This window comes from Lactuca virosa, chromosome 4 (assembly GCF_052849685.1).
Source record: "Lactuca virosa cultivar CGN04683 chromosome 4, Lactuca_virosa_CGN04683_v6, whole genome shotgun sequence".
Classification (NCBI taxonomy): Eukaryota; Viridiplantae; Streptophyta; class Magnoliopsida; order Asterales; family Asteraceae; genus Lactuca; species Lactuca virosa.
Window position 1 is genome coordinate 262,009,819 of NC_136429.1, and position 72,089 is coordinate 262,081,907.

A 72,089-nucleotide genomic window follows, 5' to 3' on the forward strand; every position below is an offset into this window, starting at 1 on the left:
TTAAGTCAAATCTAATTCAGGATATATTGAAAATAACTGACTCATTATCACACGACTCTCAATAATCAAAGACTTATTGTCTTCATTATTATCTCTTTGGCAGCTAAATGCCTCCTCGTAGGTTAGCTCGCCGAAATGCGACACCGATGCCACCTCCAACTTTCGATCCCGCTATGGTACAGGCTGCTATCGCCGCAGCAGTAGCAGCTGCACTATCCCAAATAAACTCTAACGGAGCTGGAGGGGCCGGAAGCAGTACAAATCATCATAACCATGACACTGGTCATGGTCATGTTAGGGAATGCACCTACAAAGAATTCTCGAACGCAAAGCCGAAAATGTTCAACGACACTAGAGGGGTCATTGCACTTATGCAATGGTTCGAAAAGACCGAAACGGTCTTTGAGATCTGTGCATGCCAAGAAACAAGCAAGGTCAAGTTTGCTGCTTGTACCTTCACGGACCGAGCCCTCACATGGTGGAAGGGTCATGTGAAATCCGTATCTCTTCCAGTTGCCAACGCCATGAGCTGGGAAGAATTGAAAGTCCTACTGTTAGAAGAATACTGTCCGAGGGGCGAAATTCAAAAACTAGAGCAGGAGTTATGGAACCTGAAAATGGTTGGTTCTGACCTAGCCGCCTACACTGCCATGTTTAGCGATTTGTCAGCCCTGTGCCCGGGCATGGTCAACCCAGAACCAAAGAAAGTGGAAAGATACATTTGGGGGATGTCGCCCAGATTCAAGGGCATGTTTTGGCTTCCAACCCAGTCACATTCAACATCACGAAGCGCCTGGCACAACGATTAATCGATCACGAGGTTAAACAGGGTACCATCACAATTGCTGTTGACCCACCGAATGAGGTAGAGGACCGAAGGAAACCCTGGAACAAGAGAAAGGGGCAAACCACGCAGGAAAACCCTAAGAAACAACAAATGGTGGTTGCTCACGCTGTTACTGTCCCGACCGCCCCAGCACCAACAAAGCCATACGTCGGCAACCTACCGAAGTGCAATAAATGCAACTTCCATCACCACAGACCCTGCCGTGAAATGCATTGCACTAGGTGCAACAGGAAGGGACACACCATCCGCTTCTGCAAAGAACGAGCCCAACCAGCCGCTCCAACTGCAAATGTCGGAGTAGGTCGTACCTGCTACGAGTGCGGAGCAACCGGGCACTTCCGAAGGGACTGCCCGAAGGCAAACAACAGGAATGCTGGGGGAAGTGGCTGAGTATTCGCAATGGGCCAGGAGGAAGCCGTTGCAGACACCATTGTTGTTACGGGTACGTTTCTCCTCGATAACTCATATGCATACATGTTATTTGATAGTGGAGCGGAGAGGAGTTTCGTGAGCCATAGTTTTAAAAATCTACTCAAACAAATCCCTCAATAATTAAGTGAAACTTTTATAGTAGAAATGGCTAACGGGAAAATAGAAGGTGCTAAGGAAATATACCTAAATTGTACCCTCTCACTAAACAATAAATCCTTTCCAATCGACCTCATGCCAATCTCGATAAAAAGTTTCGACGTTATCATAGGCATGGATTGGCTAAGTTCTCATCGTGCGGACATTTTATGTTACGATAAGGCCTTTCGCCTTAATTTGCCAAATGGCGAAGCCCTTGTTATTTATGGCGACAAACCTAGCACCCCTCTTCGTATCATCTCTTGCATCAAGGCTCAAAAATATCTACGCAAGGAATGCCACGCGTTCTTGGCACATGTTGTGGATGTGAAACAAGGAGTAGAAGACATCAAGGGCGTTCCTGACGTCTGTGACTTTCCTGATGTCTTTCCTGAGGATCTTCCAGGAGTACCGCCTGCAAGACAAGTCGAATTCAGAATCGACTTAATTCCTGGAGCCACCCCTGTGGCCAAAGCGCCGTATCGCTTAGCCCCAGCAGAGATGTAAGAACTATCCAGTCAACTGAATGAACTACTCAGCAAAGGATTCATCCGACCAAGCTTCTCACCTTGGGGAGCACCAGTGCTTTTCGTTAAAAAGAAAGACGGATCGTTCAGAATGTGCATCGACTACCGAGAACTCAACAAACTTACCATTAAGAACCGGTACCCCCTACCATAAATAGACGATTTGTTCGATCAACTCCAAGGAGCAAACTACTTTTCCAAGATGGATCTGAGATCGGGATATCACCAGCTGAGAGTCCTAGAGAGCGATATTCCTAAGACGGCCTTCCGAATTAGATACGGTCACTACGAATTCGTAGTGATGCCGTTCGGACTAACCAATGCACCCGCCGTGTTCATGGACTTAATGAATCGGGTATGTCGTTCGTGTTGGATTAATGTCTAAGTCCATAACTATATTTGGTATGTACTTGACCCGACCCGGCATGGTCCATTTGGGTTGCACTTCACCGACACAATTTATATGGATAGTCTTTTGAGAATAATATATTTATGATTTATATTAATATATTATAAGTTCTAATATATTAATATGGAATCATATTATTTAATTAATATTGATCAAGAATTAATTTAGAATTAATTAAGTGATCAAAAAGAACTAATTAAATATGGACTCTTATATATATGGAATGGGCCAAGTTCATTTAGGTTGGGCTAAGCTTTCATGGATGGTCCATGGAGCTTTTAACCCATGGATCCTATGTAAATGAAAGGTCATGGGTATTAGGGTTTACATGGATGTAACCCTAATCCTCCATAATATATAAAGGGGTCCTTGGCTCACAAAATTGGTACAAGTGTGTGAAAATAAGAGTGGGCCGATTTTAGTGTGCATACATATTCTCTCAAGTTCTTCCAAGGTGTTTTGGTGATTTGTGATTCCATTTGAGGCTTCCACACTATTGGGGCTAAGCTCTTAAAGCTTGAAGACATCAAGCTACATCAAAAGGTATGTCATCTAACTAGAACTTTGTAGTATAGGTGCTTCATAATATGCTAGTTAGGATGAAACCTTGGAATATTTAATATTTGCATGTATAATAGAGAAAACATAGATCCAAGGTTTATAGGGTTGCATGTACACCATAGGAGTGTTAGAATGCTTAAAACCTAACAGTGGTATCAAAGCCAGGTTGTTTTCTGTTATATTGATGCAAATGTTTTATTTTCAAGTTGAAAAAAAAGGAAAAAAAAACATGACGTTTGTCAAATTTTAAGATAATTACTTGTGTGAAAAACTAATTATTTGTAAAATTTGAATCATTTGCTATATGAGTTGAATTAGGTCAAATTTAGTAAAAGATAAAATGATATGATTATTTTATTAGTTTTAAAAGTTTGATCTAAATGTTTTAAGGAGTTACAAATTTTGTCATAAAATTTTGGAGCTCTAAAGTTTTTTTTTAAAGTTGTGATCTTAAGTGTTTTGAAACCTCCATAAGTTATGGATATGAAAGGTTTTTTTTTACAAAAATTTATTTAAAGTTTTTATGGAGTTACAAAATTTGGAGTTAATGTTTTAAAGAATTCCATAACTTGTTCTTAAGTTATGGAACATGAAAAGTTTCATCATAAAACAAGTATTTGACTCCATAAGTTATGGAATCCAAAGGTTTTCAAGAGTTACAAAACTTGCCCTCGAGTTTTGGAATTTGGAAAAAGCTTTTTATGAAAACAAAGAATTGAATTCTAAAACTCTTGGGTTCATAACTTAAACCATTAATTAAATGGTTTTAATTTTGAATTTAATAATTGGAATTATGATGTTTTATTGAATAATTCAAATTAACTCTTATGGACTTTATTAATAGTTAATTAAAGCGTTTAATTAAAAGAGTATTATTAAATCCATAAATAAAGATATGATTTGAGTTTAATTAAATTAAAAGTTTAGTTTAACTAACAGATTAAACCACCAAGTATTTTAAATGTCTAAAATACACCCTTATACTATTATAATATTAAAAGTTTAATATATTATATGTATAAGAGCAAGTCGTCTTACCAATAGTAGGCCTCATTCACGAAGCCGGTCTATAAGGGGGTATAAGCTTACTGCCTACAAAATGACAGTTTAATGGGTGTCTACTCTTACCCATCGCTTCCTTGACCGATGGAGGGTCGTTAGCCGAACGGGTAGGACAAGGACTATAATTCTCTCTTCATTAAAAGTATTAATGATAAATACTAAGTAACTAAACTCTTAGTAATACCCAATCTTAGTTACTTAGGAAAATGTGAATTTGGTGCTAACCCATGAAATTACACTTTGCACTTTGCTTAAGTCAGTTAGTGGAGCGTGTGTGGTTAACCGGCACACTAGCTTGATTTAACAAGGTACGCAAAGGGTAACTTAATGTTTATCATAGTATTGGTGGAGCGTGTGTGGTTAACCGACACATCGATTGAGGGGTAAATATTAAGGGTACCAAGTATATTTGCATGGTTATTCACACCTTGTTTTGTGATCCTCGGCATCCCAGACATAAAACCTGAAGGGCACACTCGAGATTGAAACATGCCTTTGAAAAGTTCAATGAATCTCAAAAGAATCTAGGAGTTTCAAAACCAATTAAAACCTAATAATACATTTCGTTTATCTTGGTGGAAATTGGTGAATCGTCATTCACCTACCTTCAAATATTTTATAGCTTGGATTACGGCATCCCTCTTCCAAGTTATAAAATAGTTTGCTGGGTCCTAGCCTTAATATTTCATATTGGGTGTTATATTAAGGACTTTAGATCAACTATCTTGAATATCTCCCAAAAATATGTATGGTTCAGACATCTATGATCCTCCCAAATCTCTTGGAACTTCACTTCCTCCACCTCCTCCAATTATTATCCCTAACCCACAACTTCAAGGTCACTCAAGCCCTATTGGCAAGCAAGGTCTATGTGTGATCGCATCTTGGAGATGAAGTCACATATTGACAAGCCGGGAGAGTTGGGTGTCAAACTCTTGAGAAAGTTGGTGGTTCAATCACTTTCTAAGTCACATAGTGAATTCCTTTGGGACTACTATGAAACAGACTATGACATGACCCTTAATGATCTTATCTATTTGCTTGGTGCTGCTGAATCAGCAATAATTTGGAGCACTGGGAGAGCAAATTTGATTAGTAGATCAACTTCCCAAACTACCATGGACATTGACAATGGTAACATTAGATATCTAGAAAAGCCTTCTCTTCCCAAGGAAAGGGATTGACCATAGTCAACTAGGTTGACCAAATGGTAAAGAGAAAGGCTAAGTCTGCGATAGTCCCATGTACCATTCCCATAGAGTACCTATGTTTCTCTTGCCAAAGGAAGGGGCATTGATTGCGAAGCAGCCTATTTACTTGAAAGATCATAAGGTTGATCAAGTCAAGAAGATTGACTCTACTTCAGTTAAAGTCCACTATCTAACTCTGTTAAGTTTCTATTCTGAGATTCTTGTTACATGATGTGACTGGGTCACATGTTGATATTTTAAGAATCAAAGAAAAGTGAAGAAACTTAAAGGAAGTATATGCTGATTCTGATCGTGAAGATGGATCTCGATCGCATGGTTCTATGATCAGAATGTTGAGCTGTTGCTTAGGAGTTATGATATATTGCTTAGGAATAGATAACAACAAAGTTTTTCATGTGCTTTTGCACTGTAAGGATAGTTTTTTCGCAAACTTTTTAAAATAAAAGAAAAAATATTTTGATTTTATTTATTTTAAAATATCCTTACAATGGCATTTGTGAAAAGGAAAAAAATTGTTGCTTATATGATTCCATTAATAGCAAGAGTGGAAATATGAATTTGATTCTTTCATTTGTGGTAGTGTCTAATTTTTCCAAATAATGAAAGATTCTCATCACTCAAGTTTCAGTTGGATAGAAACTTGGAATCATGCAAGTCGAATAGTATGATGAATGAGAACTTTCAAGCATTGGAAAATTAAGACTAATTACTTGTTCACATGGATGTGTGAGTCAAGTAAAGGACTAAGGGATCGAGTACACATTCTTGTGCACTGATCAAGCCCACCACAAATGTAACTTGAGTGACACATCTTAAAGAAGGTTTATTAACACTAGTGAAATGTAAGAGTAAAAGGTTTTCTACTCTTGTACATTTGAATTTGGTAAGTTGTGATGTTTTGGATAAAACAGAGACCAACTTAGGCCAATTGTGTTAAGTGTTTGTCTTGATTAGAATCCACACTATCTCTTGAATATTTGGCAAGAAAGTCTTATAGCTCAAGGAGACAGTAGGAGTCTAAAAGATCCTGAAAGGGTTTCAAGAAGTAATCAAGAATAAAACATGTATTTCATCACTAGCAAACAACTAGAGGTTTATAACCTATCGTGTTGACATTTCTGTGCCCATTCCAGTTAAGTTGGCTATATATATTTGAGTTCTACATGTTCTCAATTGTTTGCATAACTACTTGGAAGCAATGGCGGGCCCTTGTGCTGCCAGGTGGCAAGAGGTTAAGATTGCACAAGTTCAATCCATATGAGTTAGGATTTGTCACTAACCTAGTCTTGTGATTATGGTTTGACAAATTCACATGGATAAGAACGCATACACCATAAAATCTAAGTGTCATAAGGTTTCTCTCCGATTCATGAAAATGATGGTGAGGAAATTCTTTCACTAAGTAGATTTTAAGTAGATAGCAATTGTGATATTTGCAGTTCTCAAAGTCGTTAGTGGAGCCTGCGTGGTTAACCGGCACACTAACATTGATTTATGAGAAATGGCAAAAGGTCTAACCAATTGAGACTATGATTATGACATCCCTTTTCATAGTTGTGAAATTGTTTAGACACACCTGTGATCTATCTAAGATAAGGTGTATGATTTTGATAAAGTCTTATCAAAGCAATCTAGTATCAGAAATCTGAACTTTGGTAAGAATGTCAATAAAGTATTGACTTCTAGAAGTCCAGCTGTTTTCTGGATACATGTCAAAGCTAGTGGGATCATGAGTGTTATGCTAATAATCATCATGTTAGTGGGAGCATGATAATTATGATAAGTATTGCAAGTTAGCAATGTTAATTATAGAAAACAAAAGTTTCAATTCGTGAGGTTGCAGGGGTTGAAAAAGTTGTTTTGCTATAATTAAGGGAGAGGATATTATACTTCATGTCAATTCTAAAAGGCTTAGAGTGAGATTTTAAGCTTAGATTGAGATTTTAATCATCTTTAGTCAAGAATATATATATATATATATATATATATATATATATATATATATATATATGAATTTCATGTTGGATTGGTTCAACTTAAGGAAATTCTATATATTGCGTTCTCAAAATTCGATTATGATTACGGCATCCCTGTTCATAGTCAAATTTTGAGAATATGGCAAACAAAAAATTATTATGGCAAAAGACTAGAATCATGTCTTTATGTGAAACATCATGAATCGTGTCCCATTTACTTTGGGTACAAGATCGATTACATGTGCTATTATATTTACCCTTTCTTAATTTTCCAAATGCCTTGGGGAATTAAGGGGAACAATGTCTAGAATTAGATATGACTAAAGTGATTAAGCAATTGTCGAGGACAATCTAAGGTTTACCAAAGATTGGTTGCTCAAGGACAGTTGGAAGTATATTGTTTAATATTGGAAGGACCATATTGACATAGTCTGAAAAGAGGCAACTCTTGTTCAGAAGCGGTAGTCAAAATGTGAATATTGAGTTGTCTTCATAGGTGGAAGCAATCCGTGTAAGGTTAAAGAAACTTAATGCAAGAAGCATGTTCAAATCAATGCGCATTGAGTTTGAGACATCGTTTCCATGGAATTGATCTCCATTGGGATACTCTGTAATGATTGTTGCCAAGCCTTTGTGGCTTTGTGCATAATCATTACAAGAGGAACATTGCATATAAGTTTAAAATCTAAACAGATTTCGATGAATGATAGGAATTTGGAATTCTTACATTTAAGACAAGGATTTGGGAGTGTGAAAAGAGAATCATTGAAATTATGTTCAATTGATCTAGTTCACAAAGAAAAGGATCATAGACAAACATAGCGTTCATACTTGGTGTATGGCAAAGCTATTGTTTAGGAAAAACATAGTATACATGCTTGGTGCATGGGACAACTAGTGTTTTTAATTCAAGTATAAAGTTGATAAAACCGAAACAATGAATAATGAGTAATCGGTATGGTGATAAATAAAAGTGTTTATTTATATTCATAGGGTTTGATACCATATTTGATTCATTTATTCTTGTGTTTCACTTTGCATGTTTTGACTTCCAGAATAACTAAGTCGCTCTTCCTGAATGATTAAGTTATTCAAACCATCCACAGTCGGTCATATGTTGGAGGTAGATATGAATCAAGACTGTCATGGGTTGGTTTGTAGAGGTCCAAGTTGGTGGACAAAGTGGTGCTACAACACTCATGAGTGCTCATAAGTTCTGAGTATTGGATTCAACCCACGCTCATTTGAATCACTTCATGGATTTTATCACGAGTGATCATGAGACGATAATATCTTATATTCTTCAAACCTAGAGATATGAGTTGTTACTATGAGTTGGTTATACATTGATTGCACGAAAACGCATTTGGTAACTCGATGTTATAAAACCTGCCTTTGTGTATGATTCAACAAGTAGTAGAACAAGCCATATGAGTCGAAGTTTATCCATTCCTTTTACCTTCGGGATAAAAGCGATATCTGTGGGCCCCTCGATGATTTAGCGATGACACATGTGAGTGCTTGGCCAAGCCAGGACTGATTTGATTTGTTCAATCAGTCAGTCATCATAAATCGAAAATCGGGAAACAACAAATGGACAGAGAGAATGATTATAATCCATGTCTCAGTCCATATGATATCTAGAATGGAGGAATATATGATCCCTTATCTAATGGACAAGTCATTGACAAGGTCAGAGTTCGACAGCGGCTTTAAGAGCTACGATTGCCAGTTAGGTTTTGAAGTCATACTCAATAATAGTTTTAGACTTATCCAAGTGGGAGACTGTTGGATTAATGTCTAAGTCCATAACTATATTTGGTATGTACTTGACCCGACCCGGCATGGTCCATTTGGGTTGCACTTCACCGCCACGATTTATATGGATAGTCTTTTGAGAATAGTATATTTATGATTTATATTAATATATTATAAGTTCTAATATATTAATATGGAATCATATTATTTAATTAGTATTGATCAAGAATTAATTTAGAATTAATTAAGTGATCAAAAAGAACTAATTAAATATGGACTCTTATATATATGGAATGGGCCAAGTTCATTTAGGTTGGGCTAAGCTTTCATGGATGGTCTATGTAGCTTTTAACCCATTGATCCTATGTAAATGAAAGGTCATGGGTATTAGGGTTTACATGGATGTAACCCTAATCCTCCATAATATATAAAGGGGTCATTGGCTCACAAAATTGGTACAAGTGTGTGAAAATAAGAGTGGGTCGAGTTTAGTGTGCATACATATTCTCTCAAGTTCTTCCAAGGTGTTTTGGTGATTTGTGATTCCATTTGAGGCTTCCATACTATTGGGGCTAAGCTCTTAAAGCTTGAAGACATCAAGCTACATCAAAAGGTATGTCATCTAACTAGAACTTTGTAGTATAGGTGCTTCATAATATGCTAGTTAGGATGAAACCTTGGAATATTTAATATTTGCATGTATAATAGAGAAAACATAGATCCAAGGTTTATAGGGTTGCATGTACACCATAGGAGTGTTAGAATGCTCAAAACCCAACAGTTCGTTCCTGGACAAATTTGTGATAGTATTCATAGATGACATACTCATCTATTCAAAAAGTGAAGAGGAACATGGTCAGCACCTGAGACAAGTCTTAGAGACGCTGAAAACTGAGAAGCTTTACGCGAAATTCTCAAAATGCGAGTTTTGGATTAGGAAGGTGGACTTCCTAGGTCACGTGGTCAGCGAAGAGGGAATCCGCGTGGGCCCTTCCAAGATCAAGGCTATCCAGAATTGGTCTGCGCCAACAACGCCAACCGAAATTCACCAATTTCTTGGCCTTGCTGGCTATTATCGCAAGTTCATAAAGAACTTCTCCAGCATTGCAAAACCTCTTACCTCCCTGATTCAGAAGGGTGTAACCTACAACTGGGGGGAAAAGCAAGATACTGCATTCCAAACCTTGAAGCAAGCCCTGTGCAGTGCACCCATTTTGTCTCTTCCAGAGGGGACATAAGACTTTGTAGTATACCCCGATGCATCCAATCAAGGGCTGGGTTGTGTACTAATGCAGCGAGGAAAGGTTATTGCGTACGCCTCACGACAACTAAAAACGCATGAAGTCAACTACAACACTCACGAATTAGAACTTGGAGAAGTGGTGTTCGCCCTAAAAATCTGGAGGCACTACCTATACGGTACAAAGTGCACCATCTTCACAGACCACAAGAGCCTTCAACATATATTCGATCAGAAAGAGCTCAATATGAAGCAAAGACGTTGGGTTGAGCTACTCAACGACTACGAATGTGAGATTCGTTATCATCCGGGAAAAGCCAATGTGGTGGCAGATGCCCTTAGTCGTAAGGAGTGCTCTGGTCGAAGAGTGAAGTCACTAACCATGACGATCCATTCACACCTGTCAACGCAAATCAAGGAAGCTCAGCTGGAAGCCTTGAAACCCGAAAACCTGACAGGTGAAGCACTTAGAGGGATGGACAAGAATTTTGAGATCAAGAGTGATGGAGTTCGTTACCTCATGAACCGAATCTGGACACCGAAGTTCGGTGGATTCAGAGAGATAGTTATGAACGAAGCACACAAGACCCGATACTCCGTGCACCCAGGTTCATATAAGATGTATCTGGATCTCAAACAACTCTACTGGTGGCCAAACATGAAAGCAGAAATTGCTACCTATGTGGGCAAGTGCTTGACTTGTGCCAAAGTCAAGGTAGAACATCAGAAGCCCTCAGGTCTACTCCATCAGCCCGGAATACCTGAGTAGAAGTGGGAGCAGATTTCCATGGATTTCATAACCAAACTACCCAAGACGCAGGGTGGTCACGATACCATTTGGGTGATCGTCGACAGGTTAACCAAATCTTCCCACTTCTTGCCAATCAAAGAGACCGATAAGATGGAGAGACTAACAAGAACCTACATCCGAGAGATCGTGCGACTTCATGGTGTACCGATATCTATCATCTCGGATAGATACAGTAGGTTCACTTCAAGGTTCTGCCAAACGCTACAGAAGGCCTTAGGTAATAAGCTAGATATGAGTACAGCCTATCACCCACAAACTGACGTGCAGAGTGAGAGAACGATCCAAACCCTAGAAGACATGTTGCGAGCCTGTGTAATCGACTTCGGTAAAGCATGGGACAGACACTTTCCATTGGTTGAGTTCTCTTATAACAACAGTTATCACACTAGCATCAAGACTGCTCCATTCGAAGCCCTTTATGGCCGCAAGTGCAGATCACCTCTATGCTGGGCGGAAGTGGGCGACACGCAGTTGGCAAAAGGTCTAGTCCCTGATAGCACTCTCACTGGTCCGGAAATCATAAGGGAAACGACTGAAAAGATCGTTCAAATTCGAGAGCGACTGAAAGCCTCAAGAGCTAGACAAAAGAGCTATGCCGACAAAAGACGAAAACCCTTGGAATTTTAGGTTGGTAACCGCGTTCTTCTAAAGGTCTCACCATGGAAGGGCATGATACGCTTCGGGAAGTGCGGAAAACTAAACCCAAGGTACATTGGACCCTTCGAAATTACTGCAAGGATTGGTCCAGTAGCGTATAGACTTCAGCTTCCAATCGAACTTAGCAAAGTACATCCGGTGTTTCATATATCTAACCTGAAGAAGTGTCTGTCCGACGAAACTCTCGTGATTCCACTCAAGGAAATCGAACAGAACGAAAATCTTAACTATGTGGAAGAACCCGTCGAGATCATGGATAGGGAAATCAAACGAACAAAGCAGAGTCGCATACCAATAGTGAAGGTTCGTTGAAATGCTAAGCGGGCACCCGAATTCACTTGGGAGCGAGAAGATCAGATGCAACAAAAGTACCCGCATCTCTTCCCTAGTCCATAGACACTTACCTTGTAAATAATTTCGGGACGAAATTCCCTCTAACGGGGGGATGATGTAACAACCCGATATTTCGAATCAATGTAACGATCCAAAGTCAAGTTTGGTAACCTATCTTAATATAATATGAATAACGTCAAAAATGAAATGTTCAAAAATATTAATGTGAATGTACTAAGTGGTAGATATCGTATCAAGGTTTTCAAAAATATAAATAACACAAAAATTCGAGTTATAACGAAGACGTTATGACCAATCGAAAATCCGCAACAAAATCCGGCAAAACACTATTAAGCGTAAAACACGAAATTTCAATAAAATACTTTTTAGCCTTAAGTATCTAAATGAAAGTTGTAGATATCACTAAACCGTAAGCATACATAAAGCGAACGTCCAAATCTGACTTCGTATGAGGAAGTTATGATTTTTCGAAGTTTCAGACATAGCAAGAGACAGCTAAAAACTCGAAATAGAGATCGGACGACTTTTAGCCAACGCAACCTTAACGAGAATCAAAGATCTCATCAATAGTAATACAACGGTAAAAAGACAGACAAAAACGGACGTCGGATGAAGAAGTTATGGATTTTTAACGGACTTTTCCAGTCCCGGCCTGTTAAAAATATAATATTAAAAATATAATCAAAATTAGCCGACGGAGTCTAAGCGGAAGTTGTAGAGCATGGTATCACCTACGTGTGGATACAAAGAACGCCAAAAACGGAGATCGTATGCAAGACTTATGATTTTATGAAGTTTTTAAATAATTAAAATATATAAATTTAATTATTTATTCGGATAATATCCGAAGTGCTGACGAGTCCGATCTGATCCGAAGGGTACGCCCAGCGTACTGAGGAGTACGCCCCGCGTACATGTCGACACCGAGGTACGCCTTGCGTACGAGATAGCTACGCGCAGCGTACAACTGCTTTCCTCGGCCCAGAAGCGATCACGTTGCACCATCCGGAGCTCGACACCTGGAGGTTCGATCCGAACTACGCCCCGGGTAGAGCTTCGGACGCCCAGCGTACGTGCGAGGTTCAGCCCATATAAAAGGGCATGCGAGGCTGTCGAGTTCTTTTGCTCAATTCTTCTCATTCCCGTGCTTTTGCTCTGCGTTTAACCCCTCGAAACCATCCCGAAGCCTCGGTTTTCATATCCAAGTTCTGAAGGAAGTTTTACGCTCCCGAGATTCCCGAGAATTCCGAGAAATCAGCTTTCTCCAGTCGAAGTTCTGATCGATTTTTGTCTCACCTTCTTCAAGCTACCAAGTGAGTTCATACCCCTATCACTATGTTTTTAAATACCTTTTTTAAATGCTTTTAAGGGGGGAGAATACAAGTAAACACACGGTTAAACTCGGGTGAAAAACATCAATCTTTTGTTATACTTATCTTACTATTGTTTTAACTATTATATGGAGTTGTTAACATATAAAACATCACACATCACAAACTTTACCCTCATGGGATACAATATGTTTTATATATAGAAATATGTTTCATTTATATTTCTGCATGCTACATCATACCAAGGGTAACCATTTTAACTACAACATCATGTTTATACAAGAAAATGCAACTCATTATTATGCCTTTGTTAACACTGTAGAAAGGGTAATCTTTTCAGAAATCATTCATATATATTTCAAAATATGTGACTTAATTGAGAATATGTGAGTCAATCGTCTTCACCATACCTGTCAAGGTACCGCCAGAAAGCCCTGTTTTATAACCAGAGTCTCTGTTGTGAGAACGTAATACGTGCGTATAGATCTATACGGGACTGATGATCCCGCTCCCTGACTGTTAGCTACAGTCCGCGGGGTGAAAAATATCATATCGCTTCGACGCCTGAAGAACGTCACCGCAGGCAAATCCATCATAGTACGGTTATGAAAACTCACAAGATAGACACTTATTATGGTATTTATGTTTTTGCGGGAAAAGTAATATTACAATTATCTTTACGCGAAATTACAAACTTCTTATAGTTTTGTTTACTAATAAAACTATGCATCATTATTTTAAGTATGACATATTTACTTACAAAATCATAGTCTTGGACATTTGAGACTACTCTCCACTATTAGGAAAATATAGGTTTTTCCTGATTCAATACATTTATATTATACAAACAAAGATTCATAACTCCTTTTATGAGAAAATATCGGATTTTCTGGAAAACAAACACGAAGCTTTCGAATGGCATACATTTATACAAATATATACTTATGAACTCACCAACTTAACTGTTGACACTTTTTCTTTGAAATAACTTGTATTCTTAGGAAATCGCTAAGCCAGGTAGCAACTACTTTTGAAGACTAACGCGCTGGCGTTAGTAACATATCTTGGATCACCATATTGTATTTGATATTTAAACATGTAACACTTTCAATCATGTAAACTTTTCAAATATATATGTTATGGTGGTGTGTACTTTCTTTACTATTCAATTGTTATGATATTGAATATGACCTCCTCCGCCCCCGAACGTTTCCGCCGTTCAGGTTTGGAGGAGTGACATAGATTGCCCACATAACCAATCAAACATGTGCACCTATATCAGATAATCATATAACAGTCTACTAGACAACATACTAGGGCCCTATCATCCTAAGGATGGAATACCCTCAACTACCATAACAAGCATGTGCACATATAACAGGTAAGCTCCTACCAGCATACAGACAGCCAGACCTAACTATAGGTCACTAAACATAACCACATCTGATCTACCAGGATACTAATCCAACCGATCGCACTAGCATGCAACCATCCTATCTACCAGGATACCAAGCTATCATATCACAATAGTAACTATCCCAAATAACAAATCAAAGGGCCGACCTTGGTGCCTTAGACCCTTGAGTATAGTGAGGATAACTCACCTCGCAAGTAGCTCGGAAGGTAGTGTCAAGCTCCTCTAAATGTAGCTCCTACTCCGACACCTATATTCACCAATGTCCATTGCTATAAATATCCAATTGATCAAAATACCCTCAGAAGTCAACTGATCAACCCTTGGTCAAAGCCAAAGTCAACTGTCAAGGTCAACAGTCCATGTTGACCTTAACTCGTCGAGTACCCTTAGCTACTCGCCGAGTTCCTTGCATTACTTGCCAACCAGCCGAGTCACTCGTGTGACTCGTCGAGTTCCTAGGCTCAGTGGCCAAAACTCCTTCACCAACTCGCCGAGTTTTCCCTTTATAACTCGCCGCGTCTAAACATGTGCAAAGGTTGGGAAAACCCTCGCTGACTCACCGAGTCACTCGACTAACTCGCCGAGCCCACGAAAACCTTCATCAGACTCGCCGAGTCTTTCATACAACTCGCCGAGTCTACGACAATCTTCATTGGACTCGCCGAGTCGTTCATACAACTCGTTGAGTCTCTTCCGTCATTTCTTCATACAGACGATTTTAATCCATGCTAAGGCTCCAAATTGTAGATACAGCTTCCCAATGCACGTTTATCACGTAAAGTTGCAAACTTTACGTGCATGCAAGACTTTAATGACTCATAATGCCAAAACTAAACTTGAAATGGAGTTTAACTCAAAGGAAGGGTTCATGCTTGCCAAAGCTGGAGACTTTATGGCTCTAAAGTCCAAGATAAGCTCAGATCTGAAGTTGCAACTTCAGATCTTAGCCCATAACCGAAAATGAATATCACCCATGCTATAAAAGCCCTAATATTCAACATGAAGAGATCTAGAAAGAACAATGTCAAGGTAACAACTTGTTACATTCAGATTGATGCCACTGAGCAGAGAGATCGAATCCACCAGCTCCTCTATGAACAAATCTTCTTAAACTCCAAGCCTTCTTCTTGCAATTGCTTCAAAACACACTTTCCCTCCTTCACACACTCAAAATGGGGGTTTGGATCGGTTAGGGCTGCCTGTGGACGTCAATGGGTGATAAGGAGGCTGAGGTGAGGAATTAAGGTCCTTTAAATAGGGTGCAAACCTTAAAATTAGGGTTTTCTCTTCCCAGCACCAACTCGTCGAGTCCAGCCGCCGACTCGGCGAGTTGGTCACTTAACACGTGACCAAAACCCGCTCCGACTCGACGAGTTAAGACACCTACTCGTCGAGTCTACTCCTTTATTTACACATAGCACCCTGAACTTATATCCCTGAGCTTGGGATGTTACACAACCCTTCTCGATTACTAATTCACAATCAAAACCCTCTTACAAGAGTCAACCCAAGTCCAAGACAATAATCAAGGTCAAACCCTGGTCAAAGTCAACATCCAGTTGACTCGACTCGCTGAGTTGGCCCGCCAACTCGTCGAGTCCCCTTTTCCATTAAATGTTAAAACCCCGATTCTACCTGCCGAGTCTAGCAACCACTCGAAGGGTCCTTCTTCACCCATAACATCGGGACCATTTTCAACCGACTCGCCGAGTTCATTCTTGAACTCGTCGAGTTCATCTCCCTCATATGAACGTTCTCAGTCTATGAGTCGCCGAGTTGTATGAACAACTCGTCGAGTCCATCTTCATGAGTTGGGAGATTTCCTTGGACTCGTCGAGTCTGTTCATACACTCGCTGAGTCCTATGATTTCCAGGTCCAAGAAAAACCCCTAGCAGGCTGAGTGTTCCTTCCACTCAATCTAAACTATTTCCAGAAGACGTTTTGGGGGAAAAAGCGTCCCGACTCGCCGAGTCACCCAAGTGACTCGCCGAGTCCCTCTTTGTCCATAACTATACAATCGATTACAATGGGTCTCAGTGCATCAAAACCATAGATCTGACCTCCTAGGGTCCATTTCATACATAAAGTTCCAATCTTGACGTCCATGCATGGGGTTTTTGGCTCAAAAAGCCATAAAAGAGGTATATACATGAAGCATGGGTCTTCCATGGGCCATAAAGTTGGCACCTTTATGCCATGGGAACCCTCAATGGTTCCAGATCTGAAGCACAAACCCACTTATGCACACAATTCCGACTATAGCTTCCCTAAGGCTTAGGAAAAGGTAGAAAATAGCCCCAAATCAAGATCTAAGCAAAGAATAGTCAAGTTTTCAGCTTTATACCTTAAGTGAGCTGGAATTGGGGCACAACCTCTGGATCTACTAACTTCCACTTGAACTTCCAAGCCTCCTTCTTCTTCTTTAACTTCTAATACACACAAAAGGCACCAAGAATCTCAAGAACACTCAATAATGGCTTAGGGTTTAGAGTTAGGGTTTATCTGGGTTGGGAGGAACGATGGAGGCTGGGTTGAGGCAAGAAAAGTTGTTTAAATAGGGTGCAAACCCTGAACATTAGGGTTTTGTCCAGACAACTTCTACTCGTCGAGTCGGTCCCATGACTCGTCGAGTAGGTTACTAAAACTCTCGCATAATGTCGAGTCTACTCGACGAGTTGGGCCTCCAACTCGCCATGTCCTAGAGTAAATCCCAATATTTCTTGAATTTGAATACGTACCAAGAACCGGGTGCTACAAATCTCCCCCACTTATTTTAGACTTCGTCCTCCAAGTCTGCCTCTGAATCCGGAAAAGCTCTGGGTAGTGCTCTCTCATCCCGTCCCCCGACTCCCAAGTCCATTCTGAGCCCATGTGGTTCCGCCATTGCACCTTCACCAGCTCTACCCCCTTTTGATCCTCAGATCCTTCGACTTCCTGTCGAGGATAGTTACTGGCCGCTCGCTGTAACTCAGGCTGTCACCCTACTGAACATCTCCTAAAGGCACCACTGCTGAATCGTGCAATTTACACAGACCACATCCTAAAACCAAACAGAACTTCAAGTTTCTGCAAATCATTTCTGTGTCCCCAAAGTCTGAATCCCATGCTGTGCTGTCTCCCTGACGGACCGCCTATAATCCAAAACTACCATGCCAAAACCTCATCGAGTAAGTCACTAATGCACACTCCCCAGTGCCGATTATCTCGACACTATCATCAGAACAAAATCCATGTCCATAAATAGTTGTAGCATACTGATACTTGACAGAGGGCTCAGATAATCCTTCGAGTAGCAGATTTATCCCTGTAACGGTTAGACTCATACGAGAGCTGCACTACAGGGTCAAACCCATTACTCTGAGATTATTCAATCTGTCTGTAAGTGACTTAGTGCCTTCGTTTGGTGAGCTAATTCGCGCACAAGCTTCCTCACAGTACTCCCTTCTATCCAAACATCTTGCTGTCTCTTAACCACTATTCGGATGAACTGATACTACCGTGCTCGACAACTGATCTGACATCACTTCGATTACCGGACTCCCACCGGCTACTAATTCCAAGCACAATCTCTCAGTCACTTCCAGCGACCTCCGAAGAACTTCAGCTATCGAAACCCCTCGATCCACACCCTTACTCACGGCTCCAACATTCCTTCTGACCCTCCCGATCGTACTGTCTGACTACTCATTGCCAGCAAATCTACTACTAAAGGTGAATTCTACCAAAAACGTTGTAGTCTTACATCACTCTTGGTCTCCAATAACCTACCGCCTTCCGAATCCAATGATAATGTGGCCTACTCACATCCGAGCGGCTGCCCCGCCCTTTCTTAAACTATCTGAAAAACCTTGCCAGCGAATCACGCATCTGATACATTTGTACTATCGAATAGGGACCGAGGAATGCTACAGGCCACCCCGAAGTCTTGCGCTTCCATATTAACTGACCACTAGTGGATGCCATGGGCCACCCCGTAGTCTTATTATACTCATTCTCCCAACTAGTGAATGCTACGGGCCACCCCCATAGTCTTACAACACTTCTGCGCTACCAGCCAACTAATGCTACGGGTCGCCCCGCAGTCTCACCACACTTCTACACTATCTGCCGTCTAATGCTACGGGCCACCCCACAGTCTTACTATACTAATGCTACGGGCCACACCACAGTTTAACTATACTAATGCTACGGGCCACACCACAGTCTGACTATACTAACATACGAATGCTCCGGGCCACACCGCAGTCGTACAACGCCTTACTCTATCTGCTAACTATTGAATGCTACGGGCAATCCCATAGTCTTACAACACTCCTACACTATCTGCTAACCATTGCTACGGGCCACCCCGCAGTCTCACCACACTTCTCATGCTATCTGACCACTGGTGAATGCTACAACTATCCGGTAGTCTGAAAACACCTTCCATACCGACTGGCTGCTAGTGGATGCTACGGCTAACCCATGGTCTTACAACACCTTCCACACTGACTCGACTACTGGACATGGTCTTTCACTGACTACTAATCTGTACATACCCATAATCGAGCATACAAGCACAATCTAGTACCCCAAGTTGTACTCATGTCCTAACTGAAAACTCCCAACCGATTCTTCTGAAACCTGCTTTTAGACATCCCGAGAATGCGATCTCACAATTGGCAAGTTTTCCAAACTTCCAATTCACACTATCCTCAATTCATACAGCTGCCTGTGCCGTCTTTCTCCCTGACAGGAGAGCGAAACTTATCCCAGTTTCAAAACCGCTTCTACTCCCGTAACATGATTGTTTCTCTCCCACTTAGCTTCGACTAAGTCTTTACGGCACGCGAAAATCCGAGGATTTCGATTCCTTCCTCCCTTACACAATAGGCGTGATAACTACCATCGCCTTAATCTTGCTAGCGATGCGTCACTAGCCCACACCAAATACCGTACGATTACCAAATACTAGATGAACACTTTCTGCATCATCCCCAATACTGATAATCCATAAGATTAGCCTGACGTCCCTCTCAACCTTAAGGTCTAATTTGCCGATGTTCGGAGCAACTTCTTCAGCGATAGACTGCTTCTCTTGACGCTCCCACGAACTACTCCTGGCATAAAGACTGTTCTTCACCGAATCCTGACAATGGCCGATAACTATCCTGCTGAAGTCTAACCTCAGGCCGTCACGTAATGCCCCTGAACCGATCTCGACCGTACTCAAAATAACACTAAATGCTTCCAAACCAGAAAGGGAATTTGACCATACGCTAGCTGCTAATTATTCCCGGTATGCAATTGGCATATGACAATACCGAAAATACAATCCGAATACGAGCAGAGAGATAACTCATACATACTATCACCTGAGACCGAGGTAAGAACAATCATAATACATATAGAAACGAAAATAGCCATTGATACATACCTGCAACATTCCCTGTTGTAATCTAGATCTCCCTCATCTGTCACTGCAAGGCCCTACCCTCTGACCCATCCGTAACCCTCAAGGTTGTCAGGGCAGACGCACTCCCTGCTCCTCCCCTCATCGTCCTTCTTGTGGCCCACCTGATTGCAGTGAAAACATAATGGGCTTGCCCCCTGTGGGCAGTCCCTGCTGACGTGACCATCACTGCCACACTTGTAGCAGCCTGAACCCCTGGAACGTCAAACTCCCTAATGCAGTTTCCCGCACGTGCTGCACTGACTTCGGCCATGCCGACCTACTAATCGCTGATCTGAAGTCTTGGGCCTCTTCCCGGGACCCTCCAAAGTATACATTTGATCCAACCTCGTCTTCGCAATGTGCTCCAAATCAATCTCCCTTTCCCGAGACCTGGCAATCATAGAGTCTAGGGTCGGGCATGCCGAGAAGCTGACATGCTCCCGAATATCAGATCTCAACATGTCATGATATCGGATCCTCCACATCTCCTTATCTCTTGCATACTGAGGCACCAATAAGGCCCTCTCCCGGAACTTGGCGGTAATCTCCGCCACCGACTCCGTCGTCTGTCTCATGTCCAGGAACTCCCTAGCCAGTTGCTGAAGCTCCACAGCCGGCGCAAACTCCGCCCTAAACCTAGTCACAAAGTCGGGCCAGGTCATAGCCTCAATGGCTGAGGCTCCCAAGGAATCACCAACTGACGCCCACCAGTCTCTAGCTCTGTCCCTCAAGCATCCTGCATCAAATCGAACCTTCGACCCCTCAGGAAAGAAGCTCGTCAACTGTGAAGACTCAATGTCTGCAATCCATCTCCTGGCAACAACGGGGTCCTTCACCCCGTGGAAGTCTAGCGCGCCACTCCCACTGAAGTCCTTGATGGACAATGTGCGCGATCCTGACTGGCTGGATGCCATATCACTCCGGAACGCTCTGAGGCGATCCTCCTTCAGCTCAATAATCTCTTCCTTGATCGACCCGAAAATCACCGGGGTCGATTCAAGGATACCTCTCGTGATCTCAAACACAATGAACTCGCGTAATCCCTGATCCACTGGCTCGAAACCTGTACCCGAACCTGATCCTGAACCGGATCCTGATCCTCCTGCTCCGTGTCGCGTAATCATCACCATTCTGAAACGGAACACATAATTGTCAGGGTCGTACGTAACCTCAGAAGGTCTCACATACTACAAGTTTCCTGGTTCTATCTCGGCCCTCCTTGACTCGAGTACGGATTCTCTGCTTTCAGTAGTACGGGCCCATACTACCTTGCACATCTATCCGTACTTTCCTCAAAGATTGCTTCGACTTTACCAAGTCCCCTCTACTACTGCTGCTCTCTGCTACTCTCCTCCTAGGCTTTCCTAGGTTCCCGAACCCACTCAGTCCTCAGCTACTGAAAGACTCTTAATGATGTCAATTAACCACTACATGAATACCATCACATGTGACGAGGCTCGGCTAATCCTTCGAGTAAAGGACTTACCCCTACAATGGTTAGACTCAGAGAAGAGTTACGCAATAGGGTCGAGTCCATCACTCTGATATTATTCAACCCTGATCACATGCGACTTTATGCATTCATCTAATAGCTAACTCCCATTACTTAAAGTCCCACAAAGCACAAAGCAAGCAACATTCACACAAGCGGAAAATCTAACCAAACAAGCCGTTCTATACTCTTATTAGGAATCTACACTAGCATGCAATTCAAGGGCTCATACAATTAGGCATAATGATGCAGGCCCTAGTGTGGAGGATCGGGCACTTGCGTTCCTAGAGGCCCACGATCGTGTGACTAAAGGGGCTTCACGGAAACGGCCATAACTTTGGCAACGGATCTCCGTTTTGGGCCTACGACAAGTCAAATCGAAGCTTGAAGCAAGGAGCACGTCTATAAAAGTCCCCATAGGGGACTTTCCCATTTTTGAGTCCATAAATCGCTTTCTAAATTGGACTTATGGACATTTTTGTGTTTTTTTCATAATTTTTAGACTTTGTTTTTGGGTTTGTGTTTGGCCCATGTCTCTTTAGGGTTTCTTTTAAAATTTTTCTTCTAATTTAAGTCTTTCTGATGTAATCTGGATGGTCATTGATCAGTTTAAAGAAATTTCATGTGTGTTTACCGAATTTTGAAGCCAATCCCACGGTATTCATAGAATCAACGTGGTTTGGGCAAGATTATCCTGGGTATTCTTCTAGAATCAACAGTTTTGATCTTTGGTCATTTGTTCGCTGCATCAGTTGGTATCAGAGCCGAATTCCTGGTTCAAAATGCCTCCAAGGAGAAACAGACCACCCGGTGATGTTCATGAACAGGAACTAGAACAACGTTTTATGGCACGGATGGAGGAGTGGATGGATCAAATGGTTGACCTGTTGACTAGTCGAATGGTCGAACTGATGAATCGAGGAGGAAACAGGTCTCAAACTCAGTCACAAGTGGAAGATGAAGAGTTTGGGAATCTGTTTGGTGATGGTGGCGGTTTGTCTTCCGATGAGAACCCGGTGAGGCAGACAAGGCATAATCGTGGGGCTGATAATAGGCGTTGGGAGGCCGGATTGAGAATTGATATACCAGAATTTGATGGGGTTAGTTTAAATCTGGAGGGGTTCATCGACTGGTTGGCAACAGTTGAAGAAGTGTTTGAGTTCAAAGAAGTTCCTGAAAACAAGAGAGTTCCGTTGATCGCTACCAGGCTACGTGGCAGGGCATCCGCATGGTGGCAACAGTTGAAACTGACTCGAGATAGACTCAGAAAATCAAAGGTTGTGACTTGGAGGAAGATGAAGAAGTGTTTGCGGTCCAACTTTCTGCCCCATAATTTTCAACGATTGATGTACCAACGCCTACAGAATCTGAAGCAGGGTCCGAAGTCGGTTGATGATTATACAACCGAGTTCTACCAATTAATCACTCGAAATGATATTCAGGAGACAGATGAACAACTTGTGGCTCGATATGTTGGAGGTTTACGGGTTCAGATCATGGACTCTGTTAATATGTTTGACCCGATATCCATTTCTGAAGCACACCAACGAGCATTGGTTTTTGAGAAACAAAACCGTCGGGTGGGCGGTTCATCTTTGTCTACCATTGTTGGAGGAAGTTCTGGGACGGGTGGTATAGTACCCCGTGTTATGCCTAATCAACAGAGGCCAACAGGTACCTGTGTTGGACCAATCCTTAGGGGGCCTGGTAGTAGTGGCTTAAAGTGTTTTAATTGTGGAGAGACGGGTCACCGACAATCAGAGTGCAAGAAGGCTGGTAAACTACACTTGTTTGCTGAGCCCGAAGATTGGCAAAATGATGATGTTGGTGAAAATTACGAAGATGCCCCGGTGTATGATGACGAGCCTCAATTCAAAGAAGAAGTTGTAACTGGAGATGTAGGAGTGAATTTGGTGGTGAGACGCTCTTGTTATACACCGAAAGTTGTTGGTGATGACTGGCTCAAACATAACATCTTCCAGTCAACATGTACTATTTTGGGTAAGGTTTGTTCCTTCGTTATTGATTCAGGAAGTTGTGATAACCTGGTATCTGAAGAGGCGGTTCAAAAGTTGGCGTTGAAAACTGAAAATAGATCCAAGCCTTACAAGCTACAATGGCTTAAGAAGGGTTGTGAGGTAACTGTATCTAAACGAGCTCTTGTTCCATTTTCTGTTGGTACTACATATAAAGATGATGTTTGGTGTGATGTGGTTGTGATGGATGCTTGTCACTTATTGTTGGGTAGACCTTGGGAGTATGATCGTAATATAGATCATAACGGGAGATCCAATACTTATAGTTTCATGTTTGGTGGTGTGAAGATAACTTTGGTTCCTAGTAAGCCAAAGGAGCCTGTTGCAAGACCTTCGGGTACTCTGTTAACCCTTACTCAGTTCGAAGAGGAGTTAGAGGTGGAAGGTGGAATTTTTGTGTTGATAGGGAAGGAGGTGACTAAGGAGGTTGAAGTTCCTGAGGCTATGGTTCCTTTACTTAAGGAATTTGATGATGTTTTCCCTAATGAATTACCTGATGGCCTGCCACCTTTACGTGACATCCAACACCATATTGATTTACAACCAGGAGCACAGTTGCCTAATAGGCCACATTATAGAATGAGTCCTCGGGAGCATGAAGAGTTGCGTCGACAGGTGGAGGAATTAATTTGAAAAGGTCATGTTCGGGAAAGCATGAGCCCGTGTGCTGTTCCTGCTTTGTTGACTCCTAAAAAGGACGCTACTTGGCGTATGTGTGTTGATAGTCGTGCCATCAATAAGATCACAGTGAGGTATAGATTTCCAATTCCTCGACTTGATGACTTGCTTGACCAGATCAGTGGTGCCACTATCTTTACCAAACTGGACTTAAAGAGTGGGTACTACTAGATTCGACTTAGACTGGGTGATGAATGGAAAACTGCCTTCAAGACTCGTGAAGGATTGTATGAGTGGTTGGTGATGCCTTTTGGTTTATCAAATGCTCCTAGTACATTCATGCGTGTGATGAACCAATTGTTCAGGCCCTTTATTGGTAAATTTGTAGTCGTCTATTTTGATGACATACTTATTTACAGTGCTACTCCTGGAGAGCATGTCATCCATGTGCGACAGGTCTTGACCTTACTTCGCAGGGATAGTTTGTATGCAGCTGTGAAGAAGTGTGTGTTCATGGTCCCAAAAGTCTTGTTCTTGGGTTATGTTGTTTCTGGTGAAGGAATACAGGTGGACGAATCTAAGGTGGCAGCCGTCAGACAATGGCCAACTCCAAATACCATCACTGAAGTACGAAGCTTCCATGGTCTTGCTTCTTTCTATAGGCGTTTTATTCCAAACTTCAGTTCCCTTATGGTACCAGTGACTGATTTTATGTAAGGGAAGACCTTTACTTGGATAGAGGCGGCAGAATCGGCTTTCCAACTGGTTAAAGAGAAGCTTACCTCAGCACCAATTCTTGTATTACCAGATTTTTCTCAAGTTTTTGAATTACACACGGATGCTTCAACGGTTGGAGTTGGAGCAGTTCTAAGTCAAGGGGGACGACCGGTTGCCTATTTCAGTGACAAGTTGACGGGGCCAAAGCTGCGTTATATCACTTATGATGTTGAATTCTATGCAGTGGTCCAAGCTATAAAGCATTAGCGTCACTACTTGTTTCATAAAGAGTTTGTTTTGTTTAGAAATCATGATTCTCTAAGGCACATCCGAAGTCAAGATAAGGTGTCCCATAAGCATGGGCGGTGGATGGCATTCTTGGAAAAGTTCACTTTTGTTGTGAAGCACAAGTCTGGAGTGTCGAATTGGGTGGAAGATGCTTTGAGCAGAAGAAGTAATTTGCTAGTTTCCATGAGGGTTGGTGTGCCAGGGTTGGATGTCCTCATGGAGCAGTTGGTTGTTGATCCTTACTTTTCTGTTATTCTGCAGGATATACAATCTGGGCGGAGGTCTGATTTTCTAGTGCATGACGGTTTCCTTTTCAAAGGGAATCAGTTTTGTGTCCCCGATTCTAGTCTTCGTCTTCAAATCATCAAGGAGTTGCATGGTGAGGGGCATGTCGGGAGTGATCGCAGTTTACAGTTGGTGCAATCATCTTACTTTTGGCCTACTATGCGCAAGGAGGTGGATCGATATGTTAAACGGTGCAGAATTTGTCAGGTTTCGAAGGGCACGACTACCAATGCTGGACTCTATATGCCTTTACCTGTTCCGTCTAAACCTTGGGTGGATATAAGCATGGATTTTGTGTTGGGGTTACCACGGAATCAACGGGGCAATGATTCAGTATTTGTGGTTGTTGGTCGTTTTTCGAAGATGGTGCACTTTATCCCTTGTAAAAAGACGATGGATGCAGTTAATGTGACTCAATTATTCTTTCGAGACATATACCGTTTGCATGGCTTGCCATCTTCTATTGTTTCTGATCGAGACACTAGGTTTTTGAGTGATTTTTGGCGTAGCTTGTGGAAAATGGTGAACACTCAGCTTAATTTTAGTAGTGCTTATCATCCTCAAACAGATGGGCAAATAGAAGTTGTCAATCGGTCCCTTGGTAATATTTTGCGGTGTTTGGTGGGTGATCATGTGAAGGGCTGGGATCAGAAACTATGTCAAGCTGAGTTTTCTCATAATCATGCAGTCAACCGAAGTACTGGATTTAGTCCATTTCAAGTGGTATATTATGCTCAACCTCGGGGACCACTTGATTTGATGTCGCTTCCTATTTCTGGTATTGTTCCAAAGAAAGTGAAGGATTTTGTTGAAGGTCTACATGATGTTCATAAGATTGTTCATGAAAACCTGATTCGAGCCAACTCCAAGTACAAGCAATATGCAGATAAAAAACTTGGTGAGTACAACAAGCTATCAGCCAAAAAGATTGGACCCGTGGAGATTGTGCAGAAGATCAATTCCAATGCTTATCGTTTGAAGCTGCCAAGTCACATTCGATTCTCTGATGTTTTCAATGTGAAACATTTACTTCCTTTTCATGAGGATTCTTCTGATGATGATCCTGTTACACATTCGAGGTCGAATTTTGTCTACCCAGGAGGGGATGATGCAGGCCCTAGTGTGGAGGATCGGGCACTTGCGTTCCTAGAGGCCCACGATCGTGTGACTAAAGGGGCTTCACGGAAACGGCCATAACTTTGGCTACGGATATCCGTTTTCGGCCTACGACCAGTCAAATCGAAGCTTGAAGCAAGGAGCACGTCTAGATAAGTCCACAAAGGGGACTTACCTATTTTTGAGTCCAGAAATCGCTTTCTAAATTGGACTTATGGACATTTTTGTGTTTTTTTCATAATTTTTGGACTTTGTTTTTGGGTTTGTGTTTGGCCCATGTCTCTTTAGGGTTTCTTTTAAAAATTTTCTTCTTATTTAAGTCTTTCTGATGTAATTTAGATGGTCATTGATCAGTTTAAAGAAATTTCATTTTTCTCTCAAAATTTCGTGTGTTTACCGAATTTTGAAGCCAATCCCACGGTATTCATAGAATCAATGTGGTTTGGGCAAGATTATCCTGGGTATTCTTCTAGAATCAACAGTTTTGATCTTTGGACATTTGTTCGCTGCATCACATAACCTACACAAGCCATCCTACTACAGGTTGGTCAGTTCTAGCATTCAATTCTACAAGTTCAGATAAGCATACCAAGGCATCTCTCCTAGATCCTTAGCCATAGTCTAGCATGCGAATCACATAATCATATCATATCACATATCAAACATGTATTGGTATTGTGGGAACCACTTACTTGAGCTCGGTCGATTGCATGCATCACACACCTTGTAACATATCAAGTCCTCAGTTTGAGTCCAGACTAACCCAAGAGTGTGCCTGAATCCCTCAAACCAAGGCTCTGATACCAACTTGTAACATCCCAAAATTCATGAACAAAAATTTTGTTTTGATTAATTAAAAACCGCTTAATAAATGTTGCTCAATCATTTAATAACATTCTTAATAAAACAATTATCAGAGTTTTAAATCCCAAAGATCATATAGTGCAGAAAACATGGTGTGATGTGTTGCGATCGCCTCGAGCTCCTTCCTTGGAAAAACATTAGTACCTGAAACAAATAGCTGAAAAACATAAGCACGAAGCTCAGTGAGTTCCCCAGATACCACATACCATACATATCAACTGATCCATACATGCCATACGTTACCATGAGCCATACATAATAAACATATACATAATCAAGTAAGGTGCTATGTGCCAAACATAGTCTTGTTGTTATGCCACGGGCCGCATGTGGTCTTTTCTGTCAAGCCTGGGGCCACTCCCTAGGTCTTATAGACAAGTGCCAAGGGCCACCCCCTAGTCTTCCATTCAAGCTTCACAAAGACAACTATACATACTACTCTACTAGGCTACTCAGCATATAGTGTGCCAGGAGCCAGCTCCTGGTCTTTCATACATGTTGCCTAGGGCTAACCCTCGGGTCTTCCTACTATACATAATAACATATTGCATGCCAGGAGCCTCCTCTTGGTCTTTCATGCATAATGATTAGGGCTAACCCCCGGGTCTTCCTACCATACATAAACTAAATGGGCCGGCATTGTGGCCGTAGACCCATACAAACAGTGAGGAGACTCACCTTGATGTCGTGTAGTGTCAGCACGATCCTTGGCACGAAGATCAGCTCGTCTCAACTCTTCAATCCCTACATAACAACCCTTATCGCTTACTAATTCACAATCAAAAGCCTCTTACAAGAGTCAACCCAAGTCCAATCCAATAGTCAAGGTCAAACCCTGTTTAAAGTCAACATCCAGTTGACTCGACTCGCCGAGTTGGCCCGCCAACTCGTCGAGTCATCTTTTCCATAAAATGTTAAAACCCCGATTCTACCTGCCGAGTCTAGCAACCACTCGAAGGTTCCTTCTTCACCCATAACATCGGGACCATCTTAAACCGACTCGCCGAGTTCATTCTTGAACTCGTCGAGTTTATCTCCCTCATATAAACGTGTTCAGTCTATGACTCGCCGAGTTGTATGAACAACTCGTCGAGTCCATCTTCATGAGTTGAGAGATTGCCTTGGACTCACCGAGTCTGTTCATACACTCGCCGAGTCCTATGATTTCCAGGTCCAAGACAAACCCCTAGCAGGTTGAGTGTTCCTTCCACTCAATCTAAACCATTTCCAGAAGACATTTTTGATGAATCAATGAATCAAGTATAAAACAAAGCAGAGTATGAAATCAATTAAGAATGCGAGATTGAACACCAGATGTAAATATGATCTTGTTTCAGCTCTATTACGCTTTCGAAACATCAGACTTAAGTTGGCTTTGGCATCGAAGACTCTCTCATCTCAATTTTCGAAACATCAATAAACTAGTGGTACAAGATTTGGTCAGAGGTTTACCTGCACTTAAATTTGATAATAATTCTTTATGTGCAGCTTGTGAAGTTTGAAAGCAACATAAACAAGGTCATCCAATTACGATAGATTCGAAAATTGTTGCACCTTTGGAGCTCTTACATATTGATTTGTGTGGTCCTTCAACCGTTTCAACTCTCAACAAGAAAAGGTACATTTTAGTTATTGTTGATGACTTTTCCAGATTTACGTGGGTTTATTTTCTCGGGCTTAAATCCGAAGTTGCACAAATCATGATTGACTTTATCAAAAAGATGGAAACAACATTGAAGAAAATTGTTCGAAAAATTAAGAGTGATCATGGAACTGAATTTAAGAACAAGGTCCTTGATTCATTTTTGGTGGACAAAGGAATTTCGCATAACTTTTCATCTCCATACACACCACAACAAAATGGTGTTTTTGAACGAAGAAATAGGTCTCTATGCGAAGCGACAAGGACTATGTTGGCATATGCGAATCTTCCATAATACCTTTGGGCTGAAGCAGTATCCACCGCATGTTTCACTCAAAACAGATCTTTCATTCATCGTCGTTTTAACATTACTCCATATGAAATTCTCAACAATCGAAAACCTAACGTCAAATTTTTTCATGTTTTCGGATGCAGGTGCTTCATTATGAATCTCAAGGATAATCTTACGAAATTTCAAGCTAAAGTAGGTGAAGGGATTTTCTTGGGATATTCGCATAATTCAGTCGCATATCGTGTATTGAACAAAAGAACACGAAAAGTTGAAGAAACTTTTAATCTTACATTTGATGATTACTACATTAAACAAACTACATTGCAGTTTGAAAATCATCCTATTCTGAAAAACATAGAAGATGAATCTGAATCCCACAAACCTTAGATATTGATTATGATTTAATTTTTGGAATTTCAGATCATGCTGTTGATGCTGAAATAAATGCAAATGATAATCATTTCTCTGAACTAAAGAAGCTTATTGACGATTCAACATCAACTTCTCCAAAGAAAGGCGAAAGTATGCAAAACAATCCAGTGGAGGGGGAGCAATTGGATTTGAATACTCTAGTTGAGGAAAAACATTCTTTCGAGGGGGAGAATGGGAGAGTGGATGCTAATGTTGAGGGGGAGCATGATGTTGAAAGGGAGCATAATGTTGAGGGGGAGCATTTAGAAAACATTGAGAATAATAATGATTTTGATGATGTTTGTTCGATTGCAGGTTCAGAGAATGATGATATATACGAAGATGCACCTTTGGAATTTGATCCAGCATATCCGCCAATGGAAAAATGGACAAGAGATCATCCGAAGAATCAAGTGATTGGAAATCCACAAGAGGGTGTTTTAACAAGAGCTCAAGTTCGTGCAAAGAATGAGGTATTGAATACTCATCAAGAATTTTGCATGTTCAATGTTTTTATCTCTAAAACTGAACCAAAAACAGTTAAGGTTGCAATGGAACACTCAGATTGGGTTGTTGCAATGCAATCTGAATTGTCTGAATTTGAACGTAACAAGGTTTGGAGATTAATTCCTAAACCAAAAAATGTTTCGATTGTAGGGTTAAAATGGATTTTTAAAAATAAAACCGACAAAGACGGAAATATTGTACGAAACAAAGCCAGACTTGTTGTTAAAGGATATTCACAACAAGAAGGAATCGACTATGAAGAAACTTTTGCCCCTGTCGCAAGACTCGAGGCGGTTCGTATATTTCTGGCTTATGCAGCTCACAAAGACTTTGATGTTTATCAAATGGACGTAAAGTGTGCATTTTTAAATGGAGAACTTGAAGAAACAGTTTATGTGGAACAACCCCCAGGTTTTATTAATGAGGAATTTCCAAATCATGTTTATATTTTAGATAAGGCAGTTTATGGTTTGAAACAAGCACCACGAGCATGGTATGCAACTCTTACTTCATTTTTGAAACAATCTAAATTCTAACAAGGATCTGTTGATCCCACATTATTTCGAAAGAAAGTTGGGAATCATCTAATGCTTGTTCATTATGTTGATGATATTATTTTTGGCTCAAGTGACCCTGCTTTATCTAGAGAATTCGAAGATTTGATGAAAAGTAAGTTCGAAATCAGCATGATGGGAAAAATCAATAATTTTCTTGGTTTGAATATTCGTCAAAGCAGAGAAGGAATTTTTATTAATCAAGAAAAATATACGAATAATCTGCTAGAAAAGTTTGGATTGACGAATAGCACAAAGTTACGAGTTCCAATGGCAACTGGCATAAAGTTGACACCTTCGTTAGATAAACTTGCAGTTGACATAACTCTTTATAGGAGCATGATTGGTTCATTACTTTATCTTACAACAAGTAGACGTGATATCATGTTTTCTGTGTGTAATTGTGCAAGGTATCAGTGTAATTCACGAGAACCACATCTCACTGCTGTGAAGAATATATTTCGTTATCTTAAAGGAACAATTTCGTTAGGATTGTGGTATCCTTCAAAAACTGGGTTCTTTGTACAAGCATATTCGGATGCAGACTTGGGTGGGTGTAATCTTGATCGAAAAAGTACAAGTGGTGGATGTCAATTTCTAGATGGCAAATTGGTGAGCTGGCAATCGAAAAAGCAAACATGTGTATCCATTTCAACAACTGAAGCAGAATATGTGGCTGCTGCTGCTTGCACTTCACAAATTATGTGGATTCAAAGTCAATTGCGTGATTATGCAATCAATATGAAAAAGATTCCATTATATTGTGATTCTCAAAGTGCAATAAGAATTTGTCATAATCCTGTGCAGCATTCGAAGACTAAACATATAGCACTTCGTTATCATTTCATCAAGGATCACGTGGAGGATGGGAATATTGAAGTACATTTCGTGAAAACAACTGATCAGTTAGCTGATATTTTCACGAAACCTTTAGATGAAATATCTCTTGTGAAAATTATAGAAGGACTTGGAATGATCGATGGAAGTTCTGTTCCATGTGAAAAAGGCGAATGATGAATGACCAAGAATTATTCAGAGGCGTTGAATGAAAGACAAGGCAATATCCATCAGCATTCAGAGGTTACTGTTCATAGTCAACGCTTCGACCCCTTCGAATTCGTAAATTTGTCACTTATTTTAAGGGTTGATTCAGAGGTTACTGTTCATAGTCAACGCTTCGACCCCTTCAAATTCGTACATATGTCACTTATAAGGGGATGATAAAATTTCGTATTTTTGCAACAATTACAGTTTATTTTTAATTTTCGAAAAATCAAAAATCCAAAAAGATTTTCTTTTGTTTTGTCATTCAATTTTCGAAAAATAAAAAATCCAAAAAGATTTTCATTTGTTCTGTCATTCAATTTTCTAAAAATCAAAAATCCAAAAAGATTTTCTTTTGTTCTGTCATTCAATTTTCGAAAAATCAAAAATTCAAAAAGATTTTCTTTTGTTTTGTCATTTAATTTTTGAAAAATTAAAAATCCAAAAAGATTTTTGTTTATTCTGTCTCTACTTTCGAAAAATTTAAAACAACAAAAATATTTTGAATCTTATTTCTTTTTAGTATTTTGTTGCAGAACATCATGAAGATATAAAGTGGATTATGCTTGCAGTTCTAGGGTCAGGTAAATTTTTTTCGTATGAATCAATACATTTTTCATCACTTAAACTAGCTAAGTTGTCCCTAGAAGCATGCTGCTGCATGTTGTCCAAAAGCCTCCAATGACTCAATGTGTGTGTACGAAAGCCTTAATGAAATTATTCATACGAAAATTTCTTCCCAATCAGGCTTATATTCATATTAGTCTCTGAGCTACCTGACTCTTCTCAAAATGAGTTAAGAGTTTACTGTTTGGTCCAAAAATAACAGAGGTACTTTTCGTGTCTTACATCAATCTTTTTCACCTATAAAGTTCTTACACGATCACACACAAAGACATATGTACGAGAGGTCTCTGATCAAACCCATCGAGACTTAGACATATCAAAAATTTGTGTTTATGATGTGACATCATGAGACCGTGATGAAAGTGAAACCCAAATTTCAATATACTTTTAAGGAATTGACGGGGAACAATGTTCCAGATTTTCACGAAACATTTGTTTCAGTACCAAAATTCGAAACTCCAAATCATATTCATTTCAAATGAGTGGTCTTTATCAAACATTCGAAAACCATGATGTTTGTTACCCAACAAGATCCAGCACAAATTTTTTTCTTGAATATGATTTCCGTGTGAGTTTCATTCGAAAGTCCATGTCACTTAAAATTTTCAAAACACACTTGTCACTGCCTACATTGGTTAAACAAGTAATTCCTGTTACAATTTCTCACCTTATGTTTAGGATGATATGTAACGAAATTTTTTTTTCTACCCACGAAGCATTATACAAGAAGCCCTTCGATACTTATCAACAAGTACTCGATTGTAATTCACGGGAACCTACACAAGTTGTTGATCATTTTTCTTAATGATTAACAAAGCAATCTTTGCCCGAGATTTCATCTGCTTTTGTGTCAAATTTAAATTTTGACATAACAATATCCCAAATTTTTCTTATCTTTGTTTCTTGTCTACATTCTTTGGAACACTGCACTCACGAAATCCTTGAGGTTCTGAGTAATACCAACTCAGGCTGATGATTTCAAACATCTGGCATATGACTTCGCTTTTTATCCCAAAAGTCAAAGAGCCTTGCTTCCATACGAAGGGTTCTGACGGTTATAATCATCATGGGGATAACAATAAAGGCTGTCTATAAATGACCTATGGTATTCTGTCCGATTTTCAAGGAGATGTGACAGCTACTTTTTGACGCATGGCTACTTTTACGCAGTAATGGTCCGATTTTCAAGGTGCCACGTCGGATATCATTAAATACCTATCCCGCTTCAAATTCAAACTTCAGGGTTACATATAAAAGGGGATTCAAGGGTTCATTATCAGTTTACGCGATCAAAAAGAAAAATTCCCAAATTCTCTGATCTTCAAAATCTTAAAACCCTAACAATGGCGACTTCTGTTCATGTTGATTCTCATACCACTGAAGATGCTTCTTCATTACCAATAATGAAGATTCAAGCAACAAACTATCACTTGGAGGGTGATGTTTCTCAATACCCGGAAGAATTGAAGATGCTAATCGTTGCCTTGAAAAACTCTATTTTGTCTAAGGCGATGTTCAGTTCATTCTCTGTTCCAATGTCCTGGCTTTCTCAAGCAGGATCAACTGCTACTTACAACAAAGCTTCTGATACGATTACTTTTCATCTGGTGAACGACAAAAAGGTCAGGCTATCCAAGAAACTCTTTTGTCAAATTCTTGAAATTCCAAATTCACCTCCATATGTTGCTTTCACATTTCCTCAAATTGTCAATATGTTTAATGAGATGGGATATCAGCCTCCACTATCAAAGATCAGTGATTTTAAGAAATCTGGTCTTCCACGACTATGGAATTTTTTATTTGGAATTTTTCTAAGATGTTTAACTGGGAGAACAGTTGGTCTTGATAAAGGAAGAATGGAGGTTTATGCAATGGTTGCTGGAATCTATTATGATCTTCAAGTGGATTATTCTACATAATTATGGAAGGAATTCCAAAAGGGTGTAGAACACACGAATGCTATTCATGGTATTTCGTGTGCAAGATACTGGAGCTTGATTTTGCAATACTTTTACAACAAGGAAGGGATTTTGGTACCTAATGATGAAGAAAAAGCCGTTTTTCAATCGTACCACTATCCGAAGGATGTCACAGATAGTGCTGAAGTTTTTCCATCAGTTACTCGTATTCCCGATGCAATGCTTAAACGAGTTAATCCTTCGAATTCTGTCTTGGTGGCATATTTGAAGACCATTGATTCTACAATCGAAACTGGCATACTATTGGGGAGAGATGATAAGAAATCCAAGAAGACGAAGAAGACTGAAACAGAGTTAAAATCTTCGAAATCTCCAAAGAAGAAGCCTGAAACAGTTGAAGTGTATGTTGTTGAGACTCAAGTGATTGAGCCTATTATTGAAGAAACACAAGTGCATGTTGTCATTCCTTCGAAGACTGGTATGTTTCGAAGAATCAAAATGAAGTCAACCCATAAAAGCAAGTCTCCTACAAATAAAGTGGTTCGAAAACCTCAAATCACTCATCAAGGTGTTTTAATTAGATAAGTGCCAGCACCTGTTTCTCCGGTGTCCAAGAAACGAAGGGCTGAGGATATGGCAAAACATTTGTCAAAGAAGAAGAAGAAGAAGATCTGAAAACTCGTGATTTCTACTGAGTCAACAGAAGATGATAATGAAAGAATTCCAGAAACACCAGAGTTAACTCCTCACGCAGGAAGTTCAACTCCTGAGTAGACAGTCGTCATACCACCCGAAGATTCGGTTGCCAAATCAGTTTCTGAGGCGGTACGAACTTCAGGCATCCCTGCAAACGTATCTGATACGGATGCAAATGTCAATATGGGTGATGGAGATGCGAAGAATGAAGATCAAGGTCAATCTACTTCTGCTCCTTTCGAAAGTATTGTTTCTTTACCACCATCCATTATTCCCACTACTTCAACCACTGATTCTCCTATATTCGAGAACATTATCAATCAACCATTCACTTCTATTTTTTCTTCTCAATCCACTGACACACCCAAACCGAATTCGAATGTTCAAGAAAACATTTTTATGGAGACAGAAACTGATACTGAGGGGTTTGGAGGTACGTTTGAAGAATTAGAATTTCATGAAGAGGAAGAGGCGTTTCCAGATCATATGCTGCTGACCATGAAACAATTTAAAATTCTGAATCTGAAGTTGAATTCTATAATTCAATCTCAAGCTGATCTGGGGGGTGGTTCGTCTGTTTCAAGTTTGGAGGTTGATTTATTGTTGAAAATGTTCGAAGCCAGAATTGTCAGTAAAGTATCGGGGATGATTCAAGACTCTGAATCTCGAATTTTGGAGAAGGTTGATCATAATGATCAAAATAATGAACTTCAGATCAATTCTCAAAATTCAAAGTTTACCAGTGATGTGAAAGAATTGAAGAATGTCACAAAAGAACGGCATGTTCTTTTTGTTAAATTGTATGAAAATTTGAGTCCACAACTAACTCAACTTTCAACATCCGAAAGTGACAACTTTTTGGAAGTGATCACTTTGTTAAAAGAGTTAAAAGATCTATCAGACAAGCCGGTTTCTTCTTCCCTAATTACTCCTGAATTTTTATCACAAAAATTCATACAATTCGAAGCACATCTCAACAAGCAACTCTCGCATTACAAGCCTTCTTCCAACAACATATTCCCCACCTGTTTTCACCGGGGTGCAAGGGGGAGAAAGAAAAACTGGTGAATCGAAGGCGAGTGATGAAGATGCGAAAGTTGTAGGAAAGGTATTTTCTTCAAAGATCCCAACAACAAAGCCAATTATAGTTTCTGCTGGGATGGTTTCTTCAACAGTCGTTACAACGTTACCTATTACAAGACCTATTTCGAAAGGAATTGTAATTCGTAAATCTACAGAGACTGGTGAGAGTGGTTCGAAACCAAAAGAAGTAATTGATACTTCAGCCTTGAAAGATAAAGGGAAATCGATTGTTGTGGAAAAGTCGAAAGAAGAAAAGAAGGCTGAAGCAGAAGCTGAAATTGAAAAACTAAGGTTGATTCAAAGCATTATGGCTCAGCGTGCTGGTGATCCGAAGGGAATGGATAAAGGTGATCCATCCAAACACTACAATTACGAAACAATTGAGGCCAAGGTAGCGTATAATCACATGTATTCGTTTGAGAAGAAACCAAAACAAAGTTATTTGGTCACGAATACTGATGCAAGCCAGCTGGATTTTCCAATAAACGAAATGATGTTCGTCATCCCTCAGTTCAAAGCAAAAGGAAATTTTAAAGAAAAGGATGAAGGTACACACATGAAAATTTGTTTTCATGTTGTTCTTGCAAAAGCCCCTGAGGAAGTGTGGTCATTGATTAAAATCAAGAAAGTGATCAGTATGAAAAAGGATGTGGTATTCGAAAACACAGTCCAAAATTTCAAGTATGTGGTTGCCAGGGCAAATGGAAATATTTGTGAGTTTACTGTTGCAGATTTTCCATTAATGAACTTGTATGATCTTATACAAGTTGCATTAATTTTAAAAGACAAATCATTTTCATACTTTCAAAACACAGAACCTGATGAATTCAAGCTTGGGGTTGCTCACATCAAGATTTTCATCGAAAATTACTATGAGTGCTTGGCTCTTACAGATGTGGAGTTAGCTACGGCTAAAGGTATGGAAATTAAAGCTCCGATGGCTCCTACGAAGACTCAGGCAGAATTGAAGAAGTATATTGATGGTGAAATTTGCCTGAAGCCTTTTGGAATGGTCTTTGCAGGAAAAGACAAGGCTGGTAAAGCAAAACGTTTCTTGTTCCAGGCATGCGAAGTGGAAAGGTATTCAACGTCTCAATATACGAATTTAATTGTTCGTATGAATCACTGTAAGAAGAATAATGAAGGAGATAAGAAAGAGCTGAAGAAGATAATCTCCTGGTACACGGAGATTCGAAGAGTGATGATGTATTCCATCCAACTTCTTACAAATTAAGTAGTTCGACTTTGATTACAAAGGGGGAGATTGTAAGGGTCGAATTATTGTAATAAGTCGAATTGTATTCTGAACTCTTCGAATGTCTTGTAATGTATTTTACTAAGGCACTTTTATTCGAAGCGTTAGTGTCTATGCCTTAGTATATTTTTTGTACGCTTTCGGTTCCCTATAAATAGGGATATTTACTAGAGTTAGATAAGAGTTTTTACAGACCTGTCTTTATTCTCTGTAAACATTCCTATTTATAGGGAAGCGAAAGCGTACAAAAAATATACTAAGGCATAGATACTAACGCTTCGAATAAAAGAACCTTAGTAAAATACATTACAAGACATTCGAAGAGTTCAGAATACAATTCGACTTGTTACAATAATTCGACCCTTACAGTTTTGGGGGGAAAAGCGTCCCGACTCGCCGAGTCACCCAAGTGACTCGCCGAGTCCCTCTTTGTTCACAACTATACAGTCGATTACAAAGGGTCTCATTGCATCAAAACCATAGATCTGACCTCGTAGGGTCCATTTCATACGTAAAGTTCCAATCTTGACGTCCATGCATGGGGTTTTTGGCTCAAAAAGCCATAAAAGAGGTATATACATTAAGCATGGGTCTCCCATGGCCATAAAGTTGGCACCTTTATGCCATGGGAACCCTCAATGGTTCCAGATCTGAAGCACAAACCCACTTATGCACACAATTCCGACTATAGCTTCCCTAAGGCTTAGGAAAAGGTAGAAATAGCCCCAAATCAATATCTAAGCAGAGAATAGTCAAGGTTTCAACTTTATACCTCAAGTAAGCTGGAATTGGGGCACAACCTCTGGATCTACTAACTTCCACTTGAACTTCCAAGCCTCCTTCTTCTTCAACTGCTAATACACACAAAAGGCACCAAGAATCTCAAGAACACTCAATAATGGCTTAGGGTTTCGAGTTAGGGTTTCTTTAGGTTGAGAGGAACGATGGAGGCTGGGTTGAGGCAAGAAAAGTTGTTTAAATAGGGTGCAAACCCTGAACATTAGGACTTTTTCCAGACAGCTTCTACTCGTCGAGTCGGTCCCCCGAATCGTCGAGTAGGTTACTAAAACTCCCGCATAATGTCGAGTCTATTCGACGAGTTGGTCCTCCAACTCGCCGAGTCCTAGAGTAAATCCCAATATTTCTTGAATTTGAATACGTACCAAGAACCGGGTGCTACACATAATGGTACGGTGAGCGTACTAGGCGTGCCCTAGTACGCTGGGCGTACACTTGTGTACGCTGGGCGTACTCACGTCAGAGGGAAACCCTAATATTTAGGGTTTGATTGGTATATAAGTATCCTTATGAGCTCATAACCCTCTACCATTACAGCCTCCGTAGTCTTGATCCATTTTCCCAAAACCCTAACCCCTCTCTTGAGTGTATGAGCTAAAAGTGTGTATTTGGAGTAGTTGAAGAAGAAGAACTTGCATCATGGTGTTGGACAAGGAAGTCAAGCTTGAAGATCTGAGATTATCTTGTCCTCTAAAAGCTTCGGGAGGTAGAAAGCTTCTGGCTTTGTGCTTATATGATGTAGATCTTGCCTTGATAGCTTTATGATACCTTTCTTGTCCCAACAAGTCCTAATATTGTGCATGTTATGTTTTAGACGTGTTAAGCGGTCCTTTCAGACCCTAGAAAGGGTTCTAAGTGATAAAAATGAGGTCCCAATGGCTAGAAGTGTCCCATGAAAGTGGTACAAAGTTCTAAATGGATTAAGACCTTGCATTAAGGACTTTCTGGACATTCAAAGTCTTAAAGTTTGAGACTTTATGGTTCTAAGACACATTTGGTCCATGGATCTGGAAATTGGGCTTAAGTGCTTAAGCCACTAAGCACTTAATTGAGTTTTAAGTACAACGAGGGTACGCCCCGGGTAGAGAGCAGTACGCCCTACGTACGCAGTCAAGGTCCCCATTTTTCCAGTCAACGCGAGGCTCGCGTACGGACCTCGTAGCTTCAGAGTACGCCCAACGTATGTCTTATGTTGGGTTTGTGTGATTTGGGCTTCGGGATTGGGCCATCTTTGGGCCAGTTGGTTTGGAACCTTATTAGACTTTTCTGAATAGATGTGTTTTGGGCTAATTATGGGGAATGGATCTTAGGATGAGGCCCAATTAGAGAGTTGGGCCCAATTTGGAAAATTGGGCCAATCATGGGCCTTATATATTGGGCTTTTGGATTAAGGAATTGGAGTTGGGCCTTGGCCCAACCTAAGGAAATGATAGAATTGACTATTACCCTATGGTTGGACCCTTAGCAAATATTGGTATTCAAATTTTGACTTAGTGTTCGTTTATTGTGATAGTTTGGGATTCTCGGTGAGTCAGCAGTAGAAGATTTTAGTATAGTTTGGCATTGTGAGGTGAGTTCTTCTCATTATACCAGAAGGGTCTAAGGCACTAAGGCTGACTATTTTTGGATTGTATCCTGGCTATAGGATGATGCTATGTTTACTGATCTATTAGATTTGTATCCTGGTATATAGGATGATGCTATGTTTAGTGATCTGTAAGATCGGTATCCTTGTAAATAGGATGATGCTATGATTAGTGACATGTTAGATCTGCATGACTGTCTATACATGCTAGCTAGCATATGATATTTATGTGTTGATTGTGTGATTGCGGGGTGGGTTGAGGCGATCCTACTTTGTGCTCTAGGCCAACAGACCCAGGGTGGCCCAGATAGACTGAAGGCCCATCGGGGCGTACTAGCCAGGCCGAAGGCCCGGAGAACGGTCCAGACAGGCTGAAGGCCCGGTAGGGCGGACCATACATGTTGAAGGTTCTGAGAGTGGGTCAGATAGACTGAAGGCACGGTGAGGGTGGTCCAGTCATACTGAAGACTCTATATGCATGTTGTTTGTTATAATATTTTTCTAGTTTGTAAGGCATTGGTATTTTGGGGGAACTCAATAAGCTTCGGGCATATAGTTGTTGATTTTGTTTCAGGTACTTCTGATGATCGTGGGAAGGCGAAGGCTTGATCGTGCACCTCCTCACATTTCTTGACTTTGATTTATGGGATTCTCTGATATGAAACTATTTTGAAAACATTTTGTAATAACTAATCGTTTTTTGATGTTTGAAAAAGTTTTAAATTTGCATGAATTTTATGGATGTTACAATATATATATATATATATATATATATATATATATATATATATATATATATATATATATATATATATATATATATACATATTTCATATCATATCATAGAATATATATATATATGAATTTTATGGATGTTACAAAATAATTTCATATCATAGAATCCCAGAAATCAAGAGGGCTAGGTTATGATGTGGATGGACAACTATTGTGCGGACATGTGGATAGTGCTATTCTGTAAATACGTTCAACTTCACACAACTATTGTTATTTTAATGCATTCTCACAAATTCTTATTCATTTTAGTTCTCACGCATCGTTTTTCACTTATTTTCATATACGAGTCAATAAACATCCTGACAACATTCTGACAGAATGAGAATAATTGAAAAAAGTATATCATAACCTTATAGAAGATTTAATTAGTGAGAATGTGTGATAATGGCAATAGTAATATAGGATTGAACGTATTTATATTATCAAACAACATATTTTCTTTGTCATTCTCAAAGAATAGCATTGTCCACAAGTCTGCACATAGATGTCAATCCACATTTTAACAAAATGAATCATTAGATGATTTTCTTTGGAGAGTATATCTTATGTTCTTTTGGAAGGAGACTCGAGGATTGAAGAGATTGGAGCGAAGAGGAGGCTATAGATCCGACATCTACTTTGTTTTGGCAACCATCTTGAGGTATAAAGTTGATACCTTGAGTTCTTATTGCTTAGATATCCTCTTGTGAAATTATATGGTCATTTTTGGTGCAAAATAGAGCTTGTCAAGAGGAGGTGGTTTCAGATCTGAATACCTCTAGGCCTCCATGAACATAAAGTTACCCACTTTATCTAGTCGTGGCCCTTCTCCATGCCTTAAACCTCTTATTAAGCTTAGTTTTAGTTTTTTAATCCCTTTGATGCCTTGCATGCACATAAGTTTGCAACTTTACATGGTGTCTTAGCCCTCAAGGGGCTAGATCTGTAGTTTGGGGCCTTGTATTCGACTGGAATGGGCTGAGTACGTTAAGACATGAAAACTCAACGAGTTGTTTAGCCAACTCAACAAGTTGCAGAGGGTTTTCCCTCTTTATGAATGATAAAGAGCTCGACGAGTTACTTTGGTGACTCGGCGAGTTCTATCGAGATTTTCCCGATTTTCTGAATACTTAAGGAACTCGACGAGTTTCTAGATGCACTCGACGAGTTGAGGTCAACATGGACTGTTGACCTTGGTCGTTGATTGTGACATGGAATAAGGTTGACCAAGTTTTACCTTTAATGGTATTTTGGCAATTCGGGTCTTGATGGAATTGGTCCTATGGTGGTTGTAGGTATTTGAGTTTAGAGCCGTGATTCGAGAGCTTGATCTTTTCAGTTCAGTTCGACATTGTGAGGTAAGTTCTTCTCACTCTATCAACAGGGTCTAAGGCACCAAGGTCGGCCCTTTTTGGATTGTATCCTGGTTATAGGATGATGCTATGTTTAGTGCTCTATTAGATCGATATCCCGGTTATAGGAAGATGCTATGTTTAGTGATCTGTTAGATCGGTATCCTGGTTATAGGATGATGCTATGTTAGTGATCTGTTAGATTGGTATCATGGTATATAGGATGATATTATGATTAGTGATCTGTTAGATCTACATGACTATCCGTACATGCTAGCTAGCGTATGATATTTATGTGTTAATTATGTGATTGCGGGTGGGTTGAGGCGGTTGTAACATCTCGACTCCCAGGTATAAATTTTACAGGTTTATATTCAGATTTAAGGACCTACTCGCGGGTTGGATGCCCTAACTCATCGTGTAGAAGTGGATATGGCCGCGTGACTTAAGGGACCTAATCGACGAGTTGGAGGACCCAACGCGACGATTTGGATCTGGAATGTGAAACCCTAATTTCTGGGGTTTTGCACTCTATTTAAAGGCTCTATAGCCACCCTCTACCTCTCTTATCGCCTCCCTTGACCCCGGAAACCCCTAATCGTGTATTACTCCCCATTTTATGTGTGTAAAACCTTTGAAGGTGGTTGTAGTGCAAGGAACTTGAAGACTCAAGAGCTTAGATCAAGGAGAAGCTTGTAGATCCAGTACCTACTCCATTTGGGCTTCAATTTGGAGGTAACAAGTTGTTACCCTTGATCATTCTATTGTTAGATCTCCTCATTCAAGGGTTTTAGGCCATTTATAGCATATTTGTGGGTCATTTCTGGTATTGAGCATGATCTGAAGTTGTAACTTCAGATCTGGACTCCTTTAAGCCCTCATAGTCATAACGTTATCAAATTTATCAAGCTTTGGCCTTTCTCTTTGGCTTAAACCTCTTCCTTAGCTTGGTTTTGGCATTTAAAGCCTTGCATGCATGTAAAGTTAGCAACTTTATGTGATAACCATACCTTAGGAGCCTAGATCTACAGTTTAGAGCTTTGGTTTTGCTTAAAAGCGTCTGAATGAGAAATAGACTGATGGAAACCGACGAGTTGCATAGTCAACTCGACGAGTTGGATGAGGGTTTCCCCGTTTTTTGGATTCTGCATGTACTCGGCGAGTTAGAGGGGTAATTCAACGAGTTGGTTAGGGTTTTCCCGACATTCTAGACTCTGCATAGACTTGACGAGTTGTCTGGAAACTAGGCGAGTTGATTGGAGGTTTTCACGGTTTCCCACCTCTAAAGGGACTCGACGAGTTACTAGATGCACTCGACGTGTTGGGTCAACACGGACCGTTGACCTTGACTGTTGACCGTCGACTTTGACCAAGGTTGACCAAGTTTGACTCTAAGGGTATTATGGTAATTTGGGTCATGATAGAATTGGTCCAATGATTATTGTAGGTGTTTGAGTTCAGAGATGTGTTTAGGGAGTTTGAGATCATCACCCAGTTCTACTTGTGAGGTGGGTTTTCATCTATACTCAAGGGTCTAAGGCACCAAGGTCGGCCCTTTGGATTGTTATCCTGTTTTGTTACTGTTATGATCTGCTAGATCAGTATCCTAGAAGATAGGATGTTTCTATGTGATTATGATCTGTTAGATCGGTATCCTGGTAGATGGGATGTATCTATGCTTAGTGATCTGTAGATCAGCTCGACTGTGTGTAGACTATTATGTGTGTACATGTTTGATTGGTGGTTGAGGCATCTGCTTGTGCATGAGCCAACAAACCTGGGCATTCCAACCCGATGGTTGTGGGCCGAGAGTATTCCATCCCGAGGATGATTTGACTCTTAGTATGTGGGCATTCCAACCCGATGGTTGTGGGCCGAGGGTATACCATCCCGAGGATGATTGGACCTATAGTATGTTGGCATTCCAACCCGATGGTTGAGGGCTTGGGGCATTCCAACCCGATGGTTGATTGGCCCCATAGTATGCTGTTATTGTATATATGTTATATGTTGTGCGGGTATTTTGCGGGGACCCACTAAGCTTCGGGCTTACAATTGTTGATTTTGGTTTCAGGTACTTCAGATGATCGCGGGAAGGCAAAGGCGTGATCATGCACCTGCTCATATTTTCTGATTTTGATTTTGGGATACGCTGATATGAAACTATTTTGAAAACACTTTGTAATAGTTAATGGTTTTGAATGGTTGAGAAAGTTTTAAATTGGCTTGAATTTTATGGATGTTACAAGTTGGTATCAGAGCCTTGATTTGAGTGAATTGGAGGAACACTCGTGTGAATCCAGTCTCAAACAAAGGAAAAGATTTTAAAAATGATTTGGAAATGGTTTTCAAAATACCAAAGGTGGATGCGATGTGTATGATCAGCTGGAGCCAGTAAGTAGACCCCAAAATACCTTTATGTTATGTGATTTTAGGATATGTTAGAACAACATGCTAGTATTAGGATAGAGATATTTAGGGATTGTCTGATAGAATTGCCTGATTATATGGTGCCTGATAGCCTAGGGTTCTCTTATATGAAATTGACATCATTACTGTAGTTGCTTAGTGTATGCATGACAGTTGTACATAACTAAGATCTTATAGCCTGAGAATGTTTGTTTTCACCTTATTTCCTGTTCTTGTTTTATGAAGGGCTTAGGGTAGGATCAGGTATTCGAAAGTCTATAGGGTCCAACGTTATCTATGGCTAGCATACACGAGTGCTGCAGGGTTGGTGGAAGTTTCATGAATGAGTTGTACGGGGTCAGTTGGGCAGTTATGAGAGATTTAGCCTTCCTCTAAGAATGAGGATTGAGTGTTTGCATATACTTATGTATATTGTTAGGGTGTTGTGGTGATACTTGAGACAAATATGGGTAGGTGTGGAAGGTAGTATGGACCGTACTAATGAAAGCACAGGACCTATACACGTAGCAAGGAAGTCACAACCCCTAGCGCTTTGTTGGGAGTTGGTTCCCCGTTATTATATGGAGTATCTGATATCTTCCTGGAAAATTTTCAGTATGGTGGTTACGAGGCGATTTGTGACTGGATCCGGATCAGATCAGGGTAGGGCAGTCAGGGTGACCCAGCAGTGCCCGAGACTATGAGCCGGGATATGTCAGCATTGACAGAGGATCGTGTCAGGGAGATCATCGGCGAGGAGGTGGTCGAGATTGTCTGGGGTCAGATCCAGGAGATGCTTGGGTCTATCAAGACCGCCATGATGGAGTATTTTGATGACATATATTCAGCCATTGCTAAGACTGCGGCTGCTGTATCCTCCGCAGCTGTGGCGGCTGCTGGTGCAAGGGCTGGTCGAGCTTTTCAGTACCGGGACTTTGATAACATGAAGCCCCCTACTTTTGATAGGACTCAGGAACCGATTGTGGCCATGAGGTGGCTATCTGACGTAGATGGATGCTTCGTCACATGCTCATGTCCTACTGACCAGAAGGTCAGGTGTGCTTTGAATCTGCTGAGGTCCGGAGCAAAGGACTGCTAGAGATTGATGACGGGGTCGTATACTGATGAGCAGAGAGCTGTGGTTACTTGGGAGCAGTTCAGGGATATGTTCCGCGCTCGCTACATTCCACGGGTTGAGCGAGAGTGACTGGCTCAGGAGTTTTTGGACTAAAGACAGGATGCGGAGTCGGTGACAGAGATCACCCATATGTTCACTGAGAGGGCGATGTTTTTCCCGGAGTTTGCTTCCGAGCAGGCTCAGATGACACATTAATTGAGCATGCTCAAGACTGACATCCGACAGTTTGTGGCTACCCAAAGTTATGATACACTTTTGGAGTTACGGGAGGCCGCTAGGAGGCGTGACCTTGAGATTCAGCTGCATTTGAGAGAGCAGCGGCTGGCCCCGACGTAGTCACAACCGGCGCCAAAGCGGTCCAAGACCGCTAATTCTAGGTCTGGAGGTCATCACGTACGCACTTGTGAGAAGTGCGGGAAGCTCATTCGAGGGTTTGCCGATCAGGTAGTGGGTGCCACAAGTGTGGCAAGCAGGGCCATATTTCTAGGGATTGTAGGCAGCAGACTCTAGCTTCTGGGGTCAGACTTTCTTACCATTGTGAGCAGGTGGGCCATATGAAGGCCCAGTGTCCCTACTAGCTGCCAAGCCAACGTAGGCTCCAGCACCGGCTACATTGAGGATTACTGACGGAAGTCGGGGTAGAGCAGGGCCCCCGAGGGCTCGCGGATGCGCCTTCCAGCTTACCGCCGAGGAAGCCAGGGTAGCACCAAATGTGGTTGCTGGTATGTTTCTAACCCTTATCTTGTTGATTATATTTATTTTATGCTTATATGTATGGTACCATGTTAGGTACATTCTTAGTGAACTCCTTACATGCTTTGGTATTATTTGACTCCGGGGTGAGTCGGTCTTTTGTCTCTCGGTTGTTCAGTATGGAGTTTGGTTTACCTGTAGGAGAGCTAGAGTGTCCGTTGCGAGTCTCCATCGCCTATGAAAACGGGATTTTTGCTTCTTTAGTCTATCGGGGCTGTGTTTTTGAGATCTTCAGGGTATCTTTCCCGATAGACCTGACTCCGGTTCGCATGGGGGGAGGTATGTGTGATTGTAGGTATGGACCGGTTGAGTCGCTTCGGTGCCATGATCGACTACGAGGGTCAGCGGGTGGTAGTTCGAACCCCAAGTGGGGGAGAACTGGTTATCTATGACGATGGCACTAGAGTGGGTTCAGGATTTTGCTCAGCTGCCAGGGCTCGACAATATATTCAACATGGGTGTGCAGGTTACTTAGCATATGTGGTGGATACGCGGGTCAGGGATCAAGGTTCGGTGTTAGAGGTCCCAGTTTTCAGGGAGTTCGCTGACGTGTTTCCGGAGGAGTTACCCGGAGTGCCTCCGGAGAGGCAGGCTGAGTTCATAATTGACCTTGTGCCAGGTGCGGCCCCTATCGCTAAGGCGTCGTACCGATTAGCACCACCTTAGATGCAGGAGCTGTCATCCCAGCTGCAGGAGATGCTAGGCAAGCATTTCATTCGTCTGAGCATTTCTCAGTGGGGAGCACTGATTCTCTTCGTGATAAATCGGGTATGCAGACCGATGCTCGATCGCTCGGTCATTATGTTTATAGATGACATCTTGGTGTATTCCAAGACCCGAGAGCAACACATAGAGCATCTTCGGGAGTTATTGGGATTCTTGAGACAGGAACGACTTTATGCCAAGTTCTCGAAGTGTGAGTTCTGGTTACGAGAGTTTCAGTTCCTTGGACACCTCGTTAACCAGGAGGGGATTTTGGTCGATCCGGCCAAGATCGAGGCCGTTATTCGGTGGGAGGTTCCGAAATCTCCCTCAGATATCAGGAGCTTCTTCGGATTGGGAGCGTACTACCGGAGATTCGTACAAGATTTCTCCGAGGTTGCAGTACCCCTAACTCGTCTGACAAGGAAGGGGTGGAGTTCCGGTGGGGCCCTGAGGAGCATACAACATTTGAGACCCTCAGAGAGTGACTTTGCGAGGCTCCAGTGTTGACTCTACCGGAGGGAGTTGAGGATTTTGTGGTGTTCTGTGATGCATCCATCACAGGACTGGGAGTGGTCATCATGCAGAGGGGACGACTGATAGTCTACGCGTCGCGACAATTAAAGCCGCATGAGACAAGATATCCCACACACGATATTGAGTTGGGAGCGGTGGTGTTCACCCTCAAGATCTGAATATATTACCTCTACGGGGTCCGCTGTACCATATACACAGACCATAATATTTTGAGACACATCATGGATTACCCAAACCTGAAAACGAGGCAGCGCAGGTGGCTGGACGTAGTCAAGGATTATGACTGCGAGATCCTTTACCTTCCGGGTAAAGCGAATGTCATGTCTGCCCTGAGCCGCAAGTCGGTTGGATCTTATATGCCAGTAACATGTATGAGGATATCTGTAGATTCTCTACTGGTGAGCTTGATCAGGGAAGCTCAGGCTGAGGGTGTATGGCAGGAGAAATGGAAGCTTGAGAGTATTAGAAGCGAGATCACCCGATTTGTGCAGGACAGTCATGGGTTGTTGACCCGTTGTGGTCGGGTGTGGGTTCCGTTGTCTAGAGGGGTCAGACAGATGGTACTGGAGGAGGCTCAGAAGTCTCGCTTCTCTATTCACCCAGGGGCCACCAAGATGTACCGGGATCTAGTTTGAGTTACTGGTGGCCATGCATGAAGAGAGAGATCTCCTGGTACGTCGAGAGGTGCTTGACCTGCAGGATGGTCAAGGCCGAGCATCAGAGGCCGTATGGCAACCTGCAGCCTCTAGAGGTTCCCATGTAGAAATGGGAGCAGATCACGATGGACTTCATCACCAATTTCCAAGAACGGAAAAGGGCTTCAACGCTATTTGGGTCATCGTGGATCGACTGACCAAGAGCGCCCATTTTCTGCCCATTCGGGAGAGTTCATCGGCCGAGAAGTTGGCCGATGTATATATCTGCGAGATCGTTGCTCGTCATGGGGTGCCGGTCTCTATTATCTTAGACCATGGTGTTCGATTCACCTCCCGTTTCTGGTAGAAGTTCCATGAGGAACTGGGAATGAGACTTCATTTTATCATAGCATACCATCTGTAGACAGACAGCCAGAGCGAGCAGACCATTCAGACCCTCAAGTATATGTTGAGGGCATGTTTCATTGAATTTGGTGGGAGTTGGGACTCCTACCTACCCCTTGCAGAGTTCTCCTACAACAACAGCTATCACTCCAGCATAGGTGCTCCGCCTTTTGAGCTGTTGTATCGACATAGATGTCGTACCCCCGTCTGTTGGGGCGAGGTTGGTCACAGGGTGATGGGTCGGACAGAGGTAGTCCTGTAGACTACCGTGATGATACAGTAGATCAGACAGCGGTTGTAGACTGCTCAGAGTCGGCAGAAGAGCTACACCGACCGGTGTCGGTCTGAGTTAGAGTTTCAGGTCGGTGACATGGTGTTACTGAAGGTCTCACCATGGAAGGGTGTGATCCATTTCAGGAAGAGGGGAAAGTTGGGTCCCCGATACATCGGGCCATTCAGGATTATTGTCAGGGTTAGCAAGGTGGCGTATAGAATGGACCTTTCAGAGGAGCGTAGTTAGATTCACAACAGTTTCCACGTCTCACAGTTGCGAAAGTGCATATTAGATGAGGATTCAATAGTGTCATTGGATGACATTCAGGTCAAGGAACGCCTGAATTATATTGAGCAGCCGATGGTTGTCTTGGCAAGGAAGATAAAGGTTCTGCATAACAAGGAAATACCTTTAGTAAAGGTACAATGGCAACATCGGAGGGGATCAGAGTGGACTTGGGAGCCGGAGGCTGAGATGCAGGAGCATTATCTGGAGTTGTTCAATGCAACAAACTTCGAGGACGAAGTCTAGTTCAAGTGGGGGAGAATTGTAACTTCCCGACTCCCAGGTATGAAATTTTAAGGATTTATGTACACCACACAAGACCTACTCGACGAGTTGGAGGCCCCAACTCGTCGTGTAGAAACTAATAAAGGCGCATGGTTTTGGAACCTACTCGACGAGTTGGAGGACCCCAACTCGACGAGTTGAGGCTGCATGCGAAAACCCTAATTTTTAGAGTTTTCACCCTATTTAAAGGACCTTACGTCCCCTCACCAGCCTCCCTTACCACCTTATTGTTCAGAGAGAAACCCTAGTCGTGCTTTATTTCCTTCTTGAGTGTGTGTGAGCTTTGGAGAATAAATCTTGTGTTCTTTTAGAAGGAGACTCGAGGATTAAAGAGATTGGAGTGAAGAGGAGGCTATACATCCAACATCTACCCTGTTTTGGCAACCATCTTGAGGTCTAAAGTTGATATCTTGACTTCTTATTACTTAGATCTCCTCTTCTTAAGTATATGAACATTTTTGGTGCAAAATGGAGTCATTCTCGGATTTGAGCTTGTCAAGAGGAGGTGGTTTCTGATCTAAACACCTCTAGGCCTCCATGAACATAAAGTTTCCCACTTTATCTAGTGTTTGCCTGTCTCCAAGCCCTAAACCTCTTATTAAGCTTAGTTTTAGTGTTTTAATCCCTTTGATGCCTTGCATGCACGTAAATTTTGCAACTTTATGTGGTATATTAGCCCTAACGGGGCTAGATCTGTAGTTTGGGGCCTTGGATTCTACTGGAATGGGTCGAATACATTAAGACAGGAAAACTCGATGAGTTGCTTAGCCAAATCGGCGAGTTGGTGAGGGTTTTCCTGATTTATGGATGATGAAGAGCTCGACGAGTTACTCTGGTGACTCGGTGACTTGTATCGAGCTTTTCCCAGTTTTCTGAATACTGAAGGAATTCGACGAGTTTCTAGATGCACTCGACAAGTTGAGGTCAACATGGACTGTTGACCTTGGCCGTTGACTATGACTTGGACTAAGGTTGACCAAGTTTGACCTTTAAGGGTATTTTGGCAATTTGGGTCTTGATGGAATTGGTCCTATGGTGTTTGTAGGTGCTTGAGTTTGGAGCTGTGATTCGAGAGCTTGATCTTTTCAGTTCAGTTCGACATTGTGAGGTGAGTTCTTCTCACTATATCAATAGGGTCTAAGGAACCAAGCCCGACCCTTTTTGGATTGTATCCTTGTTATTGGATGATGCTATGTCTATTGATCTATTAGATCGGTATCCTGGTTATACGATGATGATATGTTAGTGATCCGTTAGATCAGTATCCTGGTATATAGGATGATGCTATGATTAGTGATCTGTTAGATCTATATGACTATATGTACCTGCTAGCTAGCATATGATATTTATGTGTTAATTGTGTGATTGCGGGTAGGTTGAGGCGGTCCTTCTTTGTGCTCTAGGCCAACATACCCAGGGCGGCCCAGATACACTACAAACTCATCAGGGCGTACGAGTCAGGCCGAAGGCCCGGAGAACGGTCCAGACAGGCTGAAGGCCCAGGAGGGTGGACCAGACATGCTGAAGGTTCTGAGAGTGGGCCAAATAACTAAAGGCCCGGTGAGGGCGGTCCAATCATACTGAAGACTCTGAGAGTCAATCAGCTAGACTGAAGGCCCGGTGAGGGCGGTCCAGTCCTACTGTAGACTCTATATGCATAATGTTTGCTATGATATTGTTCTGGTTTGTATGGCGTTGGTATTTTGGGGGAACTCACTAAGCTTCGGACTTACAGTTGTTGATTTTGTTTCAGGTACTTCGGATGATCGCGGGAAGGCGAATGCTTGATCGTGCACCTCCTCACTTTTTATGATTTTGATTTCTGGGAGTCTCTAATATGAAACTATTTTGAAAACATTTTGTAATAACTAATGCTTTTTGGATGTTTGAAAAAGTTTCAAATTTGCTTGAATTTTATGGATGTTACAATATATATATATATATATATATATATATATATATATATATATATATATATATATATATATATATATATATATATATATATATAGTAACATTGTGCGAATGAAATCCGTATTTATCTCACCAGGTTTCCCAAACTGACCCACTGAGTTTGTATGCATCACATGTATGAAGATTTAAGCTATTGGAACTTGATTAGGATGTTGAGTGATTAAGAGAGTGCCTGCAATGGTGTTCATGATGATTAGGTCTTTATGTTGTAACTTATGTATCTATATTGATTATGACATCTTTATGATTTTATTGAGGCAATCATGTTCTCAAGAAAAATTATATATTGGAATTTTATGCAAATAAAGTATCATGATTTTTAGAAATGTAAAGAATGTTCCTTTTGGTTCTAAAAATTAGAGGATATCATAGTTGGTATCAAAGCATGAATTTAAGCAAAATTGGAATTTTGAGGATTTATAAACTTAAACTTAGAGCTTAAGTGATGATGGTGGGAGTTGTGTCTATAGTATTTTTGGTACTATACCTAATTTAATAATAAAGAAACAAGAACTAGAATATTTTAGGGTACAAGCCTTAAATAAAATTATATGCTAAATAAGAATTATCATATAGAATAACTTAGGTTAAATACCTTATCTTCTATGTAAAGCAGTAGCTTACTTTAGGAAAGATACCTAATATGCGGTTATGTGCAACTTGATTTATAGCATGCCTTAGGTTACCTACCTAAATTGCTAATACTAGAAAGGGTTTAAGGTAGGTTGTTGCCCTTGATATGGAAATTTTTTGTGTCCATGACTCTAAACGTATGAATTAATGTATTAGAACTGGCATGCAATTTTTCGAAGTGATAAGGAGGATTATGCGTCTAAACATAACTAAAACCTTCTTTATCAGAATATACTCTCAATTTCGGTGTGCTAAACAATTTTTCGGCGTACAAATCGTCATGGTAATGACATGAAGCAGATTAGGAAACGGTAATGGAAACCTACATCTTGAGCCTTGTGTGAATGAGCCTGCACCTGAAGATGTGCCGGTAGCTGAACCTGTAATGATGGCAGGAGTCCAAGAAATGATTCAGGCCATGTTAGCCAAGAAAAGGGTATAGATGAGACAAATTCTACGGAATAATAGGGATGAACCTACTGCACCAGTTGTGCAACCAGTTCTAAATGAAGTTCAGCTCAAAAAAGGAAGCTCTACTAAGGTTGTAAATCAAACTGAACTACGAAGGGTTTGGAGAAACAACATTGAATAAGAGGTTAACAATAATGAATACAAGTATGAGGACTTCATGGAATCCCAACCGCCAAGTATTTATGGAGAACCAACACTAGATACGATTATGGATTGGATCTATGAAATAGAAATGGTGTTTGAAAGCTACGACTGTAGCAACAAATAGAAAACAATCTTCGCAACCAGCCAACTAAAGAGTGGAGTGCTAAGCTGGTAGAAATGATTGACTGACACCATGACAAAAGGAGAATACTGCTCGGAGAGAGACCTTCTAGAGATAAGTAACGATTTCCAGAACCTTAATTAATGAGAGATGAGTGTCAACAAGTACGTTGCAGCTTTTACTGTGGAGATGGAATTAGTTCCTTAGCTAGTTCCTACTAAACTCTCCAAGATAAAAAGATTTTGTAATGGATTACCATTGGATTTCAGTACAATGGTGAAATTAGCAACTAGTTTCAATGCAACCATCTGGGTTGCCAAATCTCTTGAAGACATAATCAAAGGGAAAGACATCGACCAAGATGATATTGGAGGAAATAGGAAGAAAGAATGATCCTCAAAACCTGATAAAAATAGTAGGTTTTCAAAACCTAGACCCAACAACAAGAAGTATGGGGAAAACAAAATAGGTGAAATGGTGTGAAAAATACAGAAAGAAGTATTTTGAACACTACATAGAAGATGTGATATGCTACAAGTGTGGAAAAACCAGTCACTATTCCAGCCAATGTACATTCGATCAAAGTATATGATTCAAGTGTGGAGAACTAGGGAATTTCAAGAACAAATGTTGCAGGAAGTAGGAAGCTGCAACACCAAATGTGTCATCAAAACCAAATGCACAAATGTTTCGAATGCCTCTCAGAGCTATAAAGGAAAAAGTAGATGTTAATTTAGGGAGTTAATAGAAAGAAGCTACTTATTCAAGCAGTTCAATACATGAAGCGGTCACCCCACATAGATAGTCTTGTAGTATGTAGTCTAATATAAGAGGCATAGAGTATAATAGACTTTGAATATATGATTGTAATCATTTTTAGGAGTTATAAAAATCACTAATTATGTTGTACTATCTAACGTGTTAAGTTGCTACGTGATTTTTCTTGTATAGTGATTTGGGGACTACGAGAAAATTCTTAGGACGAGTATGAGTACGTGTGAAAGGTAGTAGAAGCCTATACTACCTAAAGCACAGTACTCACACTTGGATCAGGGAAAGTCGCAAGGTTACTAATGCACTATTAGTTGAATTCATTTTGTCAATGTCCGTCGTTACCATCATTCCATTAATGACTAAGAAGATGAATGTTATTCCGACCCTAGTGCTCATAATCGAGTCCGACTAAGATAAAAACTACAAAGTGATTTACTCAGGTTAAAGAACCGTGATCGATGTAGTGTCTGACTTTAGTTAAGGGATTGAAGAAAAGGATATGGACAAGAGTATTGCATCTTTCATAAAAGGTAAGCATCCAACAACCAGAAATGTTACCGACAATGATGTGGTTGAACCACATTAGAACATGAAGGAAGGTATCTTCCGGACTAGAGTACGACTCATATAGAAACCTGATTCTAGCCATTGCATAATGCGATAGGAGGCCACTAGAGCATGACCATTTGGTCTCTAATGGTAGTTGGAGTAAAGACCTTATCATAAATTAAGTTTGTTCTACAAGGAGAAAGAGTCTTCAATAAAGAACAATTTTGTAAGTTGAAGTTATGACTAAATGTACAATAGAGAATGAAGAGCGGATGCAAGGTTGAGAACCACCAGCAGTTACGAACTCCAAGAGTTTAATACTCTTTTGGAAAAACATAAGAGTTATGATTATTACCTAGGATGGAAAGATAACGTGTGTAATCACTATTCAAGCCCTTTTTGTTGATGATTCCGGGATATAATCATCCTAAGGGCAGGGGGTAATTGTAATGTCCGCAAGATATGGTTATATGATTAAACAATAATATGATAATTATTTGTCACAATGATAAATAGGTGTTTTTGATAGAAGATTATTTAGGATAAATAATCTAAACAAAAGTCGTAGTAATCATAAAATCGAGAGCGTGTATATGGACGACGTCCAAATCTGACTTTATATAAGGAAGTTATGATTTTTCGAATTCCCAACACAAAAGTGCGTAACACGGCAACTGAAATAAAAACGGTTGATTGTTAGCCAAAACAATCTAAACAATAGTTGAAGATCTCATCAATACCTATCCACCGATATAAAGACAGTCGAAACGGATATCATATGATAGAGTAGTGATTTTGATACGGACTTTAACATTCTAAGCATGTTAAAAATAAAATTTTTAAAATAAAGTGTGAATTAGCTAATGCAGTCTCAACGAAAGTTGTAGATCTCGTCAATAGCTACACGTGGATATAAAGAACATCAAAACCGGAGCTCGTATGAAGATATTATGGAATTTACAAGATTCATGTTTTGCACGACTCACACAAAGGTGAGGCGCATGCATCTAGAAGGAGGCTACGCCGAACCAATCTAATCATTCAATGTGTCATAAAACGCGAAGAACATGGTGTCAGAAGGATGCGGCACACACCTCTAAATTCATGGCACGCAAATGGGAATTTCAGCTTATAAATAGCAGGTAACCCCCATTCAGTTCTGTCACACTACCAAAGCAATTCCTCTCAATTTCTTCTAGAAAAAACTCATAATTCTTTAGCAAATTAGAATATTCAAGCAAGGCTCTGGAGTCCCTGATTGCCTAAAAAAGAAAAGCTCTCAAGTTGGATTTATGTTACTGTAATTTTCGAGTTTTCGAAAAAATATCTGTAAGTTAAACTACACTTATTTTATTTCAAGCGTAACTTATATTTATATTCATGGTTGTTGTTATAAACATATAAATAAGATTTATCAATGATTCCAAGTCATTATACTGACTGGTCTACTTACGGTAATAATGTTTCGGCTGGATTTAGTGAGGTGTTTAAAGTGTGATTTCCATACAGTATACTCTTTATACCAAATGGACCCTACCTTCGATATGATCCTACCTAATTGTTCCTTACTTGATAGATCATGATGTAGAAAATGGTATTATTGAGGACCCTAGACTATCATTATTCGCCAGGAAAATTAGACTAAGACTCATTATTAATCATACTTAGGTCACGTGAAAGGAAAAAGCTAAGGTGTTAGGCAAAGCTCTTCCCAAGTCATCCATCTAAGTCAGGTGAGTGCATAGTTCCTTTCATGAACATGATTGTATTACATGTGTTAATTAAAATATTAAATATCTGTCAAAAAGTTTATATGTGAGCCATATGCTTATTTCCTGGAATATGTGTTAGAAATGGAATTGATGAGATACGATATGCGAACCATATATGGTTCATTATGTGTTAAGATATATATCTATTATTGCGATATAAGAATAATATAAGTACTATTAGAGAGGGAGAGAGAGAGAGAGAGAAATATAATAATATATTAATACCTGAATATTTTGTGTTAATTATATCGACTAGATTAGGATAGTATTGCCTAAACATAGTTGGTAATCGGAGCTTAGTAATTTTGCCCGTTAATGATATATGACATATTATAGATGTGTAGTTCAGTTAAGTTTGATATTGGGTAGTCGCATTCGGAGAATGTGTGTAAGTTAGGAACAGAGACTAGAGTTCTGTTCCGTGACACTTTCAGATGTCGATGGTACGAAATACGTACTAGAGTATAATTGTGATCCTTTTTGGATGACCATAAATGGTGGTTCCAGATTACGCAACCGTAACGATATGTTTGGTAATCTCCCAGAGTAAGATGACAACACTTGATCATTCTAGACGGTCTTATGAATTACGTATCTAGTGTAGGTTTATAACCCAAAGACTTAGATGAAATGGGATTCCATATTCAACAAATACACTTATGGAGCGAGTGCCTTTATGACATTCAGCATCCATGGAAGCCCCTAGCAGTGTAGTCAAATCCTTTATTTAAATCATTTTATCTTCCTGATAACCGTGGACTAGGAGCTATGAGGATCGATTAGGGTGGGTATTTATAGGTATGAGGTTTTATAGATATCCAAGTCGGAGATATATCCATATATTGTTTGATAAGTATTGCGTTTTTGTAGTATTATGATATATATATATATATATATATATATATATATATATATATATATATATATATATATATATTATAACATTGTGGGATTGAAATCTCTATGTATCTCACCAGGTTAGCCAACCTAACCCACTCAATTTGTATGCATCACAGATATCAAGATTTAAGCTACGAGAAATTAATTAGGACGCTGAGTGATTAAGAAACAACCTACAATGGTGTTCATGACCATTAGGTATTTACACTGCAAATTAAGTATTTGTATTGATTATTACATCCTTAGGATTTTGTTTGAGGCAATTGGGATTTTCCGCAAATGAAATACCATGATTTTTAAAGCGTAAAGAAAGTTCTTTTTGGTTCTGAAAATTAGTGGATGTCACCAGGACGTTGAGTGATTAAAGAGAAGAAATGCAATAGTGTTGAGGACTAATAGGTCTTTACGATGTACTTATGTTGTATATTGATTATGACACCCATCGAGTTGTATTACTTTGTAACAATCATTTGTACTAAAAATGTTTTAACATACTAGGATTTTCCCCAAACAAGGATGTTATGGTTTTTAAAATGTAAAGAAATTTTTTTTCGGTTCTTGAATATATGGGATCTTACAACTACTTTTCTTAAGGGATAAATTAATTGAAGCACAAATTTGAAAGGTCCTGAGCATAAATCATTAGGATGTCATTTATGTTGCTTAGATTATCATGTTTATCACACTTTCATCAATTACTTCTTTTTATTGTTGAGACTATGGGCTAATACCCTTTGCTTTTGCATAGAAGTAGATGAAGCTTAAGATTATATGTTCATTTTGTGATTTGGATATTAGAAGTTGTTTAATTTGTTTTCTTTTCTTAATCAAATATCTATATGTATTTAAGTTTATTTATTTGGTGACGTATTGTTGAATTTGCATGATTTAGAGGACAAATCTGATTGTGTATGCTTGAGTTATAGTTGATGAAGAACATTGACAATTATGAATTGAAGGATTGTATTGATCGAATACACTTCAAGTATAAAGACGAAAGAGAAAGTTAATCAAAGAAAATAAAGAACAAAAATTAAATGAACAGAGAATTCTCCAAATTGCTCTTTCACCAAGAAATATTTTTGTCTACACCAAGAAGACGGTTTGTCACAAAGGTGATTATGACACAAAGCCGTATTTTACAACATTAGGGTTTTCCCTAATGTTGTATATATACTAATCTATACATATCAATCCCACGATTAAAGGGATTGTATCTAATCTATAATAAGAATCGATCTTATCACAAAGATATCGGATCTGTGATCTATTCTATACTTACCTATATCATTACCTAATATACAAAAGAGTACATAGAATAACTACGCTATATGCTGACGCTGATAAGCTTGGTACGTTGGTGCTGTCGATGTGGTTGATGTTGACGCTGACAGATAGTGTAGAGTATTTGGTTGATTAGATCATAAGGTGTGACCTTACAATCTCCCCCGATCTGATGATGTCAAAACTAATCTTCAATGAATTCTTTAGCTGGTGCTCCCCATGAGAATAAGAATAAATGTTTAAATCAACAATCAACTTAACTCCCCCTTAGATTGAGCTCGGTTCCCATAGATTAACTATTAGTTGAATATCCAGTACTCCTCATTTTTGAAATTAGCAGGAGAACAAAACTGAAGGAGAGTATCAGTGATGCAGCTTTGTAGTGTAGCATAGGATTGTGATGTGTTGTAATAGTGTGGGTTTAAACTATCATTCGTCAACATAGTATTGTCAGATCTCATCAGCGTGTGGTTTCTTATGCTGAATCATAAATCACTTTTATTAGAATAAAAATGGCAAGAATGGATAGGTGCATGTAACATATCATTGACAATAATACACCCATCAGCACAGATTTGTCAAGCTCTCATCAACATATGTTACATTACGCTGAATCATTAAACTTTAAAGAAGAATATAAGAAAGAATGGATTGGTGCGTGTCATAGCCTACAGTACATAGACTAACCATCAACACAGACTTTCGAACTTTTATCAGTGTGGGGTTTAAAAGTGAATAGTCCAGTTCTGTTTTAGAAGACTCTTGGAGAGAATGGAGTGTTTTAGTTATGTTGAGGTGAAATCAATGTAAATCATTAACAGTTTAACTCATCAACAAGAAGCGGTTTAAACTTATGTTTCATAGAATAAGTTCCAATATAGAATCAAATATTCACCGTTCAATCATCATGGTACCATGTCATATCTCAGACGAATAGGTCAGGGACATGAACAACACTTTGTCATTTAAGGACTAGACAAGTATCTCTTACGTTGATGACTATGCAATAAGGGTAAGCCATTAGGTTATTCTTAATGTTTCAACAAAACATGAGAGTTGATGGATATGGCAAGCATGCTTCCAGGGAAAGGTTCAGGTAAAGATGATTAATTAAAAATAAACACATCGGCCTTTTTATCAAATTTTTTCTTTGGACCAGGAATTCTCACTTAGAGAGTTTAGACAATGCTAGACAATCAGGGTGAGGGGGTGACTCAATGTTCTCAGTAGATGATCTCGTTGATGAGAAATTTATAGAGATTTTGTCACATACAGCAGCATGCTTCTGGGGACAATGATGTGTCAAATATTCCATACTAGGCTTAAATTTTCCACCATCAGATTCCTTTTTTTTTAAATGGTAGAGAAGAATAAACAATATATGAATACAAACAAAAGAGTTAGTCAAACAAGAAAATAATGTAAACATGGAAGTATGTGTAGCTTTTTTAGAGAGTTTATAAAGACTCGTTCTGTGACAACCGTCAAATTCTGGTCAAGTCAAAGTCGAACTAAGTCAACAAGTCAAACCAGTCAACGCAGTCAACTCTTGTATGTTAGGGTTTACGTTATGTAACTACTGAACAATTCGCTAATTTAATGAGAAAACATCAGTTGGAAAATTCGTGTGTTTAATTTTCCTTAACCTTGACAGTGCTAAACAATGAACCAAAGAGATAAAAACACTATTGCACACTCATCGGGAGTGTGTAGGACACTAAAACATGGCTTAACGGGGTTTACCGACCTTGCGTTGCGAAGCCGGACACTCAAAAAGGTCATAAATGGAACCTCTCTTAATCTCTTTCACTCTATCTTTATATATGACAAATCTCTCCCAAATCTCTCCAAGTATGTGAAATCTCTCCCAAATCTCTCTCTGAATGAGAAATCTCTCCAAGAATGTCAAATCTCTCCCACATCTCTCTAAGAATGTGAAATCTCTCCCAAATCTCTCCAAGAATGTGAAATCTCTCCCAAATCTCTCTCTGAATGAGAAATCTCTCTAAGTATGTCAAATCTCTCCCAAATCTCTCTCAAAACCTCTCTTGATCTTTTTGTAATCAATTGGGGCGTCCCGACACTTGACTTGGTGAAAAACCATGCGAAACGGGAAGATACCTTGGAAATTAGCCTCTTAGGGCCGGAGCCCTTCTATAGGGATCAAACCCTCCTCGAACCGGAGTCTCCTTGAGGAGCCGCGGCCATCTAGAGCCAGCAAGCCGCAGCCAGCAAGCCACAGCCAGCAGCCGCCGACCGCAGCCACCGACCGCAGCGGCATGGAGCCCGCATCCGATGTTCGCTTCCGGTTCTCCTGACTTCGGACCGCAGCCTCTTAACTTCGGACCGCAGCGCCTTCCTTCTGCATCCGCGACTGAGCTCCACTTCGGGTCCACTTCAGCGACCAAGACCGGAATCACCTCCTGACTTCGGATTTTGCGTTTTTCTACCCCGTTTTCGACCCCGACTCAGTTTTAAGCCCGTCTTTAATTATTTTAACGAGGGATTTCCACCCAAAACTTTATTTTAACATATTAAGACCCATATGTCTTAATTAATCACGTTTTTAATGCAAATCTTATCCAAGATTTAGTGGTTGGAGTAATTAAGGTGGAGTGTTGACCTTGCTTTACTTTATGACACAAGCAACCCCCCCCCCCCCTCACCCACTCTATGGCCAGCCACTCCTCCCACCCTACCTTGGTCATTTCAAGGTACTTTCTCATCATTTTTCAGCCATTATCTCGTTCAAAGAGCTGAAAGACTCCCACTCTCTCTCTTCATTTCACCCACTTCACTCATTTCCACCAAAGATCAAACACAACTTTTCTCTCAAATTCTCTCACACAAATTCGAGATTTCCAAGGCATTTTCCAGCTTTTCTCCTTCATTTGGTAAGTATAATTCATTCTTCTTATGATTATTTCACTTTCTTCTTCCCAAATCATAGATTGCTTACACAAATTCCATCACATTTGTGTTAGATCTTCAAATCTTCAAGGCATCCTCCCAAGTGTTCTTGAGTTGAGCGCTTCTTTTCTCCATCATCCATTTTCTGAAATCACTCAAGGTGAGTTCATACCCCTACATTTTCATGTTTTCTTATGTTTTAAGGGGGGGAATACAAGTTAAAACACTAAGAACACAACTAAATTCTTCTAACAGCTTTCATCAGAAAAGTTGGACTCCATTCACGGACTGTTTTGGTCAACTTAAACATTTTTGTTTTCAAAACTGTACAAGGTGCAAGTAGTTCAAGTTCTTAGCTTTAAAATGGCTACTTGGACATCACCATAAGATGTTTCTACAATTTATGGTGATTTTTACAAAACTGTCTATCATTTCAAACATCAATCCGGACCAGTCTGTGGTTATGGACTTTTTCACACAAGTTGGAGGTCATTAAAAATCATAATAAAATTTATGAACAAACTAGACTCATTTTCCAAACTCTCAGAGTTTACGGATTCCGATTTGTACCTTTGATGATTTTTCTACAAATTTCCTAAGAACAGTAATAGAAATTGTTAACAACAGAAAAATGCTATCAACTTCATCACACATTGTAACATGTTGAGCAAGGTGTATATCTTTATGTGATTATATGTTATTGCATTATATGACATTTTGTCTTAGTATAAGGACATACAACAGTTAAAAAATGGATTTTGCTAGATAAAGCATAGAAATAACAAATTGTTATAATCAAAGTACATCCATTACATACAAACATTTGGATAAACTATGTTAAGTATAGTTTACATACATTACTACTACTACCCTTGTTTTGATAAACTATAATAGGTATGGTTTATGTTTCCATCAACACAACAAACACATTTCGGAAGGTTTTATTCCCACAGAAAAAGGCTTTACACTCATGCACACCACACGTAAACTTGTTAACTTAAATTGTGAGACAATCTTCTCAGTACTCCTAGAGTACGGTTTAAAATTCCTGGTAGTTATAACCAGAGTCTCTTGTAGGGAGAACGTGATAGTTGTGTATAGATCTATATTGGGTTTGACACCCCACACCTTGTTGTTAGCTACAGTGGGACCTGCAGGTCTACGGGTGCAAATGTCATAACAAATTTCAGCGCCTGAGAAACGCCGTGGCAGGTTCATTCAGTCATAGTATGGTTATAGCGACTCACATAGGGAGTTAACAACACATAAAGTTTACGGGAATTTTTTCAAATAAAAAGGGGTTTTATGTCGATTTAAAATCACTTTTATTATCAATAAGTACGGATATTACTATACACTTTCAGTCTTGGTATTTAAGTCTACACAACGTCCATTACGGGATTTTCTCAACTTAAAAAGGGTTTTATGCCGATTTAAAACCACTTTTATATCTTTAAGTATGACAAATACTTGTTTATTCTAGGTCCTGGTATTTAGGACCACATAACTTTTATAAGGAAAATATTGGATTTTTCTTGGTAACATACAACTCATTACAAAGATCGGTTTTCAAACTCTTACTATCAAAAGCTTATGAACTCACCAACTTAATTGTTGACACTTTTTCAAAACTACTTGTATTCTCAGGAATTCAGTGAAACAGGAAATCAACAGTGTTTTGAGGATGGGACGATACATCGTCAAACAGTTCATTTTGTCATCATAATGTAATTGATTTGAATCATATAAACATATGTTTTGGTGTAACTTTTCCAATTATATTTATGATTGGTTGTAATTACTTTGAGCACTATTATACTCGTTGTTGTGATACTATACATGAAGTCCTCCACCCCCGGACGATTCCGCCATCCTTGGTTTGGGGGTGTGACAGATTGGTATCAGAGCATTGTTTATAGTGAACTAAGTATATCAGACCACATAAGATATACAAACTATAAATGCATTGGGACTAAGGTCTCTGATTTAACATTTTCAAATAACTATACTTTTAGAAATAAAAAGTTTCTTATATAAAGTATATGTGCTTGTATTCATAATAAAATCAGTGTGACGATGACAAGAACAAAAGTATTACGATTGTTGAATATCACAAATAAGCTTGGGGATGTATGGTCAGTCCTAGGAATGGCATAACCTGATCAACTATGCTGGTCCGAGGAGTGATTAGCATATGCCCAAGAATGGTTGTGATGTGGCAACAAGTCTAAAAACTTACCAACACTACCACAATGAAATACCATAGGGGTATTTGGTGTTACTATAATTACTTATCTGAGAACTAAATAGATTTTTATCAATAGGTCAATAATTTCTTAGTGGATACATTAAGTATTATATGTATCCAGGACGTCATAGACTTAGAATCTGTGGATCTTTGCTTTACTTCCTGTTCCTCGTTGGGTTGTGGACTTAGGGTTAGGGTCGCTTATTCGAAGGTCTATCATGTCCCGAATACATATAACTAGTATGCACTAAGCAAGTATTGAAGTATCTGATAAAGATCATCTTATAATTATCTAATTAGTACGTCTACTTTGTTATTTCCTATATTCCCTTCTCTCGCGTAGATATCATGGCTGGATCCCATCCCCACGACGACCCGTACTACCCTAACCATGGCAATGCTGGATGGCTCGGAGAGGAGCCAGAGAATGATCACCCAATCCCTGTGGATGGTCACCAAGCTGAAGGCTTTGCTGATAGTTCTGACTCCGAACCTGAAGTGGAGAACCTACCCCGATAGATCTTGTTCCGAATCCTAACCCTCGTCCGGCTTTCCAAAGCCCGACGCCTCCTTGGGTAGAGAGCTTGGAAACCTGGAGCGAAGAGCAAGACCAACCTATGTCGTTTAATGGATACCGAAGCTTCTACAACATAAGCGAAGGAAGCTCGACAGACAGAATTCTTCCAATTCTGTTCCGTAGAGTTGCCCGAAACGAGATTCAGGGCAGAACAGCTCTCCATCGTATCGCAGAGGTTGATGCAAATGCAAGAATGCATACAATCCGCACCAATCGCCTTGAGCACACTCGTGAAAGATCTGAGAGAGACCATGAAACCCTGCTGCAGGCACTGGCTGAAACATGAGCCGAAGTCATAGAACTCCGAGTACGCCAGAGGATGTACGAAAGGCACATGCTTGATATGGAGCGGCAACTGGCAGAACTGAGGGTTCACCAGAGGGATGACCGCCGCCAGTAGTAGATGCCTTACTTTCTTTCCCTGTTAAAAAGGAATCGTTTTTCCTATCTATGTCCTATGTGGCATTCTCTATGAAACTATCTTGTACTATAGGTACTTTTAGTTAGGCCTTTAGGCGGCCAAAACTTTCCTACTCCGGATGTGATGTAAGACCATCTACAAGGTCAATTTTCCCAAGCCTGTTACCTCTTAAACATCAATGACATTGTGAGTCGGCTAAATTCTGTGTCACTCTTTGTTCAAATACTTCCATCATACTATCATAGGAGTCTATCTGAAACCCACTCTAGTCAAGTTGTTGGACTAGGGTAATTTAGCTCCGGGATCATTCCCAATTCTCTTTCAAAGGTTGGATCATGTTATTCACCAACCAATGGAACCCCGGTTTGAACGACAAACGTCATGAGACCATTCTACGAACTTACTTCTACTCCGTAATAGGACTGCATCATAGGGATGTAGGTCAAACCTTCGAGAACATACTTCTACTCTATAGGTGAACGGTCGAAATACATCTAGGTTCAATGATAGCCTTTACTAGGAATTCTAGTTCATTAAGAAGGATTAGTAAGAATGTTATTATTATGATTTCCTCACTTATACATTCCCCAGTTATATATATAACGAAGACCTGGTAGACAATAGAATGTGAGATTTCTAACTTAGTTTCTTTTCCTCGTTGGGATGTGAAACTAAAGTAGAATCACACATTTTACTATCCGCCCAGTCTTGGTTATATCATAATGTGTATAAACTAAGTTTTCATGTATAATAACTCATCTCTTAGTCAGAATCAAAATAATATAGAGTCAACCTTAGTCACTCACGAACTCCATGTCTTTCGTGTTGCAGAATCATGTCATCATCCGGAAATAGTCAGCCGAAAAACGAAGCCCCTATCCTTCATATCGACGCCACTACATTCCAAGCCGCGGTAACAGCTGCCGTGACAGCTGTCCTTGCAAACCTCAACGCTGGCAACGCAATCACGACTGGCGAAGGAATTGAAAATTCCGATCGATGTATCGATCCAGGAAGCCAACAAAGGGCAACAGTCACGGACGTACAAAGTTGTAAAACCGAGAGGAGGAAACGAAATCGCCGAGCTCGAAAGGAGGGCAACCAATCTCAAAGACTCACTAAAAGACAACAACCCATGGCCACCCCTACAATTACAACAGCAGTCGCGACACACGCCTCGGCACTAGCCACAAGGTCTGTCACCCAAACACCGGCCAGACCATATGAGGGATCACTTCCAAGGTGTAACCAGTGTGGCTACCATCACACAGGAGCTTGCCGGATTTTACACTGTAACAACTGCAACAGGGAAGGACATACCGTCCGTTTCTGCAAGCCCCCGACTCAGAACATCACTTCAACCACCAATACCAAGGTAAGTCCAGTGTGCTTCCTATGTGGCAAAACAGGACACTTCAAGAGAGACTGTCCGACTGAGAAGAACGACGGGGGAGCCGGAGGAGTGTGACAGACTAACCAGCAAGAGTAACAAAGAATCTTACTAGGACTTTTGTAATGTTCCCGACGACAAAACGTTTAAGTACCATATGTTTGTAATGAATTTGGTATGCTTGCTAAAATCACCGTCATTCTAAAAGTAGTTAAAATACTCTCTCGTTCAAATCAAACCAAAGACACTCATATATGACGTTAGGATCATTACCTGTAAGCTGTGATGACATTGTACATACATCGGGGTTAATTATAATCAAAATACTAAAGACTTGAAACAAATAATTCCATCCTGACTCATGTTCCATGTCTAGTAGTGGGATTAGGGTGGAGCCACCCACTCGACGATTTCACCAATATCAAATTTCATACGACATGCATATACCGCTCGATCATAGAGTGACCTGTCAGAAATCATGATATAAAGCATCTAAGGCGTTCGTAGTAACAGACTCATAAACTGTTTAAAACTAGTGCAACTAGAGTCTGATCTTTTGAGAGACCCCGTCAGTAAAGGGACCCTCGTGCTGCGTATACTTGTCTTTTGTAGTATACCTAGTTTGCAGCAATAGTCTTGTAGTAAATCTATGGTACTGTAACTCTGTTAAAAGTTGCACAGTTGTGTTTTGTCTGTAACGCCTTTATGATCGAATCTAGTGCCTTTATTTCCAAGTGACTCCGATTTTTATCATACGACTGGAGTCCATCCGATCCTCACAATACCAGTTTCGTGCGTAAATCTCTTCCTCCGAAATCATCTTTCTAGCGAAGCCGTCATTCCAGAACTCTGAAGTACTCATGCGTAGAGTACCTCAGGTTTCTTATCCTTTCCGAAGAAACCTCAACAAACCTCCCCGAAGTACCACTCGGGCGGTACGTCAAGTTCAATCTAATATGAACTTCAGGATGGAGACTGTCCAAGACTACGAGTAACTGCATCGTCATACGAACAAACTTAGAACCCGGTACGACTCCAGTAACCAGATCGCCCTACAGTCTAACCCCCTACCGAGCTGCAAGAACTGTCAGGTCAAACCTAACGAACTACTCAACAATGGAATTAAAGGACCAAGCTTCTCACCATGGAGAGCTCCGGTCTGGTTCTTCAAGAAGAAAGGCAAATTGTTCGTAGGTCCCTCGACTTCAGAGGCCCCGACAATATCTCCAGTAGAAATCATTACTATCTGCCTCGCATAGACGAATAGGCCGACCAACCGCAAGGAACGAGGTACCCTTCAGGAATGGACCTGAGATCCGAATATCACCAGTCGTGAGTATTGGAGAAGGATGTCCGAGGACAATCTTCCAAACTCGATGCAGACGCTGCGAGTCCGTAGTAATACCCCTCGGATAGGACCAACCCGCCCGCAGTATTCATGAACTTAATGAATAGGGTACGCCATTCTTACTGGGATCAGTTCGTCATTGTCCTTATAAATGACTTGCTTATCTACCCTCGTAGTAAGAAGGAAACCAAAGAGAGCAGCTACAACAAATCGTGGAAACAATACGATCAGAGAAGCCTTACCCGAAGTTCTCTAGATACGAGTTTTGGAATTGAAGAGTCAAATTCCTAAGACACACTATTAGTGATGAGGGAATTCTTGAGGACCCTTTCAATTAATCAAAACCGTTGAGAATTTGTCAGCACCAAAGGCGTCGACGGGAATTCGCCAAAATTCTAGGTCTCGCTGACCTACCGTCTTAGTTCCTTTAGAACTTCCCGCAAATTACGGAACCTCTTACGACTTTGACCCTGAAGGGAGCAACCCTTGACTGGGAAGAGAAGCAAGAGGGAGAAACCTTTAGAACTCCAGAGTGAGAGACCAAATTCCTCTGGAAGTCTCATTCTGGGAAGGCTTAGTACGCTTCGGAAAGCGTGGAAAGCTAAAACCCAAGATAATTAGGCCCTTCGAGATTCTTGCCAGAATCAGCCCTGTAACTCGCAACTTCAATCTACCCCGCGAGCTTAGTAAAGTACATTCTACCCGCCATGTCTCGAACTTGCAGAAGTATCTATCCGACGAGGCTCTTTTAATCTCCCTCAACGAGATCAAGCTCCACAAGAGCCTCACCTTCGTGGAAGAACCGGTCGAGATCATGGATCGGGAAATCAAAAGAACAAAACAAAGTCGTATTCCCATTGTGAAGGTTCGTTGGAATGCAAAACGAGGACCCGAGTCCACCTGGGAACGCAAGGATCAAATGAAACAAAAATACCCGCATCTTTTCCCAAACTCTTGAAGTCCCAGTCAGAATGCAAATTTCAGGACGAAATTCCTTCTAACGGGGGGATGATGTGACAACCGTCAAATTCTGGTCAAGTCAAAGTCGAACTAAGTCAACAAGTCAAACCAGTCAACGCAGTCAACCCTTGTATGTTAGGGTTTACGTTATGTAACTACTGAACAATTCGCTAATTTAATGAGAAAACATCAGTTGGAAAATTCGTGTGTTTAATTTTCCTTAACCTTCATAGGGGTAAACAATGAACCAAAGAGATAAAAACACTATTGCACACTCATCGGGAGTGTGTAGGAAACTAAAACATGGCTTAACGGGGTTTACCGACCTTGCGTTGCGAAGCCGGACACTCAAAAAGGTCATAAATGGAACCTCTCTTAATCTCTTTCACTCTATCTTTCTATATGACAAATCTCTCCTAAATCTCTCCAAGTATGTGAAATCTCTCCCAAATCTCTCTCTGAATGAAAAATCTCTCCAAGAATGTCAAATCTCTCCAAGAATGTGAAATCTCTCCAAGAATGTGAAATCTCTCCCAAATCTCTCTCTAAATGAGAAATCTCTCCAAGTATGTCAAATCTCTCCCAAATCTCTCTCAAAACCTCTCTTGATCTTTTTGTAATCAATTGGGGCGTCCCGACACTTGACTTGGTGAAAAACCATGCGAAACGGGAAGATACCTTGGAAAATAGCCTCTTAGGGCCGGAGCCCTTCTATAGGGATCAAACCCTCCTTGAACCGGAGTCTCCTTGAGGAGCCGCGGCCATCTAGCCGCAGCCAGCAAGCCGCAGCCAGCAGCCGCAGCCGCAGCCAGCAAGCCACAGCCAGCAGCCGCCGACCGCAGCCACCGACCGCAGCGGCATGGAGCCCGCATCCGATGTTCGCTTCCGGTTCTCCTGACTTCGGACCGCAGCCTCTTAACTTCGGACCGCAACGCCTTCCTTCTGCATCCGCGACTGAGCTCCACTTCGGGTCCACTTCAGCGACCAAGACTGGAATCACCTCCTGACTTCGGATTTTGCGTTTTTCTACCCGGTTTTCGACCCCGACTCAGTTTTAAGCCCGTCTTTAATTATTTTAACGAGGGATTTCCACCCAAAACTTTATTTTAACATATTAAGACCCATATGTCTTAATTAATCACGTTTTTAATGCAAATCTTATCCAAGATTTAGTGGTTGGAGTAATTAAGGTGGAGTGTTGACCTTGCTTTACTTTATGACACAAGCAACCCCCCCCCCTCACCCACTCTATGGCCAGCCACTCCTCCCACCCTACCTTGGTCATGTCAAGGTATTTTCTCATCATTTTTCAGCCATTATCTCGTCCAAAGAGCTGAAAGACTCCCACTCTCTCTCTTCATTTCACCTATTTCACTCATTTCCACCAAAGATCAAACACAACTTTTTTCTCAAAGTCTCTCACACAAATTCGAGATTTCCAAGGCATTTTCCAGCTTTTCTCCTTCATTTGGTAAGTATAATTCATTCTTCTTATGATTATTTCACTTTCTTCTTCCCAAATCATAGATTGCTTACACAAATTCTATCACATTTGTGTTAGATCTTCAAATCTTCAAGGCATCCTCCCAAGTGTTCTTGAGTTGAGCGCTTCTTTTCTCCATCATCCATCTTCTGAAATCACTCAAGGTGAGTTCATACCCCTACATTTTCATGTTTTCTTACGTTTTAAGGGGGGGAATACAAGTTAAAACACTAAGAACACAACTAAATTCTTCTAACAGCTTTCATCAGAAAAGTTGGACTCCATTCACGGACTATTTTGGTCAACTTAAACATTTTTGTTTTCAAAACTGTACAAGGTGCAAGTAGTTCAAGTTCTTAGCTTTAAAATGGCTACTTGCACATCACCATAAGATTTTTCTACAATTTATGGTGATTTTTACAAAACTGCCTATCATTTCAAACATCAATCCGGACCAGTCTGTGGTTATGGACTTTTTCACACAAGTTGGAGGTCATTAAAAATCATAATAAAATTTATGAACAAACTAGACTCATTTTCCAAACTCTCAGAATTTACGGATTCCGATTTGGACCTTTGATGATTTTTCTACAAATTTCCTAAGAACAGTAATAGAAATTGTTAACAACAGAAAAATGCTATCAACTTAATCACACCTTGTAACATGTTGAGCAAGGTGTATATCTTTATGTGATTATATGTTATTGCATTATATGATATTTTGTCTTAGTATAAGGACATACAACAGTTAACAAATGGATTTTGCTAGATAAAGCATAGAAATAACAAATTGTTATAATCAAAGTACATCCATTACATACAAACATTTGGATAAACTATGTTAAGTATAGTTTACATACATTACTACTACTACCCTTGTTTTGATAAACTATAATAGGTATGGTTTATGTTTCCATCAACACAACAAACACATTTCGGAAGGTTTTATTCCCACAGAAAAAGGCTTTACACTCATGCACACCACACGTAAACTTGTTAACTTAAATTGTGAGACAATCTTCTCAGTACTCCTAGAGTACGGTTTAAAATTCCTGGTAGTTATAACCAGAGTCTCTTGTAGGGAGAACGTGATAGTTGTGTATAGACTATATTGGGTTTGACACCCCACACCTTGTTGTTAGCTACAGTGGGACCTGCAGGTCTACGGGTGACAAATGTCATAACAATTTTCGGCGCCTGAGAAACGTCGTGGCAGGTTCATTCAGTCATAGTATTGTTATAGCGACTCACATAGGGAGTTAACAACACATAAAGTTTACGGGAATTTTTATAAATCAAATGGGGTTTTTTGTCGATTTAAAATCACTTTTATTATCAATAAGTACGGATATTACTATACACTTTCAGTCTTGGTATTTAAGTCTACACAACGTCCATTACGGGATTTTCTCAACTTAAAAAGGGTTTTATGCCGATTTAAAACCACTTTTATATCTTTAAGTATGACAAATACTTGTTTATTCTAGGTCCTGGTATTTAGGACCACATAACTTTTATAAGGAAAATATTGGATTTTTCTTGGTAACATACAACTCATTACAAAGATCGGTTTTCAAACTCTTACTATCAAAAGCTTATGAACTCACCAACTTAATTGTTGACACTTTTTCAAAACTACTTGTATTCTCAGGAATTCATTTAAACAGGAAATCAACAGCGTTTTGAGGATGGGACGATAAATCGTCAAACAGTTCATTTTGCCATCATAATGTAATTGATTTGAATCATGTAAACATATGCTTTGGTGTAACTTTTCCAATTATATTTATGATTGGTTGTAATTACTTTGAGCACTATTATACTTATTGTTGTGATACTATACATGAAGTCCTCCACCCCCGGACGTTTCCACCATCCTTGGTTTGGGGGTGTGACACGTTCCATCAAATCATTGGTATGGAATGGTCATAAATTCTTTTCCACTTTTCAGGATATCTACCCCTTGAATTTTTAGATATAAAACTGAACATAAGAGAAGATAAATATACAATACATATCACTATAAATTAAGAAAAATGAAGACACTAATCACCGAAACATTCCAGATGAACTCCAAGCTTCATATTTATCAAGAGAAAAAGATAAGTAGAGATCAGTCTTTGTAACCAACGAGTTACTGACTCAAATCAATAAAATCATTGTGTCTTCAAGATCTACACGAGGGAATTCGAGGTTTTATCGGACTATGAGTCAGTAGATGAAAAAAAGACTTACTAGATTGATGGTTGCTCTTTGCATCCATAACAGCGAGTGGAGGAGGAGGGTATCCTCAAGAAGAAGATGACATGATGACATTGTTTTTCTCAGCACCCAGAGCATTGAGATCTTTCAGCTCTTGCAAAATCTGAAGAAATAAAATGTCGATAAATCTTAAATAGGCCAGAAAGATGTATAAGAGAGAAAAGAATACTTGTAAATATTATAAACAATGCTTAAACATACTATGTAAACGTATATAAACATAATAAAAGTAGCATTTGTTTTTTGTGTTTTTCAACAAGCAAAAGGAGCAATGTTAAATTAAAAGTTAGAAAACAATTAAATCATTGAAATCATGCCAATATTTGC

The 72,089-nt window shown here is 40.2% G+C and overlaps 1 protein-coding gene across 1 annotated transcript; it reads left to right on the forward strand.

The window, feature by feature from the left end:
* The first annotated feature begins 22,437 nt into the window (after positions 1-22,437).
* Positions 22,438-53,277, forward strand: LOC145105855 (uncharacterized). The gene is made up of 3 exons (XM_079042937.1): positions 22,438-24,138; positions 25,576-26,678; positions 53,154-53,277. The coding sequence occupies exons 1-3, from the start codon at positions 22,438-22,440 to the stop codon at positions 53,275-53,277; spliced, it is 2,928 nt and encodes a 975-aa protein (XP_078899063.1).
* Positions 53,278-72,089: the final 18,812 nt, after the last annotated feature.

Coding starts and splice junctions, on each gene's coding strand:
- LOC145105855 (XM_079042937.1), top strand. CDS start 22,438: ATGCCTCCAAGGAGAAACAGACCACCCGGTGATGTTCATGAACAGGAA. Junction 24,139..25,575: donor TTGAAGTTCCTGAGGCTATG/GTTCCTTTACTT, acceptor GTTATTCTGCAG/GATATACAATCTGGGCGGAG. Junction 26,679..53,153: donor GATCCTGTTACACATTCGAG/GTCGAATTTTGT, acceptor ATTGGATTTCAG/TACAATGGTGAAATTAGCAA.